At 35.0% G+C, this 72,089-nt stretch overlaps 2 protein-coding genes across 2 annotated transcripts; both read left to right on the top strand.

Annotated features, from left to right (window-relative positions):
• Positions 1-30,134: 30,134 nt before the first annotated feature.
• On the top strand, positions 30,135-42,158 carry LOC150104271 (delta(9)-fatty-acid desaturase fat-6-like). Its single transcript, XM_090396449.1, has 4 exons — positions 30,135-30,315; positions 36,462-36,592; positions 37,152-37,357; positions 41,704-42,158. The coding sequence occupies exons 1-4, from the start codon at positions 30,135-30,137 to the stop codon at positions 42,131-42,133; spliced, it is 948 nt and encodes a 315-aa protein (XP_090252575.1). The 3' UTR covers positions 42,134-42,158.
• Positions 42,159-51,021: 8,863 nt separating this feature from the next.
• LOC150104270 (stearoyl-CoA desaturase-like) lies at positions 51,022-71,705 on the top strand. The gene is made up of 4 exons (XM_090396447.1): positions 51,022-51,061; positions 53,912-54,042; positions 58,281-58,486; positions 71,279-71,705. The coding sequence occupies exons 2-4, from the start codon at positions 53,914-53,916 to the stop codon at positions 71,703-71,705; spliced, it is 762 nt and encodes a 253-aa protein (XP_090252573.1). The 5' UTR covers positions 51,022-51,061; positions 53,912-53,913.
• Positions 71,706-72,089: the final 384 nt, after the last annotated feature.

Here is a 72,089-nt window from a genome sequence, read left to right as displayed (position 1 = left end):
GAATATATGTAGCAACTTGATTAGATTGAAAATGGAAGACCTAAAAGTGACCGAATGGATGTCGAAGGTATGCAGAAACTTGACTAGATTGAAAACGGAAGACCTAGAAATTACTCATGACAAAATATCCCGTATTTGTCAAAACATACAGGAAACGACTATATTATTTACAGACTCTTTATGGAGAAAGATAAAGAAAAGAGGTGAAATACCCGAGGTGTTCCAAAAAATAATATTGAGCTGTATAGGGATTTCCAACCACCGTCACGTTGACTTAAACAATTCAAGCATGTCAGTATCGGACAGGTTCATCCAATATTCGTTTAGACAGATAACTTCTTTCTATCGATGGATTACAGGAAACCGCAAGAAAATAATAATAACCGAAGACGTTAGTTTGGGGGAATATTTCGGATACGCTAACAAAAATGAATGTGTTTTCACCAAATATTTGAAGATTCTGGGAATAATTAAGGAAAAACAAGATTTGCGGAGATCTTTTAAGGAATGGATGCTTCAGTATTTGGAAACGTGGAAAGGTCTGAGCAAACTCAAGCTAGCCTTACTGAGCTCTATTAGACAGATAACTTCTTTCTGTCGATGGATTGCAGGAAACTGTAAGAAGAGAATAATAATAATAATGACAGAATCCATTAGCTGGTTGAAAGTGAAATATTTCAAATTCGTTGCTGATGACAAAAATGAAGATGTTATCACCAAATATTTGAAGATTCTTGGATGCACTGAGGAAAAACAAGATTTCCTGACATCTTTTATGGATTCGTTCCTTCAGTATTTGGAAATGTGGAATGATATGAACCAGCTCAAGCTGGCCATCAAGAAACACATTTTGGGGAAAAAAATATCTAAGAGCTATTAAATGTAATCAAATAAAAATGCTCTTTGCAGAAGCAAATATGTTCACCCTTGCGATAAGCATTACAGGCATCTGTCTTGTGGCGAAGTGGATATTGGAGCTTTGCAAAGATCGTTATTTTGGATACGCTAATATCTGAAATAACGATTAATTTCTTAAATTCCTTTGTTTAAACTACTGTTTGCAATTTTATTTGCAAATTTATTTAACAGGTCAAACATCAGTTGGATGTTTGAACAGATTACTGATTTATTGACTGAGATGTTATCTTATATGCTGTTTGAAGGAAAGACTGATAGTTTAAATTCCAATAAGAGATACAGACGTCTGTGAATGTTATTTATGTGGGATATGAATACTTTTCTTCCAGTGGAAACCACCATTTTGATCCAAGGTGTTCTGCGTCACAACACGCAAACAACAGGGCATCTGTCTTATGGCGAAGTGGATATTGGAGCTTTGCAAAGATCGTTATTTAAATAAAATTTCTTCCTTTGTTTAAACTACTGTTTGCAATTACTTTTTTATTTTAAAATTTATTTAACAGGTCAAACATCAGTTGGATGTTTGAACAGATTACTGATTTATTGACTGAGATGATATCTTATATGCTGTTTGAAGGAAAGACTGATAGTTTAAATTCCAATAGGAGATACAGACGTCTGTGAATGTTATTTAGGTGGGATATGAATACTTTTCTTCCAATGGAAACCACCATTTTGATCCAAGGTATTCTGCGTCACAACACGCAGACAACAGGTATGATTTAATATCTTTTTGCGCTTTCCTGCTTCAAGTATATCGAACCAACATCGTGTTCTGCTGTTTTCTTTTATCTTTCTCTGAGCCTGTGGATCCATCTACCTCGTGATTGTTTCTCCGACACCAACCTCTGGTTGCTTATGAAACTTATAAAGGAAGTCCTTCATTACCAGTGGTCTACAACGCCGTATTCTCATTTCTGCAACCGCCCAGAAATGTGGTTGTTATTAAAATTTCTTCTTCTCACCCATCAGAAAAATAGTTTAACTGGAAAGATTCCAAAATGTTTCGTAAATTATAATAAATTACTTGAGAACCATAACATTGGTTATTTTTGGCTGTTGACTTCATCGTAGATAGCAGAATTTTCATATATATATATATATATATATATATATATATATATACGGGATATCCCATAAGTTCCTAGGTATTTCAATAATCCATAAAAATTAGAAAAATTTGTATATTAGAGAGCGGTTTGCACGAAAGTGAATCACAAGGAGGGAGATTTTTTTTTTTTTTTTTGCGGAGAAAAAATTTACTTCAAATGTTCACCGATTGTAGCACATGCATCATTTACAAATACGTGCAAATGAGAGTTCTATAAAACGCAGGATGTACCGCTGACATCTCGAAATGAATGCTTGTTAATTCCCAGTCATTGGAGGGGAACAGAATTTTTTTTTGTGTGAAAAGAAATAATTGTTGCTGCGATGCTTGCTTTGTTGGATGATATTGTTAGTGAAGTTGTCCTACGTAAATGGGGAATCGGTAGCGGAAATTTTACGAAAGTTTCAAACGCAGAGAATGAAGAAAGGTCGAGGTCCTATCACTCCTGCCAGAATACAGTCTCTAATAAGACGTTTCGAGAAAACTGGAAATTTGTCAGATCGCAAGCGAATATGCAGACCAGTGTTATCTAAAAAGAATACCAGCATTGTGGTATCGCAAAGGAATGAATGCCCTAGTGGCACAATCAACACGCAATGTAAGCATTGCACGTGAAGCAGCAAGAAAGAATCACAGGCATAGCGAAAATGTCACTGTTCCTCATCCTTCATGGTGCCTAATCATCACATCACCAAAGTAAGCATCATAGGAACAATCTTTTGTTTTTCACAAAACATTATTCTGTTCGCCCCAATAACTAGGAATTTGCACGCATTCATTACGAGCTGTCAGTGGTACACCTTGCGTTTTATAGAGCTCTCATTTACACGTATTTGCAAATGATGCATGTGGTGCAGCGCCCTCTATCTGTGAAAATTTGAAATAACTTTTTTCTTCCGGCAAAAAAAAAACCCTCCTTGGGATTCACTTTCGTGCAAATCACTCTAATATAACAATATTTCTAGTTTTTATGAATTACTGTAATATCTAGGCACTTATGTGGGACACCTTGTATATAGTGGTATATATTGTATACTGCTGTACAGAACTGCTGCAGTTCACTATTATATTGATTTATGAAGCAGTGATAATGTGCCAAATTTGCGATTTAATTACTTTTGTGATTTATCCCCACCAGTTTAGATATTCTTGCGTATTTAGAAGGTCAGTATTTGGAACACATTATGCATGTCTTGCGGACGCCGTTTAAAAACTGTGCCAAGTAGGCAAAAACTGCATATTTCTGGAAGTTGTTTTCTTCACATTGTTTAACTCTTGTTTCAAAGTGAAGTTGACCAATGAAAACCCAGAATAGTTACAGGAAATCTGATAACGGTGTTGTTCAAGTGAGAGAGAAAGCAAATTTTGTAAATAATGATGTTGAAACTGAGCTCTCGTAAAAGCGAGATAAGATTTCGAAACTCATATGACCTATTAAATAAATAAACCACTCTCCTAGCAGAAAAAGTGATAATAAGTGCTGCCATGACATTCGCAGGTAGGTCCCATGGTTCTACCTAAATTTATAGTTCAGTATTCGGAACATGTTATGCATGTCTCGGTAGTTTCTTAAAGTTGGGTGAGAGGAAGGTAGAAAACAGAAGAAACAAAAAACGTTTTCAGAAATAAATAATTAAAAAAGTTAATTCAAAACAACATGAAATAAGATTGCAGCGGGCTGAACAAGAGAAATCATGCAAGGGCGAATTATCGCTCTTTGATATACAATTATCAAGTATTGGAAATTCAAAGTAAAAAAGAAAATTGACGCATCCAACAATATTCTATTCAAATTCATATTTAAAAGACCAAAGTAGCTATTAAACAGCCTAAAGAGGCTCCGTAGCTCAGTCGGTATAGACGAGCCCTTTGGTCCGAAAGGTCTGGGTTCGATTCCCGTCAGCGACGGGAATCGAACCCAGACTCATACTGTAGAGCTTTATTTCACCCCTAAACTCCAGTTTTTCGTTCCCTATAACAGACAAACCTGCCACCCGTGAACACATATGAATTACAGTCTTGAATACGTACCAGCCATGCTCCGGTCCCAATCCCCAATAAAATTGGAATTGGGGAAAAACAATGGTGAAATACTGTAAAAATCTCACCAAGAACACTTAGTGGAAGACTGCCTGTCTTTGGCACTTTGTTCATACGTTGTACTTAAAAGATTGAAAATTAATGTTTCTTGCAGTTGTCCTGGCAACATGACTCTAAACTGGTTTCCACAAAATTGGGGATTTTTTTACAAGAATACATAATTTCATAGAATTTTGCATTATTTAAAAAGTCCAGTTTAACATAAATTGACATGGCGAAACAAATCAGAGTAACGATCTCAAATCAAAATTTCATCGATATGTGTTTAACAGATAGATATTACTATATGCAATGGCAAAGTGCCTCTGTATAAATGCATACGGCTTATTGGAAAGCACTTCACATGGTATCAATTGGTGGTTGTTATTTTCATATGCACAAATATTTTACTGGAAAATGAGGTTTGTAAAATAATTTGTTTGATAGGCGATTTTTTCGCCTAACTGGATTTGTTGCACCAATGCGAGTACATCATTTGAACCCCCCCCCAGTATCATAGATTATTAAAAAGAATAAAGGAAATTAATAAGCAGGAAACAAGCAGTAAAATTAAATAGCGAACAGTTACCTTATATGAAGACTTAATCAACTTATTTATTACTTAAGTTAAGTGAATTCTAATAAAAATACTAAAAATATGCCCTATTTTTTTTTTCCATGTAGAAATTAAATATTGTCCCACATTGTTACATAACACAATGTGTTGTGTAGCAAGAAAGCATTCCAATAAATGCTTTCTTGCGCCAACAAGAAGTTGGCGCAAGAAAGCATTTATTGGAATGCTTTCTTGCGCCATCTATTAATCATTATAAGAACTAAATTTCGTTCTGTAAACTTCAGTATTACCAAAAATGGAAAATGATTTACTTTGATATCCACACATTACGTCTAGATAAAGCTTTAACATTTAAACGAAAACAACTATTTAGCAACTAAAAAGAATGCTATAAAGATGAGTCTAACGACTCCGTAGAGTAGCCCATAATAATAAGATCTCTCTCTCTCTCTCTCTCTCTCTCTCTCTCTCTCTATATATATATATATATATATATATATATATATAGAGAGAGAGAGAGAGAGAGAGAGAGATAACAAACTTCCTGGTTTACCTTTTCGGAAACTAGGGCTTCTCATCCCGCAACACAAACCATGCTACGAATTCACCCAGAAGAAAATATGCGATTAACAGACACAATACATTGACTTCGGCAACCAAATAACAGGAAAAATTTCCTGGACATTTATACAGATTTTTTTCTCAACAAATACCGTCTTCGAACATGCATTGTATTACAATGAAAAAAATAGGAATAGTCTGTTAAAATAATATTAGGTATTACTAGGTCTATTAGGTCTGCAAATAATATTAAGCATTACAAATACAGAACTGATGCAGTAATTCTGCAGTATATCCTGCGGAGCCAGGAATAAATCTATCTTGTCCTTTTTCGCACCTTCGAACGGAAAATGGTTAGCTGGGTTTAGCTCGGATTCATCGTTTCAGAACGTTCTAGATGTGTTTAAAATGTGATCATTTCATGACCCGGATTAAGCAAGGTAGGTTTATCCATTGGCGTCAATCAGCTCGGATAGCGACAATGTAGGATAGGACAATGGTAATTTCACTGACAGAGGCCTACTGCTAAGAATTCAAACAGTGAATAAAACAAATGTGAGAGACATGAGTGGTGCACTCTGGAGGATATCACAATATTGTTCTCTGGCTGGAGAGGTCCTTAGTTAATTTCATCCTAAATCCAACGAGCCAAGTTAAAAGCCATATGAAATAGCCAACATCATAGGAGAAATCTAACGAACTTTACTCGATATAAAGACTTCTTGTATGTGAACAGACTACTAAGAAGTATTCTGTTCGCATAGACCATGCCTATATTCTTTTGTCAGATGCATACTACCTAGTGGGCTCATCGTTCTACGCTTTATTTCGATAATGTGGCAAAGTTAATGGTTTTCACCATTTGGAACACAACAATAGACTGATGCAGACCGCTTCCTATCTTTGCAACAATTATATACGAATGATATTATATCTTATGCAGCTTCATTATAGTGATTAGCAATCTCAAGCAACTGCACTTAAAGATTTACCTTGACTATGACGTTTCTAAATTCCACTATTGTATAATGTTTGTATCTATTAATTTTTTTAATGTTGAACCCATATATGAGAGGTTGGTTAATCAACCCCTAATACGTTAGTATTATGTGTAGCGGGCTGGGAAAGAAGAAACTTGTTTATATTTGATTTAAAAGCCTGCATATTCTATTCTTTGGGAAACACATCCAGAGGGGAGACTGTTCCACAAAACAGTAGTAGCAGGAATGAAGTTTCTAAATTCCACTATTCTACAATGTCTGCATCTATTATATATATAAATATATATTTTTGTTTTTATGTTGAGCACACATACGAGAGGTAGATTAATCAACCTATAGTATGTTAGTATCATGATTGGGTAGCGGGTTCGAAAAGGAGAGACTTATTTACATTTGATCTAAAAGCCTGTATATTCTATTCCTTGGGAAACACATCAGGGGAAAACTGTTCCACAATACAGCGGTAGCAGGGATAAAGAAGAAGGAAAAGAAAATTGTTCTGTGAATTTCAAGGTGTACTGTGAAGAAATGTTATGTGGCAGCTACAAGCGGACAGTACTGAATGGGGAGGGGGGATTATTGATGCTATTTCAAATGAACATTTTCCATGGAAATATTTATAGAATACACACAATGCAGAAACCGAATGACTGTGGAAGGAATGAGTTAGCATGATATAGGTCATTAATCAGTCTAATTACTCTCCTCTGTGTTGAATCAAGCACTTTGTGGAAGCTCTTAGGGGTTCCATTCCAAATGTAAGAGCAGTATTTAACTTAACAGCTGGGCTGATGTGCTATTTGCATAAGGTTAGCAGCTATTCAAAGGTGAAGTAATGTCTTGAGCGAAAGAGAAATCCTAGCATTTCAGAATCTGAGGATGCAATGATTACGATGTGTTTGTCTGTAAAGGATTGATGTCAGGGTGATTTCAAGATGAGAAATCGCATCTTGGCTGAACATTTGAGTGTTGTCAAAAATAATACTGGGAGAAAATGGTTATTTCTTGTGAGAAATAAGATAAAACTGGGTTTTATTAACATTGAAATTGACGAGGTTATCTGAACCGCATTGGAGCATGACTTGGAAATCGAAATTGAGGACAGTGGTTGAGATGAGTTTTGTATAGTAAGGTTTATGAAATGAAAGCAAGGAATGTAATGTGCTCTCATCTGCACAACTGTGTATTGTGTTGGAGGTGAACTGAAGTAGGTCATTATATATAGACGGAAGAAGGTTGGTGAGAGAACAGAACCTTATGGAAGCTCGGCATTAGTTGAATGGTAAGAGGATAAGAATTCATCCCACCATACACAGTGTATGTGTGTGTGTCCAAACAGAAAGCTGGCAATACAACTGAAGACGTCCTGAGAGGGATCAAATAATAGAAGGTGGCTTAGTAAGCCTTTGTGCCATGTGATCAAAAGCTTTGGAGATATCAAGTGCAACCACTTGAGATTTACCAATCTTGTCTGGATTTGTGATATATGGCATTTGTCCGGAGATTAGTGATATATGTGAGTAGAGCTTGCTGATCGGCAGTGATGGAATTCATACTGGTGGTCGTTTATATTCTGGGTGCCTTCGAGATAGTGTAGAAGGTAACAATTGATGGTACTCTCCACTACTTTAGATAGGACTGAGGTGAGTGAAATAGGGCGGTAGTTTGACGAGAGTGACTGGTCGCTCTTCTTGGTAATGGGTTGAGTATAGGCTAGTTTCCAGAAGTAGACGACATAGGATAAGAGTCAGTTCTGGTGCAAAAACTTTCAGGACAATTGGAAGAATGCCACCGGTAGACTTTTTGTGTCTAATTTGGACAAGATTTTTATGATCTCTTTCTGGTAAAAGAATCTAGGGGGCTTTGTGTATTGGACATCTGTGTGTCCGGAAAATTCATCGCTAGGACAATTCATTGCGGGAACAATTCATGACTGGAAAAAATCATCGCGTGGAAAATTCATTGTGGTGAAAATTCATTGTGTGGAAAAATCATCGTGTTGGAATTTCATCGCGTGGAAAATTAACTGTGAGAAAATTCTTCCCAAGGAAATTTGAAATCATGTTTCATGTCATTTCCATATATGAAATAAAAGAAATATTTTATGGATGATTTATTATTTCGATTATATTTAGCGTTGTGAAATGTTTTATTCTATATAAAGTTATTAATATTCTTTCTTACTACAGGCTGGATAGATGGAATATTAATTGTTACAAAACTGGGATAGCATGATTAGGGAGAAAGAGCATCATATTTAAGAATATTTAGGGATAATAGTTATATCCAATTAGTATTTATAGTTAACTATTTGTACATTCCTATTAACTATTCTATTAATAGTTAGAATAGTTATTAGAGAGAACAAAATATTTCAGAATAGTTAGGGAGAAAGGGCAACATATTTAAGAATACTGATTCTTGTAACATTTCTCTGTTCTGCTATTTAGACACCTATCCAGGTGTGATATATTTTTTATATGAACTAATTCTGAAGGTGATGTGTTTCAGTTATTGAATACACGTGCATTTTGAAAATCACTGCACTTTCCTTGCATAGTAAAGACATCTTCAAGCTGCTTGATAAATGCATATAAATGTAAGTTATGTGGGCACTGGAGGCAAAATGTGAAGCCAGAAGACTGACCATTTTCTTTGGGTGATGACGCAATCGAGCCATCTGGGTGTGATAAGGGTAGGAAAAAGTTACTACCGATTGTTTTGGTATGACACTAAAAGGCTTGGTTGCTGTTTGGATAGCCTGCAAATTTCCTGCTTTTTGCTCTTTCAAACCCTGCTTTGGAAGCATTGATAGTTTTCTTGCAGCTATTTCGAGGTTGAGTGTAAGCACTAAATGAGGATAGAGTTCTTAAGGTGAGCCATTTGTGGTATGCTTGAATTTTTATTTTTACAGCCTTGGTGAATCTTTTGGAGAACCGGATTTAGTTAGGGGATTGCAGTTCAGAGTAGTGTGGGGAATGTGTGTTTCCATCCCAATAAGGATTACTTCAGTGATACGATTGGTGCATATGTTTGTGTTGGAAGGTCGGAAACAATAGCCAAATCATGGGAATCAGGCACAGAACTCACAAAGGCTGTCCCACTTAGCACAATTATAATGCCAAACTACTCTTCTATGGTAGTGGTTATGTAAGCGTTCCTGCATGGGGTAGGAGATGAGCACTAGATTGTGGTCAGAATTTACCTAGGGGGCCCACTACATTCACTGTGAATTTGGAAGTATCATTGGTGAGAAAGAGGTCATAAAAATATTGTCCAAATTAGACACAAAAAGTCTGCTGGTGGCATTCTTCCAATTGTCCTGAAAGTTTTTGCACCAGAACTGACTCTTATCCTATGTCGTCTACGTTTAGAAACTAGCCTATACTCAACCCATTACCAAGAAGAGCGACCAGTCACTCTCGTCAAACTACCGCCCTATTTCACTCACCTCAGTCCTATCTAAAGTAGTGGAGAGTACCATCAATTGTTACCTCCTACACTATCTAGGCTGTTTGGTGAGTTGTTAGGATTATCTGGTATTTTGGTTGGCATCTGAACAATTTGTGTAAGGTCATTGGTGATGGCAAATGTTTCAGAATCTCTGCATGCTAGATCTGTACAACTGTAGGAGCAAAGCCAGTTGGTGTTGTGTACATTAAAATCTCCTAGGAGGATGATTTCAGTGTTAGGGAATTGGGGCTGGAAGAAATCAGTTTTTAAGGAGAGGAAATTAAAGAGCTCAGAGAGGTTAGTGGCATTAGGAGAGCTATAGAAACAGCAAATGAATCTCTGACTGAATGGGGAATGGAAATTTTTAATCAGAGAGCATCAAAGTTGGGCGATTCTAGGTTGGGTGCTCTCTGTCAAGGTATATCAGAACAGATATATGTGTCACCCTTAAGCTAAAAGGAGTTAAAGAACATGTAGTTCAGAAAATTGAAATGAATAGTGCTAGGGGAGGTGAAATTTGAATTTGAGTTTCTGACAAAAAGGTAGGTAGGGTTTAATAGACTACAGATGATAGTGGACACTATTAAGGGCGAAACTGACGCCACGTATGTTAGCGAAGTGGATATAGAAGGCTCTGTGGGACATATATTTGATTGCAAGGGTCTTTCATGTTTTTTATACAGTGCCTGCATATTGGTCATTAGCACATTGGCCACCATGGTATCAACCAGTGATGTCACTTGATTTTTGCACGTGGTCGATAATCCAAATATGGTCTCCATTTTGGCGTTTTTCTTCAAGTTGCTTCGAAGTAGACTTCCTTGTTCTCCGTGGGCAAAAGTTAGGTAGAGCACAAGTTTAAGGCATGCGAGAATAGGAGTAAGTGTCCTTGAACTTGCTATTAATCACTGTTATTAGTAAAATTGTGCTTGTCGGTGTGTCACAAATTACTTTCACGAGGTGTGGAAAGTTCGTTATGTTGTATCTTTTATTTATGGGTGCGAAATGATGGCATCTGACAATGTTTCTAAAATCAAAGTTACATTATCATGCTAATTTCCATATGTAATCTTTTAGAACTTTTCCAGTTTCCGTCAGAAAGTACAAAATAACAGCGTTGAATTTCTTGTTTTCGGCCTCGATCGTGTCGTGTATCGTTGACGCGATTGAGTCGTGGAATTCATCGGCGAGCAAGAGTGCACTTGAACTGCTGCCCTGATCGTCAAGTAGTTACGCTTAGCTTCTAGTGTTTCGATTTTGAAATAGAAGGTTTCGCTCATAATATTAAGTTGCTCTCCGAGGTTTTCGACTCGTTTACCTAAGTTCAGAAGCTGTTTTACAGAAGGAAGGCAAAGAGAAGAGAACAGAAGAAGGGCTGGTTGAAGTCAATAAATAGCTAGTGGACCGATTCGTCTATGTTTGCACAGGAAAAAACATATAGAGAGTGGCAACACAATTCGCAAAAGAATACCCTTTTTATCGGTAACATCAATTTTGCAGCTGCAGTATTTTAAATTATCATAGGACTTGTCAGTGATTGACAACGGTGCGCTCGCGAGACAATAGGTGCTCGTTATTGGCCCCGTTGTCGGCCTTTGTTGTCGCCATTTTTGCTTCGCACTGTCGGCATAGTTGGCCCTTAGACGTGGCTTATTTTTGAAAAGATAGCTGACCTGATTATTCAATATAAAGTACATATAGATTGTGCAGAACCGATTGGCTTCTTAGTACCCTCTGTTATGATTTCCATTTATTGATTATTTTGGTTATTATTGATTATGGGAAAACAACACATAATAACGATAAAATATTGGAGCACAACATTTTAGAATAGCTTATTCACAACTTAATTATTATTAAATGATTCTTTTTTATATTGCCTTGCAATGTAACAGATCAGATACACAATTATAGTCATTGAAAGAATCCACGATTTCCCCAAAATCACGTTGCTTTTAATGATCAGATCACTTTATACACTTACCATTTGCCGACGTTTCCTTTCTTTTAATGATGTTTTAAAGGTAGATTATTAGTCTATTTTTGATGTCCGCTAAATTTGAATAGTTCACTGAGATTTGAAACTGTCCTGTGATTTTCTGAAGATAGCATGCATAGCATCATTATGTACAAGCATGAAAAATATATATACAGTGGAACAAAGATGGAGAAAAGCAAAGCATGGATCCTCCTTTTATTTTTCATTCTACGTATAACACTTTTATTCGACTAAAGGTAGGAGTTATACGTAGAACTCTAAATGTTTTACTTGCATATTCACTAATAATTTAAACCTATTTGTTTTAAAGAAAATTGTGAAACAGCATAATCCGTTATTAGTGAAAATACACTTTAATATGTCATATTTGTTGGAATACACAAAATTATAACTTTTAGGATATATAGAAATTACTGTTAAAACTAGCCATGCAAAACATTTATGGAAAAATGAAGAGAGTTTCTATTGAGATACATTTATAATTCAAGAATTTGAAGCATTCTTTACAGAGTTTCTTGCGAAAACCCCCTCACTGCATCATGCATAAGCAGACTCTTCTATCCCTTAAAACATCTATCTATCTATCTATATGATACACCTCATTAATGATACTTCACACTGCCGGTCTTGTTGCCCACGTCCAGCACCTCAGCTTTCTACTCCGCAAAGACTTGAGAGCGGAAATTTCATATACTATTTTCATATGAAACAGCATAATGGATTATGCTGCTTCACAATTTTCTTTAAAACAAATAGGTCAAAATTATCTTAAAAACATCTTGAATGAAAATTTCCTTCAAAGAGTCGTTGTCATGAATTCCAGTTATTTTAGTTACTCGGCAATCCTACGGTTTCTGTCAAAGCTTTATTATTGCTGAATAACTTAATGAATTTCTAGTGCTAAAAAGTAGGTTCATTTTCATAGTTAGTTAAAACAGTTAACAATTTTTTAATTTTTTTTAAAGAAATAGAAAACACAGCAACCACTGTAATTCAAGTTTTCTTTTATTATAATGCTGTTCATTATTTCTTCTGTGTATATTTCTGTTTGTGCTAATTCCTTTGCTTTACGTGCATAACCACACGATTTTGTCAGGCACACAAAATATTTTAGTCTGTTCATAATGTACTTGCACATGACGTCAGCATGTGATTTGAAGGAAACACACACATGATCAATAATTAGTGGAGAGTTGATTTATCCACTCCCTCATCCCGGGCGCGGGCGCGCATGCACGCACACACATACACACCCACAAAGCGAAGAATAATTAATTGATTATTCATGTGTTGTTGGAAAGGAGAAGCTCATAATGTCCACCTGATACTTTATGACATCATATCATGAACAATGTGTGGATAATGTTCTTAGTTACCATTAAGATAATGCAATATAGCATACATGATGTTGGTCTATTATTTTTTTAATCAAAAAATTAGATAAGAATTTCATATATGCTGGTATATGTGAACATCATTATATGAATAAGCTCAATCTCAAAACAGTCCTTAATGTATTGTTTAATTTTAGGATTGTTTGTTTGTTTACAAGTGTCCTGTCATCTTTTACTAATAGGAATTTCCAACACATGATCACACAAAACCCGTGTGTTATTTGGAGTGATTTCCCTTATGAATATTCACTACGATGAAACAAGAAAACGGAAAAGTCAAGGACATGGAAGTTGTTGATCTTTCTAGTTTCTTTTAATATATGAACTCTGTTAATGAAACGGTGATTAATGTATATGAAAACAAACAGGAAAGAAATAATGGGAAATGGGATTTTTCAGCAAAAACCATTTCTTACGATTTCAAAAGCACGCTGATAGCCATCTCATATAGTCTCGAAAATAAACAAGTTACGGGATTTTCTTTCTATTGTTTCAGTCGAATTTATCAAAAAGTGTTTATATATAGCGAGACATTTTTCAAGCCACTGAAATTTTTAAAGAAAACGTCTAAATTTTTACTTATTTTTTATGCTACTCTCATCTATTAAACTATTGTAAACGTGTTGTTTCTTAGTACTGTTCATGGTCTAAGTTACACACACACACACACACACACACACACACACACACATTCATGTGGAATAAAATTTTCAGCGGTTTTATTAACAAACTCTGAAATACAATAGTTGAAACGAATATCTAAGCTTCAAGGAAGAATGCCTAATCGCAGCCTATTTGTTAAAAAGCGTGTACGCTGTCCAGTTAGAAAGAAAGAGAAAAAGACTACAATTTTCTGGTTTAACATTATTTATTCTGTTGAGCAAGCCATACTATCCACAAATTTTGCGTACGTAATATAAGGTGCATGTTGAATATTATAAGAACGCGCGTGCGTGCGACAAATTTTTAACGAGTGTCCCCATCCTCAACGGCAGGTTTTGTACGATACTGTTACATAAGGTTTACGTAGTGGTACTCTTCCCTGCATATGAATAAATACCTACATAGTAGGGTGTATTTTTCTTATTTTGTTTTCCGTTATTTTTTTCATTCCTTTTTTTTTTTTTTTTTAGATTTTTCTATCCAGAATGGAATTCATTAGGGTGAAAACAGTGCAAAGAAAATTGTTTCAGAAGGAAGAGATAGATAGAATGAAGAATGAAAAAAAAAGTGGATAAAGGTTGGTTGGGTAGTTTTGATGCTTGTTTGTTAATGGATACTGACAGCAATTTGATTTTGTATGCTCAGTAGAAAGAAAAAGAATGGTGAAAGCTAATGCGAACGAACAGCGCCTGTGAAAATAGTTATAGAAAAAGGCTTACGGAAGAATCAAAATCAAAATGCATATGAGAAACTGAGTGGAGGGGGGGTCTGAGGAAGCAGAGTTATCTATTAACCGAATTGCCTTTTTTGAACATCATTTTCCGGACTGGGTGGCCCAGTGGTTAGCGTATCAGCTCTCCAACACCACCAAGCTGCGGTTCGAATTTTGCAGTGGGAATGAATGTTTGTGATTGTCATTAGGAGATAGATAAATATCTTCGCATTGTAGGAGACCGCAGCCCAGCATAGTTTTCATCTCTCGAAACTCAATTTTTGATACTCTGCAAAGCAGGCAAACTGGGAATATCATAGATAATATACGGACATAAGGAGACCCTGGAATAAGGATTAACCATCCTATTGCTTCCTCAGGTACCTTCGAATGAGTAACAGAGCCGTTAGCATGAAAGAGAAGTTGCACCTAATGGCTTAAGCGATAGATCAGAAATGGGACTGCCGTTTTTTAGTTCGATGCTAATTTTCTACCTTCGGTCTTTGTAGAGTTGTGTAAATATGATTAATTTTGTTACAGTGAGCCGAAGGTTAGTGACATTTTTGGCTCTAGTTTTTTATTTTTATTTTTATTTATTTATTATTTTACTTGAATTGTCTTGGCACAATTGTTGCAAAATCAAGGCTTGGACAGTAGTATTATGAGCGGCTTCATGGATGAATTATTTGAGCTTTTCAAATGCTTTACTGAAATCTGGAGATTGGAAGCGAATAAACAGGCCAGGAGAAGAAAGAGATCAAGAGATCACTCTTCAGAAATCATCCTCTTCGGCACCGCTGAAGTAATAAAGGAAATGAGATGAGATTGCGAGGCTAATTTTCTATAGAAAAAGAAAATTAAGCGTTTTTTACTAAAAGCGGGTTGACAGAAAGAACGGATTCCTCACTGTAGAAACACTTTCTTTGATTAATTAGAAACAATCACATTTTCAATATTAATTATAATATATTTTTTATAATTAATAATATTAATATTTAATTATAATATTTTTCCCTTACTGCCAATTAATGTAAACGTAATTGCTACAAAATATCATCACCAAAACATCTGTGCTTTAGTAATCTTCGTATTTAAGCTTCATTATAAAACGATTTTCTGTATCATAACTTGATTTTCAATTTATTTACGAGGGGTCTAGAAAGCTTTGATAATCCACAGAAAAAAGGACATTAAAACAACTGATGTAACCACAAGAAAGAACATATCTTAAAATCCCTTGCCCCCATGTTTCATCAAATTATAATTATTTTTTTCTTTTTCTTCCTTGTGGTTATTTCAATTGGTTTAATATATTTCGTTCTAAGTGTTTTTCAGAATTTTCCTGACACACACTCCTTGTATTTCCTTGGAATGACCTTGGCATTATCATTATTTTAAAACAATGTGAAGTGAAACAATGTCTATTAACAAGTGAATTGCTCTAGGTTGCATAACTTGAATTTCCCATCGGTTGGTAATACAAAATCATGATCTGACATGTGGATAGCGTCTCTATTCTGCCACGTGTAGAATTTCATTGCGTTATGCACATTTCTAAATGTCTTTCTGATTACAGATAATTTTTGTTTACCAGTGCGAAGTCACTGCTTTGTTTGTTGGAAGTCTGGAGAGGGAAATACCTTATTATCTTGTTTTATCAATATGTATTTCTTAATATGCACTTTCTTCTGGAAGAAACGTGTGTTAATTTGGAAAAAAATTAAAAAAGATTTAGAAGTACATATTAAATTTCGTCGTCGTCCGGTAGCATCCTCTAGCAAGAGGGTTGCAGCAGATGAGCAACTCTTCTCCATTTCTCTCTCTCTCTGTCGCCTCCGTCATTCTTAAACTAGTCCATTCCACGATATCATTGAACTACTCTCTAGTTGATCTTCCACATCTTCTCTTACCCTCAACTTTCCCTTGTAATATTGTTCTTATCAGGTGTCCCGAAGAACCTCTCAGAAGATGTCCTGAAAATCTGGTCTTTCTTTGCATAATATTCTTTAGCAGTGTTCTTTCCACCCCAACTCGTCTTAAAACTTCTTGATTTGACATTCTTTCTGTATAGCTAATCTTTTCCATCTTTCTATAACACCACATTTCCAATGCATTAATTCTTTCCATATCTCTCTTTCTGAGTGTCCATGACTCACTTCCATAACTTGCAATACTCCAAACTGTTGCTTTAACTATTCCAATTCTAACACCTATTTTAGTGTTCTTGTTTATTAAAATTCTCTTCATTTCCATAAATGCCGATTTAGCTTTGCCTATTCTATTTCTAACGTCCAACTCTGAAGTACCTTTCTCTGAGATCCAGCTACCTAAATATTGAAATATTTCCACTTCTAAAATCTTTCCTCCACATCTCCTATTTTTCTACCCATTATCATTATCTTGGTCTTTTTTGTGTTAATTCTTAGCCCGCACTCTTTACAAGAGTTTTTAATTCTTTGAAGAATTTGTTGTAACCCATTTTCACTTTCTGCCATCACCACTACATCATCTGCATATCTTAAGTTATTAATGATTCTTCCGTTTATTTTTATTCCTTTTTCTACATCCTCAAGTGCCTCTCTAAGCATTTGTTCACTATAAAGGACAATAATGGTGATAACTTGCATCCTTGTCTAACTCCTCTCTCCGCCGGGAATTCTCCTGTTTCCTCTCCATTTACATATACTGACGCTATTTGCGACCAATATAATCTCTTTAAATTTAAATTTTAAATTTAACTTAGATAATCTTGTGGAAAATGCAATATAAAATTTTACTCATTCAACCATATATTCTGTTACATTTAAAATGGAACTCTTGACTGTACTTTATTTAATATTCTAAACTGTCGTTATATTTTGAGAATATCTTTCATGTACAATGCAAGAAAACGTGTGCATATCTGTACATTTAAATAACATCGTGTATTAGTGTTGTCTTTTCACTGTTGTCTCCACTTACATTATTTTATTCTCTCTTCAAAGACTATAAATATTTCGTTGGTAGATGAATCCAGTGTGGGGCTATTGTCAAGCTTGGTTGGAAGCATCAAATATACGAAATATTTCATTTTAACTAACTTTGCAAATCTATGATATTTAATATGTCGTGGGAACCCTGGATACGTATAGAGTTCCAATAACCTCTAAGGATACGTACTAAAATATATAGAGATTTAGTAAATCCAATATATTATTGAAACTCTTAAGGATAATTGTAGACACTGGACCGGGAAAAAAGAATAAAGGATATTTAATATTACATGAGGAATAATTCTGAAGAATTATGGCATTATATCTAAGGTCAAAAAATGAGCAATTTCAATTGTCATTTTTCTTGAGAGTTTGCATTACCACAATCTTCATATAGATCAGTTGGTTACCTTATTGTTTATCTTGATTACCTTGATAGACCTGTGTTTCACTCACGATTTCTCCATAAGTGGAGAAATTTCTCCAGGTCACAAAGATGCCTCCAACGATCTCGATATTGAGCTTCTCTCTTCCATGTTATACCCATAGATTTCACTAGTGGATCTTACCATCATGTAGGTGGTCTTCCTGCTTTTCTCTTTATTCTTGGTTGCCAGTTGAGTATTCTATATGTCCTTCTGTTATCCCCGCGTCTGGCTATGTGACCTGCCCATCTCATCTTGCTTTCATATACTGCAGTTACCAGATCTTTTATGCCTGATCTCTTTCTTAGTTCCTTGTTTCTAACATGTTCCATTTTGCTGATGTTACAAAACCTGCGTTCTATTGCACGCTGAGTTATTCTGAGAGTTTCTTCTTCTTCTTTTCTTGTCGTGTTCCATGTTTTATGCAAGTTAAAGTGAATCCCAAACAATTCTTTCGATATGCTACAAGTAAAAGAAAAAATGTATACGGCAAAACGATTTTAAGGAATGCCGATGGCAGGGAAGTAACTGAACCAGCTGAAATAGTAGAATTACTAAGCGAACACTTTGCAAGAGTATATCATCCAGGCTGTGATATTGCAGGAATGAAAGAACGAATGGCTGATACAGGAATTGAGGTGAATGAAATGGAGGTGAATAGTATATTACAGAACCTTAATGTAAATACATCTGTGGGATTGGATGGTATACCAGCTCGAGTCTTACGTGAAGCGGCAAAGAAATTGTCAGTTCCCTTGACCATACTGTTTAATTTACACATGGTCTAAGTCTCAGCTCTGGGTTAATCCCGACGGGGTGGAAAGAGGGTATGATAGTTCCGTTGTATAAAAGAAGTTCCAAGACTGCTGTTGCAAATTAACGACCGATCAGTATAGTAGGAATCGTTGTCAACGTTTTGGAGATATTAATCAAGAGCAAAATACAGGAATGTATAGATGAAAATGGGATACTGTATGGAAGACAGTATGGTTTTGTTTAAGTAGGTCATGCCTCAGTAACTTGCTCATGTTTTATAATTCAGTGATGGTTGAACTGGATAAGGGTAATGGGTTTACAGGGTTGGTAAGATGGATCAGGAGGGTGGTTGATGGAGAAATATCAGAGAGTAGTTTATTCAGGAGTGGAGTCCAAAAGAAGACCTGTTATTAGTGATGTGCGGCAGGATTCTGTTCTTGGATCACTGCTATTTAATTTGTTCATTAATAATATAGGAAAGGATCTGAGAGGAAACAAATAAACTGTTAATTTATTTGCTGATGATGCAAAGTTGGGTAGAGCAATAGTGAATGAACATGATATCAAAATTTTGCCGGATGATTTGAATAGATTGACAGCCTGGGCTAATGAGAATGGATATTAGTTTAATGTGGCAAAGTGCAAGGTTATGCATTTTGGAGGCAAAATTTAGTAGCAAGGTTGACGAAGCCAGAGATTTGGGTCTGTTGGTTGATAGGGAGTTGAAGTTTAGGGAGTACATAGCAAAAGTGGCTAAATCAGCTCATCAGATCCCATGGTTACTGAAGAATACTTCGACGAGCAGAGATAAGCAAGTTATTGTTCCTCTTTATCGAACCTTGATAAGACTCCATTCTTGACTACTTTACCCAGATATTGGCCCCTGGGTTTCTACTTGATGGGGAGGAGGTAGAGAGGGTCCAGAGTAGAATAGCTGGTCTATGGAATGAACCTTACGAGAACAGGTTGAAGATCTGTGGGTTACAGAAATTGGTTGGTAGGCAGAAAAGGGGTGATATGATTGAGACATTAAATTTATTGCAGGGTTTTTACAAGATTAATTCAGAGGAAATTTTTCAGAACAGGTCTGGTGATAGGAGAACTAGGGAGAACCATGGAAACTGAGCAAGAGTGTAGTTACAAAGGTGTTAGAACTAGACTTTGTACCTGGACATTTGTAAATGAGTGGAATAAGCTGCCAGAGTTTGTTGTGGGTGCCATGACTGTAAATGAATTCAAAGCAAATTATGATAGATACTGTGCGAATGCCGAATACTTGTTCTTGTTATGATGTTTTTAGGGCCTCCCTCGATCAATCTAAGGACTCCTTGGAGTTGCCCATAATAATAATAATAATAATAATAATAATAATAATAATAATAATAATAAAAGTCAAAGCGAAGAATTCTGAAATCCAGGAGAATGAAATCAACAAGCAAGTGACACATAGTTTTTACCCTCATGTACCACCCGAAGTTATCATTGTATTTCTTCCATCTATGGGAGGATATGCATTATGACCGCAATGCTGAAAGAATCCCGCTTCTTGCAGCTTATTAGTGTTCAAAAACAATAATGCAAGTGCACTGGAGCACTAATTTATTGCTGAAAATGGAGTCATGTTTAGGTAAATAATGCACCACTAGTTTCGATATGACCTGCACAAAGTCTCCATCTCAAAGAGAACATCTCTGTGACAGATATAACGTTCGGTATGAACCAGACTTGTGAATTTAAGACTTCTATCTGCAGTGTCCGTCAAGTTTACAGAGGGACAGCTCAATATACATAGTACAATTATAATGATATGGCACTGGATGTTGAAATTCTTGCGTGAACAGAGGAAAATATTCATATGGACTTTTTTTAATTAAATAGGAAATACTTTTATTAGCTACTTTTTTTTTGTCAAGTGAAACAAAGCATTCGTGAAATCACCTATTTCCTTCGACCTTGAATATTTTCCAGGCGCCAAGTTACTGACGTACTGACTTCACATGTGCTGCAAAGTCTTAAGAAGAAATTATAGTATAAAAGAGTTGCGAAGGATAAACTCATATTTTTAATATATGACTTTCATAGAGGCTTCTAAAGTTGGAATATATAACGGTAAGTTTTAAGAGTAATACATTAAACTATTTTCATTGAGTATTGTATGTATGTATATATATATATATATATATATATATATATATATATATATATATATATATATATATATATATATATATATATATATATATATATATATATATAGCTGCTTCATTGTTTCTTCATACTCAAAAATTTTTAAATATTATTATTTAAGTTAAGCAGCGATTTTTATTTGAACGCTTTTATTTTACAGAGGCTAAATTTCACTTATTGAAGCCTTCACGTATTAATCACTATTAAATATATAATTACCATTTTTATCATAAATAACACATATATATATATATATATATATATAGTTTACTCTTTACCTTCGAAACTATCCTAACCAAAGAGTAAAACAATGGCCAGCTTCAGTAATAAGTGCATTTTAAAGATATGTTAGTATGAGACTACTTACCTTTTTCATTAACTCGTTTTCTTCTCTTAGTATAGTTTTCAGCTCAGTATTGTATTTCGAGATTTTCATCAAATGTTGTGTCTAATGAGAGATGTTCCTTTAATAAATAAAACAGAATTTGTGGTAAATTAAAAAAATACACTTTTCGCATTTCATTTTTCATATATAGATAATCGAATTTTATCCAGAAGAATGATTTGATACATTCACACACGCGCGCATAGGATAGAAGAAGCATTACTTTGTAATTTATGCATTTTCTTTTGTACTTTAAAAGAGATAAGACCTTTTCTCTCATGCCGTTCACCCGATCTTTCCTTGGTTGAGATATAAACTGGTTCGCTGGTGAGAATACTCAGCCCTTAGTAATTTTTGTTTTATTTAAAACAGTCGTTCTGAGGAAACCGATTTGTAATCTCTGTGTAAACATTATTAATTACCAAGGAAGCAATTGAAAAATTTACTAATTTTCTCTATTATGGAGTGAACATGAAACACGAGACAATGTTCTGCCGTATATTTAATGTTCTTTAATGCTTAAACTTATACAATAAAGAATGCACTTTATATATTTATACTAATGAATAAACCTTATAAAGTTTTATGAAGTACATTAATTAGAAAATGAAAAATGCAGTATACAGTAAAAATGAGCTCATAATGTTTAAATAAATATATATTAAATTAAGTGCTTCTTCAAGAATGGAAGAAGCACTTAAAACCTCCTCAATCTTAGTACCTTAACCAATGAATATTATTATTGCTGTTCAGCACTTCAGTAATGCATTCGGAATTGCAATATTATATGTTCTATTTGGATAGTTAAGTCGTCTGCTCTCGCTGCGGGCTAAGAATGTTTGTATTAGATAAACAACGGAAAGTGATTTAGTTGATCTTTAATGGTTTGGTCAACACAGCAGATTAAGCAGAGAGAATAATTTATACCTGCCATACCTTTATGGTGTGTGCAATGTGAAGATTAGATAATTATTATTTTTTAAAGTGATTTTTGAAAATATGCCATTAAAATAATAAACTCCTTGCTCGTGAAGATTGTTCGCTTGTATATGCAGTTCAGTTCTTTAAGGAACGCGTTCTCAGTTCGAATTTCACAATATAATGAAAGCTCGCGTTTAGATACCACATACGTTTGGTCAACGCGTTATCATTCTGCTTCGTGAAGTGATATGAAGAACATGCAAAGTTTCGTCTACACTAGTGATTTCGTGTTATCTAACTCTTAGCTCATCCACGACACTGAAATACACATTAGAGTTACAGACTCTTGCGACTTGGAATCACATAAAAACAGAAAAAACACATACAGATACACCTCATCTTCAAAGCAAACGTGAAAAAAAAATACAAGATAAGACTAGTTCAAACTATAAACCAACAAAGTTCAGCAGTTCTCTAATCCCATATCTTCAACGAGGAAGAACTCGGTTTTTTGAAATATGAAACATTACATTTTCATATTCTTGAAAGAGATATTGCAAGAGATATGCTGTACGATAGCCTTATGCAGATATGCGAAGTCCAGGATAGCGGATTCCAACGTCTGCTCTCTCGATACACGAAATCAAAGTTATGTTCAAATTCTGCGAATTCACTGGAAGTGGTAGTCGCTATCGTTTTCGGCGAATTACTCTCGAACGCTAACGGGAAAATGATACGAGCATTATCCAACTGGAAAGCACACTCGCGCGCGAACATTTGTGCGTGTGTTCACATGTACTGGAAACATGTTTCAGGTACATGTGTATTCATTAGCTAATTAGATACACAAACTTTCATGGCGAGCGGATTTCCAATACACGTGTATTGGAAAGACAGCCTGATCAGCCATAACAAACAGTTACTCGGTAGCATTCATCGATGTTTCTGTGGGCATTAAGGATTAAAAAATTTCGAAGGAAATTATATCATAAATAAAGCTCTCACCTTATCCTGTTTATGCAGAACTACGACATTAGGATGATTCTTCTTCTTCTTCGTCTCGCCAGATTTTATGGTTATCCTCCACCTATACTCCATATAACTGGAACGAGACTCAGAGGATCTGCAGAAGGCGAGACAACCTTTGTTCTCCACAAGCATCGATGAGGAGTTAGAAGATCTCCATGATGACCAAAGTTCTTCTGTCCAGTATTCTTCCAGTTTTACAGCACTTTCAATGCAGCATTTATCAAGCAGTCTTCAACATTGACATTTTCCTGGATACTTCCACCCTTCAACTGGCATTTACTAATGCATTTTTCCAAGTTCGTCAGATCTCTTTCCTTCATCAATCAGAAACTTCGAATGAACAATACATTATGCCGTCCAGTATTTTGAAGCATTATTTATATAGGATTTATATAGGAAACAATGGAATAGTAATCACATTTTTACTGGACTATATATCACCATAGATTGAACTTCAACAGTTCAGAACACGTCTGTATATACGTTCTATTTATTGTTATTTGCTACATATACTTACACTATCCGATTGAGAATATCCTGACATCTATTTGTTTTAACGCTCACTCCCATATCAAAGGTATTAATAATGAGTCGATTACCCTTTGCTGCTATGACAACCTCCAGTGTTCTAGGAAGGCTTTCAACTGGATTTTAATACCTTGTTTCATTAACACCCTTCTATTCTTCCAGAAGAGCAGCATTAGTGAGGCTAGTCACTGATGGACAATTCGCCATGGCTCGCAATCGCCACCCAATTCATCCCTCAGCTGTTCGATAGGATTGAAATCAAAGCCACCTACAGGCCAGTCAAGTTCTTTAGCATCTATTTCATCAAAACATTCACTCGGTTTGTTGATGTCGTCAATGTCGTATTGATACAGGAAATATCCTTCAACGAACTTTTTTCCATAAATTTGAGACACATTATAGTCTATAATGCCATTGTAATCCTAGATGTTAAGATTCCCGATCACTGAAAGTTGGATATCCAGCAGAAAACATGATAAACAGCCCAGACCAGGTTGCCTCATTCACTGGGTCACAGTTCACAGAACCTATTTGGGCAGATACCGTTCTCCTGGCATCCGCGAAACCTGGACTCCTCCGTTGTACCACCAGATGATGAAGCGTGATTTGTCACTCCAGCAAACTCCTTTATCTGCTCCAGAGTTCAATGCCAACCAGCGTTACACCACTCGAACCAAAGTTTGAAGGTGTCTTTTGCTGATTGTTGTGTGCCGCTGTGCGGCCATCTAAACTTCTGTTTGCTGCTATCGATGAACAGTTGTAGTGCTGATTTTCCTTGCATAGGTATTTCGGAACTTGGTAGCAAGTGCTTCAACCGAGGACAGGCGAATATTTCGCTTCACGTTTAAGCACTCGGCAATCCCACAATAGGTTTTTATTTGGCCTACTAGGTTGCAATTGTGCTTTTACTTCTAGGCATTTCCATTATACAATAACATCACTTACAGTTGCTTGAGAAAGCTGTAGTAGGGCAGAATTTTCCCGAATTCAGTTTATTGCGAAGGTTGCATCCAATGACAGTGCTACGTCAAAAGTCAGTGAGTGACTTTCTATATTCAAATACCAAGTTTTATTAAATTCAGTTGAACAAGAGCTGAACATACGTATGTAAATGTTTAGTTAGTTTGTGAAACAACTAATCAAAAATTCTACTAAAATCATTCGTTATCCCTACAGTACCTTTTTTTCATAAAAAATCCCGGATTAGAAATACCTACATTATGCATTTATGTTTCTTATATTTCAGTTTTATAGGACACTAATGTAGCAGAGTAAAACAATCAGTACACGAGAGGAAACGAAAAGTTGCACATTTTCGTTTACACTTCCAATTTCGTTTTAAAATTTGCACTCAGAGATTTTATTATGTCTCTTTGTACATCCTCTTACCATAATTTGATATTCAAGTAATTGCGGAAAACGTTATGTTCATATGAAGTGAGATAGTAGAAAGCGAACAGTGAGATAGTAGAAGGCAAACAGTGAGATAGTAGAAGGCGAACAGGTAAATGAAAAATTTAATTTACCCTAAACTTCAAAAAACTCTTTATCTGACAAGCGTCAAACGAGAACAAATAGTTTAGCTTTCCGTTTATATAGGATTCTGAGGTGATAAGAGTGCCGCCTGATGTGGTGGAATTTTATTGTGAAACCAATGGAGTAGTAATCATATTTTTACTGGACTATATATCACCATTGATTGAACTTCAGCAGTTCAGAACACGTCTGTATATACGTTGTATTTATTGTTATTTGCAACATATACTTATACTATCCGATTGAGAATATCCTGACATCTATTTGTTTTAACGCTCACTCCCATATGAAAGGTATTAAAAAGTCGATTACCCTTTGCTGCTATGACAACCTCCAGTGTTCTAGGAAGGCTTTCAACTGGATTTTAATACCTTGTTTCATTAACACCCTTCTATTCTTCCAGAAGAGCATTAGTGAGGTTAGTCACTGATGAACGATTCGCCATGGTTTGCAATCGACACCCAATTCATCCCACAGCTGTGTTTGAAAATCAGATATTAATTTGAAGACACATGCAAATTAGAACGCATAATACATGAGCTCCATAGAACTAGTTGCTCATGTATTATGTGTCCTAATTTGCATGTATCTTCTAGCTGGAATGTTTGTTGTTAGGGAGTGAAAAAACTTGACTTTTCGGATAAAAGTGTTGAACGTGTTATGAGACCGGGTTACTCACCTTCGTTTGAAAAAAGCCTTTATTAAGATTTCTCACTTCGCAGAGAGGATTCAAAGCCAGACTTTTTAAACAGAAGGATCGCGCTCTTTTCGCAAGACGCAAGATAACGTACCATTATAAAGGGGAAGACATCTACTACACGCGCTTGCGAACACACGCTGAAATATATTAGATAATAAAGCAACACTGTGTTTGAAAATTAATATCTGATTAATATCATGAAATATCATGAAAAGTAATATCTGCTAAATCCATAGGCGCGCTTGCGATTTGTGAATGTTACTATGAACACATTCCATACGTATAATATTAGCATATATTACTTTACATTCGCTTATAATACTATACTACAATACGCCTAACATCCAGACTTCCATCAGCTTTATATTATTACTAAGGGGCTCCCCCCCTAGCGCCAACCCCCCCCCCCTAGTTCCGGGATGGTAAGCCGGTAAGACAAAAAACGTGACATAAAAACGTTTCAAATTTCGGCTTATCTTTTTATATATAGAGAGTAGATTAGGTGTCAAAATTTAATACTCGGCACTGATAAATCTACCGCTGTTATCTATTGATATCATTGATATTGATATCTATATTATCAATTTACCATTTTATAGAAAGTCCTTGAAAACTATTATTGTTGATAATGGTGCATATTAATGTATAGCATTTTTCCTACTGCTTTATTTTTGTCACTTACCTTAATATCTAAATCAAACGACTATAAAAATTGTTGTTAGCACACCCTTCGGGGTTTTAGCTGCAATTTTAGTTGTTAATTCGTTCAAAAATTATACTTTCTGAAGTTATTTCTAACATTCAGAATTTTTTCTCACAGAAGCATTCTGTTGGTATTATGTTTATTTTCTTATTATTTTTTATTATTGGTAAGTTATCTTAAATCGACCATTTTGGGAGATTTAAGAAAAGTCACCAATATTGACATTTTTAATAGTCCCAATCTTTAAATGAAATTTACTTCAAAGTAGTTTTATTTTATTTTAGCCTTTTTTGCACTCGACACGCGAGTCTTCACTAGACTTCTTATAATAATCACTTTTCTCTCTTTCGCCATGTTGGTTATTCCTTTATTGTTAGTTTTTTTACATGTGTTTTCTAGTATAGAATTCGTTTAAAACCATCGCTTTGCAGGTGACATTTATCAATGATTTTGCTCTCCTCCCTCATAGTGTGCAACAGAGTAGATAACCATACATCTAGAATTGATCATTTCTATTTAACTCGTTGAGCTGATATAACTTCCTTTCTGTTCAATAAGGAGGTGGCTTTCTATACTATAAAATACAGCTGAGTGGCTCCAAATACGTTTTAATAGTAAGAGTGGTGGAGCGTTTGGCATTTTGTAGAGCGAATGCTTCCACTCCCTTCGATAGAAATCAATATTCATTAAATGATTGTTTTATAGTAAAGATAAATATTGCTTAATTACCGGCTTGGTTGGCCGAGTGGATAGCGTATCCGCTCTCCAGCCAAAAGGTTGCGGGTTCGAATCTCGCCGTGGGTGAAGGTATTTGTCTGTGAAAATACTAGTGGTGGTGATCGGCGGTAGATAGCGCTGGTGTAGATGATGAAAGTAGTTGCGGCTTGTGGAGAAGGAGAATTGTAGATTAGGTACCCTCCCTCGATCAGTCTTTGGACTCCCTGGAAGTGTTATATAATAATAATAATTAATTCCAGTCTTATGAATAGTATTTCATTCATTTTCAAATGAACAACTACGATTCCTTAACGAAACATTCAGATATCATATACCAGTTCCTTCGATCACAACTCACAAACTTTTATGAATTACAATAATTATGATATGGCAAATAAATTATGAAATAACTGCTTTAAAATTATCTGCTTTACTTTTGGTTTAAGTTTCATGTACAACAAAACATCTCCATTACGAAACCCTTTTACAATTATATTCGCTAATAAAGTCTGGATCATGTGGATTTCAACAATATATTTGACTAGCTTCTAAATGGCATGACTTACAACGTACGAGTATATGATGAGGTAAAGGTGTTACCAGCTTTAATTTCCTCTTCTGGGAACGAAGATTATATTATTCGATCTTATTATTAGAAGTTTACTTGAAAGAAACCGCAAGCACAGGTATCTGCAAGCAGACAGGCTCGTTCCATCATCCTCAACAAAAACTACATATTATCAAAACCTTAAAATTTACAGTTTTGAATATTCTCAAAAAATAATGAAATTAAAAGATAACTTCTAATCCTATTTAATGAGTTCCTCCAAAATAGCTACTTAAAAAAAGATACTAAAGGAACTTTTATTTTCTGCTGAGCTAGCCCGTGATAACTCAGAAATTAATTACAAAAGCACGATATATTTACGATACATTGGCAATGCTTCAAGAAAAATAGCCCATATATTAAAATTAGTCAACACCAGAACAGCCATCACATCATTTAACAGTTATTACAAGGTTTCCAGCATTCCCCTAAAGAAGAGTTTCCTTTTATAAGCATCCTTAAGTGTACAAGTTTCCATGTTCATGTAGAAAGGTGTACGTAGGTCAATGTGGGAGAGTTTCAAAATCCCTAAATAAAGAACATGAGAGCGATGTTAGAAACAAAAGGGAAGAAAAATGGACTTGTAGGGCACTTCTTTAAAGAATGTCATGTTTAATTGACAAGCATCCTCCATGGCTTACTTAGAAGAGAATTGCTTGGATAGATTGTTCAAGGAGTCTTCTGAGATGATTCACTCAAAAGGCACACTAAATGGAAGTCAAAGCCTGATCCTTCACGACATTTGGAAATCATTAATTCATCTCATCTCATCTTCCTATTGCTCTCTTTTACTTTACGGTGTCGGAGGTTTATTAATCATCGGACCTCAAACTGTTCACAGGATAAGGTGATCAGCCCTACCGCCCCGGTGTATCCCTGTAGTATTGAGTTCTCAAGGCCGGTTTGCCTGCATTGCGGGATGAAAAACCCCAGAATAAACAGGGGAAAAAACATACTGTCTACACCCAAGACCAGCTAAATTGGTTATGGCTGAGGAAGATCCTTCAGCTCCTCACGTCAGTGACGGGATTCGAACCTTCGAACCTAGGACACTCCTTCCCAAGGCATATGATTGCTAAGCGCACAGCCACTAGGCCAACTGCAAGGACCGGAAATCATTAATTACTTTTAATATTGAATACCTCCTATGCCAGCAATCACATACAGAGCCTACAAAAATGTAGATACTGCACATAATGTGCCTAATGATACACGCGATTAAACAAACACTCCAGTCTTTTTCAATTTATAAAAACAATGACTATTAGGAAACATTTAGTTTTTTTTTTTACTTATGTTAAACAACTTCCTGAAGATGCTATCAGCATGTAGAAAGCGAAAGATTTCGAAGAACTATATTTAGTGTTAATAACAAATGCGTCTATGACTACCTTCTTCATTATTAATTTAACATAAATCTAAAATGAGAGCCTGTGTAGCTCAGCGGATGTGGCGTTTGCACACCGCCGCGCTTGGCCGCACGAAGGAAGACTTGGTTTCGAGTCTAGTCGGCGACTAGAGGAAATTTTTCTAAGCCTTTTTTCGACCGGTTCCCGAGTTAGTCGATCTCTGGCACGGGCAAGCAGGTTTTTCCTCCCGGAAACTCGGGTTTTTCGTCCTGTAAACTCAAGAAAATCGACCGTAGAACCCACATTATTTCAGACATTAAATATATTGTATTAGGGTTAGGGACCACGAGATGGCGGCACATTTGAGCCGTCTCTCTTCACTGCGTACCGCTTAATTAGTGATAGCCTTGGGCCATCTGTCTCTGATTGGGTACCAGTGGAGATTGAACTGCCCACTCAGTCTCCAAAAGTTAGATAGGGCTAAATGGCCTCGCCTACTCCCGTATATACGGGAATAAAAAGGCGTTAGTTCATTCATTAGTTCATTCATCTAAAATGTACTTTTATGAAATTAGAATGGTATTATTCGGTTCGTTCGTTTGATGTTATATTGTAACAGAATTTTATGCTTATTTTCTTATTCGCCAGTTGAACTAAAGTCATTTGTCTTTTATTGCAGTGACGCAAATGTTTGGCTTTCATATTTCAATGTTGTTTTATATAATAAAACAGATTAATTTTATTGTTAACTGAAAATTACCGTGTTTCACTTATTTTCACTACTAAGTTAAATATTCGTTTTACTCATCTTTGTCTATTTTCATTCTTTTCAGTAAATGCAATACATAATGCCTCTTCGTAAGTCATTCATTGAGCAAGAAAGGAAAACTGAGTCTAAGATTAAAGACACTCCTCAGAAGATTCTCTGGATTCATGTCGCAAAGTTTTTAGTACTCCATCTTGTGTTACTTTATACTGTTTATGGGGTTTTATTCTATAATTTTTCCATGTGGAAGACATTAATATTCAGTAAATATCCTTTGTTTTGTCTTCTAAAGAAATGAACTTTAGTATTGTTTATATTGCTTATGAATAATATAAAAATGATGTAATTGTTTGATATTATTCTTATATATTGTTTCTATCATTTGTATCGTAATCATGATATTCCTGCTAATAAGAAGTTTGACCGCTTCAAATAAGGGGGAAAATAGTACTAAGCGATCGCAGAGAGCAAGAGATTGTATTGTAAGCATTTTGGTTCTTGTAAGTATTTTTTGGCTAGCAAGTTAGTAATTCTAAAAATTTAAATGAATATACTTTATATGTATATGTAAGAGGTTGTTCCTTTCGTTTAATTCATTTTTTAATAAAAGTGCTAGTGACAAAATAATAACTTTTGAATGGTAACAATCTTCTGGTTGTCACTTGTAGAGTGTACGATATTCAGCAACGGCACTTGCACTTTTTTTCTCAGCTGAGGAGTGTACCATATGAGGGCTGATTAACAATCGATGGCTTATCAGGCTTGGTTCTTCTAAATCACACTACACTAAAAGGTGTAGGTGTGATAATTTTTTTTCCAGGCTACCCTTCTCATAATAAACTTTAACCACTCCAATGTCCAGACTCTGTGTGATTAAAAGCTATCATTTTCGTTTTGTAACTTTTCATTTTTCATTCAGACCACCACTTAGAAACTTCCATGAACAAACTTGATGCAGTAAAATGCTGTCCTGCAACCTTGATTATAGCACTGTAATACTAAACTTTCCACTCAGCTTCCATCCATGCTCAATGGAATTCAGGTAAATTTTATGACAGCAAAACTTTATTTCCTAAAACCATCTTGCTACAGCCTTTCCAGTATGATATCGTGCGTTATCTCGATATTAAAGGGGTTTGCTTTCCCAAAGTTTATTTGACACACAATTGCTCAGAATGTCGTAAAAGTGTCCAATTTACCGGAAATTTCAAAAGAAAGTCCTACTCCGATAATATTTCCTAAAATCTTAGGAAACGGATGATGGGTTATGAGGAATAATATTTCCTCGCAATACTTCTATGTGATTTTGAAAACCATGTACTATGATTCATTTTGCAGTATGAGATTTACAATTATCTGAAGTCAAATTATTTGTGCACAGCATAAATTTCATCTACAATAAGGCTACAAGTCCAGAATGTTCCGGAGAAAACCTGTGCACATATGGAAGCATCTCTACACACCGTGCTACGAGTACCGCTGCACAACTGGAAGTATTCACTCTCGTCTTCATACCTTTCCTTTCCTTTTTGTTGGTTTATTTGGTCTGCTCGACTGATTGATTCTTGGACTTCCTTTCGTTATCTCATTTCTATACTTTTCATGCCTTTAACCACAGTTGATTTCCAAGAGGATTAAGTGCGTGTCGTGAACAATTTCTGTTATTTGCATACCGCAGCAATTTAATGCTAGTTCCTTTGTATTTGTACTATACGGTTCCACTATACGGTTCCACTCGGCTTTTGAAGCTGAGTGGTTTTAATACTGGCATGAATAGACAGGCTAATATCATTGTTACTGCTATTATTATTATTATTGTTGTTATTATTATTATTATTATTATTATTATTATTATTATTATTATTATTATTATTATTATTATTATTATTATTATTATTATTATATCCTAAGTTTAGAGTGTTCGATTTGCACATCTCTGTATAATGCAATGCAATCAAGAAAATATATTTTCTTTCATCAATTCGTAGTGGATAGTATAAAGAAGCAGTCCGTTGTTCAGAGTTTCGAATGTTGTTCAGAGATTACAGTTCAGTCATTAAACAAGATTTCGTTACAAACAATATAACAACTGGGATTGTTCATTTGATCCGAAAGCAAAGCTGAGCAGTTGCCTATAATTGCTGGCTGTTTGCGAATTTGAAATATAGTTTTATGCTATCAACTCATTGGAATCAATATTTCGACTACGAATCTTAAGTTTAATACATTAAGAAAAACAAAACCAATTTAAACAGAACCAGTGCACTAGCTTACAACATGAATAGGGATACAGTATAAGATTGCTTACACTGAAAGCAAGTGTAACCAATAGTATTAGTAAAAGGAATGACCAGTGGTTAGGTATTCCGAAAACTCTACTTTAAGATACCAAAGACTGAACATTTTCAAGTCTCTTTAGTCCACTAATCTACTACCGAAAGACATTTGCAATCAAACATGTCCAAGAACAGAAGGAACTGTTTATATAAAACTATAATTTTGGATCATATCGAAAAATCGAAAATAAACCTAAATGAGGAACGTATGGGCTTATCAAGCATTCCTGTATTGGGCAACAGACTTTTTTTTATTATGGAGAGCCCATCCACAAAAGTTTGGTCAACCTATAGATGGGCGATAAGGAACTTATTCACATTTGATTTGAAATGTGTGTTGTATTACTTGAGAAACTTGGGTTGTACTACTTGTGGAACAGACTTCCACCACATATGGTGGAAGTCTGTTCCACAGCTAAGCAATAGAAGGGATAAATGAAAAAGAGGAAAAATTTGATCCGTGGGTGTTTGGATTTTAACTGTGTATGGGGTGGTTAATTGCTCCACGCTTTTGGACAGATTTGCCAGACAGTGGGGGAATTATTGATGCCAACTTCTTACTAATACTTTACTCAATTTCACTGAAGGCGTTCAGTCTCCGCAACCAACATCTTCTATAAAATAGTTCTATGTATGATAACAGACATACAGGACGGTAATTCTTGATGTCATCTGTGTTGCTTTTTTTTTTTTTTTTGAAGAGAAGAATTGTTTCTGATGCCTTCAATTTTGATGGTATTTTTTCTTCTTTTAGGTATTAAGTAAATCTTTCGGCCAGAGCTTTACAAAATTGTTGTCATCCTTGTTGAATATCTTTAATTTTCAGCTTATCGATGCAGGGAGCTGTATTTGGTTTCATGTTTTTCAATGCTTATTCTATTTTGTCTGGGAGTACTTCTGGTCCATCGTATATATTATCAATTTTGGTAATAATTTGTTAATTCAGATAAGCGGTATTTTGATGCAAAAATGTCATTGTAGAAGTCTCGTACTATTTTTTTTCCATTTTTGTTCATGTTTGTGTGTCTTCTTCCATCTTGATCTAGTAGTGCTGTTGGGATTGGCCTTTTCATAGTTAATTCTCTTTCAACTCTTTTTATACTCTCGTTTTAGATTCGGCGGCATTTCTTAGTCGTTTTCCCCTGTAGGTTTGATAGTCCTCTGTGATCTTTCTTAATACTTTGCAAATAATTTTATAATCAAGTTGTGAGTTTGGTTTATCTTTCAGTTCCGTTCTCTTTTTTAGTGAATTCAAGATTTGTATGCAATGTCTTTATTTTATTTTTATTTTTATTTTTATTTTTGTGGGGGGGGGGTTCTTGATTGACTTTAGAATTTTCCATGCACTTGTATAGATTTTCAGGAAGCAGTAATAATCCTTGTCAATGTCATATTTCGTAATTTTATTTGATCAAAAGATTACTTAAACAAATCAGGAGCTAAATATGTGGGTCGTTTAAATGGTTTAAGATTGCTCGTATGTTTTCTTCCTTTTTGTGTCCATTTGTAGGATTGCTGGTAGTGGTCAGTTGTCCGAATGGATGCCACATCACTTTCTACCATTTGTTCCTCCATCTTAAACTGTTCTTTTGCAGTCTGCTAGAATGTAATGTATTTAATTTCTTATATCGTCATTTAGGGATTTCCAAGTCTACCTTTTCCTGCTCTTTTTTGGAAGAAAGCATATATGATGATAAGTGTGCATGGGTTTTTGCTGCAGCGGCTCCTGAAGATTCTTTTAGAATTAATGTATCTCGTTATCACTTGAGGCCGATGTAGGAGCATAACGTGATAATTTCAAGGGTAACTTTTCTTCCAACAGACTTACCACCTGAATGCCAATTTCGGAGAGAATGTTACACGAAATTTTTTTCTTTTAGTCATTTCCTTAAAATGAAACCGACTCCACCTTGAACTGCATTGTTGGTTGCTGGGCCAATGAAATTTAGTGAGCCGTCATTCCATCATGCTGTCAGTTCTTTTGTTCTTTTCGATTCGTTTATGGACAGAATGTCCACATTTGTGTTGCCTAATTCTTCAGTAGGAAATCAGTTTGAGATTCCTTTGCCGGAGTGCGGGTTAGCACCCTTCACTCTTCCTTATTCTTTTCTGCAATCGTAGAAAGGTAGGTGAGAGTCACTCAGAACTCGGGGCCTATTGTTCTGTTTCACTGTCATTTGCCATCTTATTGCTGTTGACTTTTGCTTTAGTCTTTTTTTGCACTTCTCCGACCAAGGTTCTGAAGCAAATAACTTTCCTCGTTCTCATTCTAAGAGGATGACGTTCGCTTTCCTCGTTTACCTACAGAGAGGATGACGGAGAACATCACGTGAAGGTGAGGATAAGTGGAATTCGACTCGACTGCACCGTCTAGACTTGACTGAAATTCCCATGAACACAGGTGAATATCAGCGTCATCAGCGTTTTTTTATGGCATGCGCCAATAAAGTCAAGTGAGTCTCTTTCTCCCATTGAAATTGATAATGTTATCCAAACCCGATTGATGAATGGTTTGAAGATCGGAATTTAAGGTAGAGGCTAGACTTTTGGAGGCTGTGGTGATTTGTGCTTTGCAGGGTTTCTCAAACGATTAGCAGGAGTGTAATGGACTGACATCAGCAAAACTGTCTGCTCAATTCGAAGTCAACTGGGGTATACTAATTTATGTATAAAAGCAAGGGATTGGGAGAGAGAGAAAACAGAGCTTTGTGGGAGCCAAGAATTAGTTGTATAGATAGGAGATAAAGCCATCCAACATTACTCGAAGTGAGCGTACGGCCAGGTGGCTGGATATCCAATTGCAGAAGTCAGGAGAAGACCTAATGATGGAATTTTTCTTAATAGACCTTTGTGCCAAACTCGGTGAAATATTGGAGATATCAAGAGCAACCACTTGAGTTTCGCAATAACTTTCCAAAGTGCATGTCCAGAAATGGCTGACATGAGTTAGTATATCCCCTGTTGATCGACAGTGAGAATCCATACTGTAAGTCATTGATTAGATGAGAGTCTTCAATGTAGTGCAGGAGTTGGACATTGATGATTCTTTCCATTACTTTAGAAAAATTGAGGAGGGAGAGAGAAATTGGACCGTGGTTTGAAGGTCAGGATTTGTCACACTTCTTAGGAAGAGGTTGTGTATGGGACAGTTGCCAGACTGCATGATAGATACCAAAGGAATGACAATGTGCATATAGGCAGCATAATGTAGGTGGGGAGCTCTGGGAAACAGAGCTTTATAACAACTGGAGAGATGCCATCAGAGCGAGGATAATTTTTGGTATCTAATTTGAGCAAAATTTTTCTGATCTCTTTCTAACCAAAGATCAAATTTGGAATTGAGTTTTGGGTGTTCGGAATGGTTGAGGGACATTTACCATGAGCAGCTGTGCAAGCGCTGGAGAAGTAAGAAGCCGGGAAATTGGTTCTTTCTATGAGTAATGATATAATAGTATAAACAGGGTGAATAGTTGTGGGAGTAGTGTTGGGCAGACGTTACGGCCAAAAGCTTTACCTAGAGACCAGACGGCATGGTTGCCATTTGGTCATCATGCAAGTTCCATGCTTTTAGCTCCATAAAAATCAGTATTTGATGTATTCCGGGCTTTGGTGTAGTCTGTATAGGCAAGAAGACGGGGTTTTGGATGGAAGCCAGTTGTGGTATCTGATTTCTTTTGTACAGTCTTGGCATATCTGTGGGAGGATCAGGCTTTAGATAGAGAACGAAAATGTAGGGTAGAGAGGGAAATAAATGTTTCCATGCCGATGAGTATTATTTCTGTGATCCTTTCTTCACGTAGATTTGGCTGAATGGCTTGAATAAGGACATGACTTGAATCCTCTTACCCTCAAATATTCACCTAGCCAGTAAATAGATTTTTCTTATCTTTTTAAATTCCTAGTTTTCATGGTTAGAATGAAATTGTGTTTTAAAAGCAAGGTGACTTAATAATCGAGTCATCTGGTAAGCTCCTGCTATTAATAAAAGACATCCATGCCGATCAAATAGATTCTCATGAAGATTTAAATAAGACCAATAGAAGAACAATATCCTTAATTTATATTTCTTTTAGATTCAATCTATGGTATGTATACGGGCTTGTCAGTAACGGGTGGAAGTCATCGACTGTGGAGCCACCGGTCCTACAAAGCAAGATGGCCACTTCGTCTATTCTTCGTATGCATGCAAAGTGGAGCATTGCAAGTAAGATCCAGCTGCCCTTATAATAGAAATTTAAACCGTTTTCTGTATGATTTTTTTTTATCAATTATGAAAAAATTTTTTCCAAAGTGGATTATTAAATTATTCATTATTCTGAATATCTGAATAATTGATTATTAAATGAATTACTCATATATTTAATATATCTGAATAATTAATAACTTTTAATGTTCCTGCTACAGAGACAATTGATTTATTAATTTATTATTTATCAGTTCCATTACATAAATAACCAAAGTTAATGTCAGGCAATCGATTTTACTATTGATAAATTTATTTCGGCGAAACGTTTGATATAATGTTTTCTGAATTTTTTTCCAGAGAAGGCTTTTCTCTTTCTGTTTTTTATTTTTTTATTTTATAACTTAGATCTTTTTACTCTGCTAACTGAAATACGAAAAATTTTGTATTTCAGTTAGCAGAGTAAAAAATATTTTTTACTCTGCTTATTAGAGAAAGAAATATTTCACGTACTGTTCATATGTGAAACATGAACAGTACGTGAAATATTTCTTTATTTGTAAATATTTCTGATTTGTAGAGAGATATTTATGACTGGTGCAGAGATCATCGTGTTCATCATAAATACACTGAGACAGATGCTGATCCACACAACATTAACCGTGGATTCTTTTATGCTCACATTGGCTGGCTAATGATGAATAAACATCCGGAGGTGAAAAGCAAAGGCCAGAAGATTGATCTGAATGATCTTCTAAATGATCCACTTATAAGATTTCAAAGAAGGTGAGTAAATAGGACCATAACATTATTGTTTTATTATTATTTTTATTTTTATAAATTTAATTGAAAATTGTAACGTTTTAAAGTTTACTTTATGTTTTTGACTTTAAGTTAACATTTGTAGTTATTATCGTCATATGTATGTCATCGGTGCCACTTGATATTTATAATATCAAATTTAATGTCCAACTGTTATAACGCGTTACTCAAAATTTATAGTTAATAAACTGTAGGACAAGTGTTGGATTTTTAAAACATTAAAGTTTGAGAGATAAATAAATTACCTTAAATCTAAAAATTGTTCTATGGTAAATTGTATTAACGAAATGCCATAACGTCATTTATCTCTCGCTTTATCGTATCAGATTAAGGAGAATTCAAAGATTTGCATGAATCTTGTTGTATAAATTGTCACTTATTTGTATTATTTCTTTATTCAGAAACTAGACCATTAAGAGAGGAATGGATATTTTGAGTATGTCTTGCCTTGTCTTATGCTTTTCAAGATTGATCTGATTGATCCACAGCATGTAATGCTGTGGACTTCGCAACCGCGACTGTCTCGAGGACAATGTGGTTGGCCTATGCCTCCCGGTATGTCCTACGTCTGTAGATGCTGTGTTCATGGGACCAGTTTGCCTGTTCTGGGGAACGAAAAACCCGAGTTTCCGGGTGAAAAGTCGAAGTCGAAAGAGACCAGATAAAGGTTCCTCACGTTATGGATGGGAATCGAACACGAGTTTCTCCGACAAAAGGGCTTCGTCTATACCAACTGAGCTGCGGAGACTGTTTGAGGGGAGGGAAAATAGAAAGTTCTACAACAAGACCAAGTAGATTGCATATCTAATTATAGGAATAGGCTAGGTGGTGATTTGGTATATTTATACATAAATGCCAGGAGCGTTAGAAGCAAATGGGTAGAGTTTATCGCTTTATTGAATTCGTTGTGGCCTAAGACTGTAGGCATTAATGAAACATGGCTATCAGAATCAGATATGGTAACTGGTATCGAGCCTAATGCGTATACTATTTTTAGGAAATAATTAAGACAAAAGAGAGAGGATAGGGAGGGTGTACTAGTATGATATCAGAAGACTTAAGTCCAGTTAAGGAAGAAACACTAGAAAACAATGTCGCATAACTGTAGTTTGAGACTATCTGATGTGAAGTGGAAGCTAACAGAATGAAATATATGGTGTTTATGCAGATCTGGCGGCTAGGTTGTAGGGAAGGAAGAAAGGCATCGCCAATGTAGCTTTATGGATACTTAACGAGGGATCATTATGAGTAATTTTAATTATCCAGACATTGATTGCATAGAAGAGAAATCTCATGATAATAATGAAAAGTAAATTATTGAATTGTTGCGATACGACTTTGTTAAGCGGCATGTGAAAGAAGGAACTCGAAGTCAAAGAGTACTAAATTTCTTCATAGTGTCAGAAGGGAGGAGTCTCTGTTAAGAACATGAGTATTTTACCACCAGTTGGTGACAGTGATCATGCTGTAAGATCTTAGGAAGCACTTAATTACATTGATGTTGCCATTAGAACACATTACATGCTGAACTACAAAGCCGGAAAGTACGATCAACTTAGGAGATTACTATCTTTGGTCCAATGATTTCAGATACTGAGTGGGAAAATTTTCAGCAATGCCTGGATATCTTTAAAAGATGCTTAAATGAGGGCATGGAATATAACCCTAATGTTTGACGAATAGATAGGTTAGGGTGGAATGGATGTTGTATCATCATTGTACATTGTTGAAAAAGCTCAGTAATGGATGGATGAAAAAGTGCTGTAAAAGGAATTAGAGATGATAAAAGTGACATGAAAACTGGAGAAAAAGATATCCTTGATGTATGGAGTAATTACTTCGAAAAATTGCTAAATGAAACAATCAATAACAGCACAGAGATAAAAAAAAACCTCTAAAGGCTGCACTCCATAGTTCTGCCTAGACAGAGGGACGAATTCCAGATGATTGGAGTAGAGCTCAAAGTACTCATATATAAAAAGGGAAATAAGACAATGTCAGAATTACAGAGGTGTTTCCCTACTCAGTGTTCCTGGTAAGATTTATGCAAGTATACTTGAGAAACGGTTAAGAAGGATTGTGGAAGGGAAACTTAGTGAAGAACAAACTGGATTCACGCCAAATAGAGGCTACCAGGGTCAGCAGTTAGAATTGAAGGAAGTACAGGAAGATGATTTAATGTTAAATGTGATGTCAGACATGGATGTAAATGAGATGTTAATCTCAGCTCTTTACTTTATGCGGATGAGGTTATAATTCTAAATAAAACCAGTACAAGTCTGTAGATTCCCTGAATAAATTCAATAATTTGTTGTAATATATGTGGCATGAAGGTCAGCAATAACAAGACAAAGAAACTGAAAATAGGCAGAAGCATTGGAAATATAAACTGCATTGTGAATGGAAAACCTACAGAACAAGTAAAACATTTCAGCTACTTAGGGACGATGTTTAGTGAAGATGGTAAACTAAATATGGAAATAGACAACAGAATTAACAAAGCTGGTATGGTAAGATGTCAACTGAATAAATTCATATGGAATAAGAGAGAAAGTAGTTGTAACACTAAATTAGCGTATCCAAGACAGTCTCAAGACAATTTTAACTTATGAATCTGAGAGCTGGGTTAGAAATAAAACATTTGGCCAAAGACTAGAGACCTCAGATATGAGAGTCATGAGAACGGTAAGGGGCGTGATCAGATGGCATCAATGGCAATATCATGTTAAAAACGAGGATATTAGGAAAGAACTTGACATGGTTTGCATCCAATATGTTAGTAGAGCTAATCTCAGGTGGCATGGTCACTTAAACCGAATGGGACAGGTTAGCAAAACAAGTGTTCTTTGTCAGATTGGCAGGAAAAAGATCCAGAAGAAGACCGAGATATAGGTGGATCGATACAGTAAAAAGCCTTAGAAGACAGAAATATAAGATCTGATAATATTAGAGCCTGAGCAGGTAACAGATTGATTTGGACGAAAATTGTAGATAGGAAGTTAGTGGTGATGTAAGTTTTTCATGTAGTGCTATCGTATTCCTTACACCTCTTGAGAGTACAAGTCAGGAATTTGATGATAATGATGATGAAGGTTACATAGTAAAATTGCAAATACTACTCAGAGGATTATTGCGATGTTGAAGCGAACATTGACATCTGAGGATAAGGAATTTACACTATCTACCAATAATATTCCGGGCACTTTAGCAATTTATAATTGATACCAGGAGAAGAACCCTAATATCAAGTACCGTATTTACTCCAATATAACTCGCATTTTTTTCCACAAAATTAAAGTTAAAAAATCGGGGTGCGAGATATATGCGGGGATTTTCGAAACTAACGTTTCTCAGGATAAAAGTTTCGAGAGAGGCAGAAGAAACGCCAACTGCTCAAACGAACTAAGAAAATCTGCGGAGTAAGAGTAACAAAAACAGTAATAGTCATTTATCACAAATAAACGTTCTCAGTATTTTCTTTGTTGAACGTAAAGGTAATATATGAAACGAGACATGCGTGTGTGTGTGTGTGTGTGTGTGATTTTATTCTTATTATTATATCGTTATTATATTATTATTAGACGGCTTATTTTATTAATATTTTAATATTTACTCCCCAACTCATTTACGTTAATATATTATTTCGGTTCCTTTACATTATTCTATACATAAGTCTGTCCCTCCCTCCCTCCCTCCCTCCCTCCCTCTCTCTCTCTCTCTCTCTCTCTCTCTCTCTCTCTCTCTCTCTCTCTCTCTCTTTCAAAAATAAGTAAACATTTAAGTAATGTAATTAGTCTTTTATAAACCGTATCTTAAATGAACAAACATGAAGTATTAATTGCATCAAACGTAATTAAATTAATATTAAAATTAAAATTACTGAATGTGATGTAACAGTGTTATTATGCAATATATGAATCTTGCTATGTACGAGTTTAGTGTAATAATATGATAATATTACCAGGTTCTTTATCAATATATAATGTATTATTATTACTATGTACAATGTAATATGTAATAATATTATTATGTAATTAATAGCTTTAATGGAACATGTGCACTAGACTTGTTTTAATATGTCTAGTGCACATGTTAACAAAAATTGTTTTGAATTCTATATAATTTTTGCTACATATGTAAGACGTAATAGTTATTTTAATATTATTATGTAATATATATGAATAATAATATTACATAATAATATAATAATAATATTATTATGTAATACATGAAAATGTAATGTGATAAGAAAACATTATTATTATTAAAAATATTATTATTGCAAATTATAGATATTATTTTCATTGCAGGTATTATATTCCTTTGGCATTGCTATTCGGTATAATCGTGCCGGTTTTTATTCCTTATTGGTTCTGGGAAGAAAATATTGTGCACGCTTTTCTAATGAATGTGGGAAGAGTGGCAGCTATTTTGCATATGACCTGGCTTGTAAACAGTGCTGCTCATATGTTTGGATGGCAACCTTACGACAACAGTAACAACACCAAAGATGGAGCCATAGTAGCTTTTTGTTCCATTGGTGAAGGATTTCACAACTACCACCATACGTTTCCTTACGACTACGCTACCAGCGAATATGGCATGAAAATTAACTTGACAACAGCATTCATCAATCTCATGGCTCTTATAGGACTTGCGTATGACAGGAAGACAGCCTCTTCAGAAACAGTGGAAAGTGCGAAATGCAAAATGAAAAAAATAAATGGAGTACATAAGTAAAACTTCTTGTAATGCTTTCAATGAAATTCAGATTTAATACGACTACGCTACCAGTGAATATGTCGTGAAAATTAACTTGACAACGGCATTCACCAATATCATGTTTCTTTTAGGACTTGCGTATGACAGGAAGACAGCCTCTTCATAAACGGTGGAAAGTGAAAAAAGTAAAATGAAAAAATGAATGGAATGCAAAATTCAAACTTCTTGTAATGCTTGACAATGAAATTCAGATTTAATAAATAAATATGTTATTGTTACAGATTTGGTTGCAATTAAATTATGAATCTAATAATAATCTATCCTTTTGAATCACGCTCGTTATCATCTAGTTAGTGACCAATGTACACAGACATATACATCATGTATACAAAATGAAAGCAAGCCGATTTCAGTCGAAAAATGCTTAAAAGATAAACGAGAAATATGCTTTTAAGCTATTTACCTTGATGTGCTCTCAAGTAATGCATGTACTCTAAACAGCTTACTCTGTCCTAACTAAGTAGTTATTGTGTGGCAACCTCTACGGATTCTTCTCCTTCTTCTTCTTCTCTAAAAGGTTAACAACAATCTTGTCAGTATGTACCACTAATATACACATGGCATGGAAAAATCTGTGCTGTGGCTCTTTTATCTGTTGCATTTGATTGAATCTGTTTTGAAGATTTCGTTTCCTTAACAAACTGCCATCTTTTTGTCTACGTCGATTTCTGTAATTAGAAGTAGATAGCCAGTTATTAAATTACACAGAGTGGACGCAGGACTACTTCATTAATGATGCACGAGTACTGCAGGGCACTGTATACCTTCTTCCATCCTTTTCCTATACCTGAATGTCTAATAATGCTGACCATGGTTATGATTAAGTTACTGTACTACACTAACTCTCCTACTCATTTGAGAAATCTTACAATGCCAATCATTCCACTGTTGAAGATCTTCTACGACAACTGTGCAAAAGACAGACCTTTATGCTATTCTCCGATGGTGATGAGAATACTCTGTGCACCTTTAATGCTTGCAAAATACATTCTTGTCATCTTTCTCAAAAGCTTCTCTTTGATAACAAATAAACCGCCAGACAAGATCAATACATATTCTTGGCTTAATAATTCAGTATTATTCATTTAAATTAAGCAGAATATATAGACCATCCTTATGAACAGGAAAGAATTACTTTACGGTTATAATATGTTTCTTGGATAAATAACGAGATTAATTTTGATTTACGAGGAGTAATACAATTTTACTTTAAAGGGAAAGGTTTCTTCGTAAATCAATAGTAAGAGGTAAGAGCTTCTTTAAGTAAAAGAAGTAAGAGCTTTCAGGAAATTCTGGGCCACTACACATTTTCCTTTGATATATTACTATGTTATTTAATAACGCGATGAATTTCATGGATGAAAACTTTTTTTTTTTTCAATAACTTATAAATTAAATTTTAAATTAAGGGGATATAAATCCACATTGTTTTAAAACCGAATAAGAAACTCAAAGATTGGAATCAGAGAGTTTCATGCCGAATATAGTAAACTATAAAGTGTCGGCGATCACTAGCGTGAGCTAATGCAAGTGACCCTAGTACGTAGTAGAATACCGACAACTCGTTGCAAAGGTGGAGAAAGTTCAGATCGCTATTCTTAGGTATTTTCCATAATGTAAAAACACATATAGTTTACTATATTCGTCATGAAACTCTCTGATTCCAATCTTTGAGTTTCTTATTCGGTTTTAAAACAATGTGGATTTTATATCCCCTTAATTTAAAATATTGTTTAATCGCCGAAATGAAGCTTATTAGCTCTTTATATTTAAGTTATAAATTAAATTTTATGAAGAGGAAAATAAAGAATTTATATGTCATATTTTTGAAATACAGAAATTCAGCTGTATTTGCCTGGAATTCGATTGGTATGTACTGTTCCTTATTCGGCCAAATAAAGTAATTATTGGTGCAATGCAATACTTGCCTTTTGTTAATTGCTAGATTTTCCTCGTGTTATGATATCCTTGTCCCAAAGTCATACAGACGTCCCTGAGATCGTAGACAATTAACAGACATATTACGCTGACTTCATAGTTGGAATTGTTTCTGCTGTCAATACAAACCACCAGGCAAGCAATCGGCCAAAGTCATTATTATTTTCTCGGTCACACTGGTCAAGTTAAATTTCCCTGTATTACTTGGATTAGAATCAATGACTGATATGGGCTTCCGGTGGGCATTTGACACATTATTATTAATAGTCAGTATATAAATGCTAAAGCATTTAATATAAATATAAATGCGAATGCTAAAGCAGGAAAATAACTAATCACAACATTAAGAAAATTTTCTTCAATTTTAATTATTCATTAGCAGTTTTTTTCTGAGATTCTACTTATATTTTGATCCTGTCAGCTGAAAAGTATCGATTTGAGTACAAACTTAAAGTTTTTTTACACATCGAAAAATATTCTGTAAAGCGAAAATTTCAGACAATATGTCCTATCCTATCCTATTCTAATTTACGCTCACGCGTAAACCTACACATTTTAGGTATAGGTATACCTAAGAGGTATAGGTATTAGGAATACTAAAAAAGTCTCAGTCACATCAGTGTTATTCATTCGATTATACCCCTAATAATAAAACAACTATACTGTTCATGATAATACAGTATTATTTTTAAGTCTCTTCGATGCTTTCTCTCCTTTCTTAGCTTTCGCGATAAGTAATAAGGAGTCGTCCAGTCTCTCCAATCCTTTTTTTTTTCTATTATTAAGCCCTGGCAAATTCACCAAATTTCTGTCATACCACAATACTCTTCTGTTTTTGTTCTATTATTTCCATATTTCGTATAGCACTGCCTTCTCTCTCTGTCTCTCTCTCTTTCTCTCTCTCTCTCTCTCTCTCATTCTCATATACGCTCTTACTAACACTCACATTTCACACTTAAAATACTGAACATACTTCGTAATTCACGCTTACAAAGCAGCAAAAATTTTATACAGGAAGTATGGCATTTTAAAAAAGAAGTGTATGCTCACCAAAAGCTGTTGTTTCAAGTTTTGCTGAGGTGAATATCAGATACAGTCCATACAGTGCGCCCAGGTGAAGGATGATGTAGTATACCACGTTCACCCATACTATGTTTAATTGATATAAGTGCCTTGCCTCCTCAAATGTATTCTCTGACTTTGTTGCAGAAACAGCACTCATTTTCAGCTGAAATAAGTAATTAATCTCTATGAAAGCGAAAAGATTATTGAAGCATTGACTGTCCCAAAAGTCTGCAGTGAGAATTATTATCTATTATAGAATGTCACCGATGCACAGTAAAAACAAAATCCTTCCACGGCAGTATTAAAACAGTGCAGCCTTCAGATGACTATCTTTTAGGACACTAAACAAATCTTAAATCTTTCAATGATTTTCACTGGACGACACACTTGAATGAAAATCTTTTATATTCAACATTTTTATCCTTATTTATAACGCGATTATAAAACTTTATTTTTTGTAAACAAAAATTTCCTCAATTTGTCTTATGATGATTAATAGCTTTAAAACTGGTTATTTAATTTTCCTGTTTTCAGTTTTACTTCTTCACTCCCAACGAATGATGATAACAAGTATGAAAAGATTTTTATTACCTTATTTTCCTCATGTCAGTAGATATGTGGAACAAGGAGTACGTTTTATTACTAGCCTCATGTACTGCGATAAAACCTTTCCAACGTTCCCTCTCTCTCTCTCTCATTAAAAGTAAATAACAATGTCCATTGCCCTAATATCCTTGATCCTTTCTACCAGTTCTAATTCCAGATATACCGTAGAGGTTACTTCTCCTCTTAATAACTTAGAACACTTGCACACTTTTCTTTCCTCTCTGTGGCGACCACAATCTAGTGTCATTTGGCACTACAAAAGTTCCGAATATTTTACCTTTCCCTTTCCATGGACATGCTGCATCTACACTTCTGATCCAAACACCTGCTCTGAGCGAGTTACAAAAATTACTCTTAACGGCATGGAGGTCTTCATTCTCCATTCCAGACAAAATTTTGCTCAATTTTCAAGTCAAAGTTTAGCAAATGGTGTTCAAAGAAAGCGGAGAAAAATACTCAACATAGTGCAAGTCGCTTACATTGCCTGACCTCAGGCTTCATACTCATCCTAAGCAAGAGAACGCAGTAAATGAAAGCGACGATCAGCAATTCCACTCAGGACAATATTGTACTAGAGGCTTAAACTTTTCTTGAGTGGCAATTGCATACAAAAAGATAGCTCTAAATTCGAAATTTTTTCTTTTTAATTTAACCTGGACGAAATTTTTCTTGAATGCACTTGAGAGTTATATCACCGATTCGCTCACCTTTGTTTGTAATATGGTCGATTCCAACAAGATTTGTTGCTTCTATTATAGTTAAAAATCATGAGGTCTAATTTTCATATGGCCTGAATGAGGTTCACACTTTGCGAATTTCAGATCAATTTCATTAATACATTTCATTAATTTCAGATTAATTTTTACTACGAAAGTTTTTAATGTGACACCTTTGCGTTATACTTCGAACACACATACAAAATAAGAAGAAAAGCATCCGCAGTTAAAAAATCTGACATTTTTAAGAATCGTTTGAATATATCGTTTCGTTATAGATAACAATTATTCCTAAATTCAATGAATTTAGGAATAATTTTTACTTACTCTTACTTCTTACTTAATAATTCTTACTCTTTGATCTCTAGTACTGTGGCATTCTGAGGTAAGCATTGTTTCTTTTTTATATCCTTATTACCTTTAATGAAAATCCATCGGCAATGAGAAATGAAATCTTTTTCAAAAGGAAATCCTTATATCCTAGATCAGCGCTTCCCAAACTGTGGGCCGCGTCCCCCTTGGGGGCCGTAGGTTTTGTTGAGGGGGGCCGTGAAATAATGAAAACAAATTTAAAATGTTAAGACTAAGTAGATTTTTTTTATTTTAAAAGAAACGTATTTAACTTTTATTATTTCTTTTTTGTTATTTTTTATATTTTAATGGAAAAATTCGCACATTGGTGTTGGTTCACAAACTTTGCTTCCTGCGTATTTCAGCGCTTAATGAATATTAGTAAATATTGTTTATTCATATGTTTAATTTCAAAGCAGTGGTTAATTGTATTTACTTCGAATGCTCTCCAGGGAAGCTTCAAATCTCCCTGTCCCTTTCATCACGCGTTCGTAATCAGGGATATTGACTTTATATACATATCAAAACTCGTTTTGTATTATCACTGTCATCCGAGTTAGTTTTCTGTTACAAATAAACGTTTCGCATATACTTCACACTTCACACATGAAAAAAAGCTTAAACAAGTTCAATTTAAACGAATATATATATATATAATATATATATATATATATATATATATATATATATATATATATATATATATATATATATATATATATATATATATATATATATATATATATATATATATATATATATATATATATATATATATATATATATATTCGTTTAAATTCGGAATTCGGTTGAAGAGAGTTAGCATTTCAACTCAATTGTCAGCTATGCTTTTATCTTTCGGTTGCGCGATCTTTTGTTAATACCGCACCAATCATATGCACGTTTTAATAACCTGCCTTTGCTGCCGTTTCGCGTTTGGCTTAATTACCGTAAAGGGAGAAAAGTCACAAAAGAGAAAAATGTTCATGGTCCGGGAATTCCCTTATTCAGGTAATATTCACTAATTTCCTGTTATCAGTCTGTGGTGTGCCAGTATTGGTAAGTGGTGATATTATTTGACCTATTCTACGTTAAAAAAATTAACCCTGAGATGGAGAAGTGGCTGATAAAAAATAAAAAAAATTCCCGCGAACAATCAGAAGAAGCAGAAATAGACTCAAAAAAAAAAAAGGACAGTATTTCATATATTACCAGAACAGCCCACATCGTCTTCAGAACTAAACGGCAAGAGGCAAAAAATAATACATGCATTTGATTTTTACAATATTCGCTGTGTATGTTTTGTATTGAATATAAATACAATAAATATTATAATAATATATCTCTCTATTACGATTTTTTTTTCGAGGGGGGCCGTGAAATATATTAATTTTTGTAAAGGGGGATATTTTGTAAATAGAATTATATATATATATAATTATATATATATATATATATATATATATATATATATATATATATATATATATATATATATATATATATATATATATATATATAATTACTTAGTTTTAACACTTTTACGAATTTTAACACGTTCGGTTGAATTTTATTGTTGCCTTGGGAAATCGAACTCACACACATCTAATTAATAACAATAGTTTTTAGTTAGATACTGTGTTTGCCCATGCAACATATGGTTTTGTTTCAGTCTATACAGCATAGTTTCTGTATGAGGGGAAATGTGATTCATTAATTAGTGTGTTTTTATCCCAGTTGTCTGTAATTACACTATTTGTTGAGAAATACATTACACAGACTCCTCATACCTTATTCACTGGCATAATAAAAGTACTTGTTTTTATTGCCTCTGCAGTATAATGGTTGTTAGGGAGGGGTATTGTTTACCACTGGAAGCGAGTTACTGTCTCCCCACATGAACTTGTTTAAGCTTTTTTTCATGTGTGAAGTATATGCGAAACTTTTATTGGTAACAGAAAACTAACTCGGATGACAGTGATAATATAAAACGAGTTTTGATATGTATATAAAGTCAATATCCCTGATTACGAACGCGTGATGAAAGGGACAGGGAGATTTGAAGCTTCCCTGGAGAGCATTCGAAGTAAATACAATTAACCACTGCTTTGAAATTAAACATATGAATAAACAATATTTACTAATATTCATTAAGCGCTGAAATACGCAGGAAGCAAAGTTTGTGAACCAACACCAATGTGCGAATTTTTCCATTAAAATATAAAAAATAACAAAAAAGAAATAATAAAAGTTAAATACGTTTCTTTTAAAATAAAAAAAATCTACTTAGTCTTAACATTTTAAATTTGTTTTCATTATTTCACGGCCCCCCTCAACAAAACCTACGGCCCCCAAGGGGGCCGCGGCCCACAGTTTGGGAAGCGCTGATCTAGGATATAAGGATTTCCTTTTGAAAAAGATTTCATTTCTCATTGCCGATGGATTTTCATTAAAGGTAATAAGGATATAAAAAAGAAACAATGCTTACCTCAGAATACCACAGTACTAGAGATCAAAGAGTAAGAATTATTAAGTAAGAAGTAAGAGTAAGTAAAAATTATTCCTAAATTCAATGAATTTAGGAATAATTGTTATCTAGAACGAAACGATATATTCAAACGATTCTTAAAAATGTCAGATTTTTTAACTGCGGATGCTTTTCTTCTTATTTTGTATGTGTGTTCGAAGTATAACGCAAAGGTGTCACATTAAAAACTTTCGTAGTAAAAATTAATCTGAAATTAATGAAATGTATTAATGAAATTGATCTGAAATTCGCAAAGTGTGAACCTCATTCAGGCCATATGAAAATTAGACCTCATGATTTTTAACTATAATAGAAGCAACAAATCTTGTTGGAATCGACCATATTACAAACAAAGGTGAGCGAATCGGTGATATAACTCTCAAGTGCATTCAAGAAAAATTTCGTCCAGGTTAAATTAAAAAGAAAAAATTTCGAATTTAGAGCTATCTTTTTGTATGCAATTGCCACTCAAGAAAAGTTTAAGCCTCTAGTACAATATTGTCCTGAGTGGAATTGCTGATCGTCGCTTTCATTTACTGCGTTCTCTTGCTTAGGATGAGTATGAAGCTTGAGGTCAGGCAATGTAAGCGACTTGCACTATGTTGAGTATGTTTCTCCGCTTTCTTTGAACACCATTTGCTAAACTTTGACTTGAAAATTGAGCAAAATTTTGTCTGGAATGGAGAATGAAGACCTCCATGCCGTTAAGAGTAATTTTTGTAACTCGCTCAGAGCAGGTGTTTGGATCAGAAGTGTAGATGCAGCATGTCCATGGAAAGGGAAAGGTAAAATATTCGGAACTTTTGTAGTGCCAAATGACACTAGATTGGGGTCGCCACAGAGAGGAAAGAAAAGTGTGCAAGTGTTCTGAGTTATTAAGAGGAGAAGTAACCTCTACGGTATATCTGGAATTAGAACTGGTAGAAAGGATCAAGGATAGTGGGGCAATGGATATTGTTATTTACTTTTAATGAGAGAGAGAGAGAGGGAACGTTGGAAAGGTTTTATCGCAGTACATGAGGCTAGTAATAAAACTTACTCCTTGTTCCACATATCTACTGTCATGAGGAAAATAAGATAATAAAAATCTTTTCATACTTGTTATCATCATTCATTGAGAGTGAAGAAGTAAACCTGAAAACAGGAAGAATAAATAACCAGTTTTAAATCTATTAATCATCATAAGACCAATTGAGGAAATTTTTGTATACAAAAAATAAAGTTTTATAATCGCGTTATAAATAAGGATAAAAATGTTGAATATAAAAGATTTTCATTCAAGTGTGTCGTCCAATGAAAATCATTGAAAGATTTAAGAGTAGTTTAGTGTCGTAAAAGATAGTCATCTGAAGGCTGCACTGTTTTAATACTGCCGTGGAAGGATTTTGTTTTTACTGTGCATCGGTGACATTCTATAATAGATAATAATTCTCACTGCAGACTTTTGGGACAGTCAATGCTTCAATAATCTTTTCGCTTTCATAGAGATTAATTACTTATTTCAGCTGAAAATGAGTGCTGTTTCTGCAACAAAGTCAGGGAATACATTTGAGGAGGCAAGGCACTTATATCAATTAAACATAGTATGGGTGAACGTGGTATACTACATCATCCTTCACCTGGGCGCACTGTATGGACTGTATCTGATATTCACCTCTGCAAAACTTGAAACAACAGCTTTTGGTGAGCATACACTTCTTTTTTAAAATGCCATACTTCCTGTATAAAATATTTGCTGCTTTGTAAACATGAATTAAAAAGTATGTTCAGTATTTTAAGTGTGAAATGTGAGTGTTAGTAAGAGCGTATATGAGAATGAGAGAGAGAGAGAGAGAGAGACAGAGAGAGAAGGCAGTGCTATACGAAATATGGAAATAATAGAACAAAAACAGAAGAGTATTGTGGTATGACAGAAATTTGATGAATTTGCCAGGGCTTAATAATAGAAAAAAAAAGGATTGGAGAGACTGGACGACTCCTTATTACTTATCGCGAAAGCTAAGAAAGGAGAGAAAGAATCGAAAAGACTTAAAAATAATACTGTATTATCATGAACAGTATAGTTGTTTTATTATTAGGGTATAATCGAATGAATAACACTGATGTGACTGAGACTTTTTTGCAAGACAGTGCAAGAGTCGAAACAAATTATTACTTAAAAAGAAGTAAATACGGTATGAGGGAAGATATGGAAGATTAGCCGAATGAGGAGAAAAAAAAAAGAAGACCAAAAGAATGAAGGAAGGACTGTTGCTAAGGTATGACACGAGTCAGTTAAGAGGAGAGATGGCGGAAATGATTGAAGAGTAATAGAATGAAAGTCTCTTAGTACTATGGAATTATTTCATATTTAGAAGTTTATAAGGGAACTGGTGGTGTGTCTGCATAAATCATTATTAAGAAGGAAAACGCCTAAAAACTTCGTTTGGTATCGAAAGTCATAGGGTAATAAATATTCATTAGTGTTTTACACCATATGGCCAAACAAAGTTTGCCTTTAAAACTTTATGGTATGTTTATCTCTCTTATAGATGCCTACAGTTGGAAACATCCGTCATGGAAGTGAAAGTATTAATAAAAAAAAACAAGTAATTCATCGTTCGAGAAAATTAACGGACGAAACAAAAACAAATGTTTTCATGAATATTGTTAACAGTCTCCAAAAGCAAATATTTGATATTATAGACATTCTTTCATTCCAATTCCAGTTATATAATAGGAAGTGATCAACAACTCGGCAGGTCTACCACACTGCAAATTATTCATGTCCATAAAATATTGTTACGACAACATATATCTTAACTGCTGCCTTGCGGCTTGCTTAGTGAGTTAAATACACTTTCAGTACCTTCAAAATAACAAGTCACCATAGTTAAGATGATTCTTTGAAATAGTCGGCAGTTGGAGGGCTTGAAGTCGCAGCGAAAGTGGTTTGCTTAATGCGTCACGAAAATGTGGTCACGAAAAGGTTAAGGGATACATCAACCAGAGCAGATTGCTATCTGGTTCTAAGAGTAAGACATTCATTCGGTGTCTTTTACAGCTGTCTCATAAGATTGCTGTGGACAAGCGAAAACATATTTAACCCGAATGTGTTAAGAGGATTCAATTTATGTGGCCAGTAGTCCCATTACCCGAAGACCACAACAGTGCTCGTCGAAACTGGTACCATGAACATATATATGACTTGGAGTCCTGATGACTTTGGCACAGTTCTGTTCTCTGATTAGTCCTGTTTTAGCTACGAACGGATTATAGATGTGGATTGATGTGGAGATAAAGAGCAGTGAGGTAGAATCCCCCTAATCAGAGAAAGGGGCAGTCGGTGCAGGCAGTTTTCGTGTGGGGCAGAATAATGATCAGCGACTGCACCTCTCTTGATGATTTTGATAGAAAGACTGTTCATCGAAGTCTATGTGCGATACTGTAGGGGGTGCGATTGGCCGAAAGTTTGTTTTCATGTATGACAATGCAATTACCCATAGAGCTCAAGTCGTGGAGTATCTTGAAAATGATGATGCCTGCATTTTCCGTGGCTAGCGCGATTATCAGATTTAAATCTGGTCAGAGAATGTGACATCCTCTGACCCCATTAGGCATTACATTGTACGCCACTGCTTCGTCACTTGGTGAGCTAAAGTGCTCTGGTAGAAGAATAGGATTTGTTGCCGCACAATCATATAGACACCATTATATCGAACATAGTCCAGAGCTGTCAGACCCGTTCAACCTGTTTAGTACTGGTGATAATATGCCATACTGATATTATATGACCATACCTTTGATCATATGGCAATATTGGATCCACATCTATACTCTCAGCCTTTTAGTGATTCTTATACACGTATGTTATGCCTAATACGTTAGCTCTCCGACGTTTCTCGCTTCCCTGTTTCGTTGTTATTATTTTGTACTATCATATCAATTTTGCCCTGTTTCGTCGCTAACTGCAATTATACGACATTTTCCAAGTCTTTTGTTAATTTTGTCAAGCAGTGAAAAACGCAACAAGGGCAGAGTTATTTCTTTAATTAGTGCCATACTAATTAACTGTAATGCGCTTGTATTTTCAGAAATGTTTGTGGGTTGGGAAAAAAAAAGAAAAGAAAAGAAAAAAGCACATGATATTCAGATCAGCAAACAAATTGTTAATATTTCATTTTTTTATTATTTAATACATCCGCCTTTAAACTGCAAGCAATCACTCAATAAACAAACGTAAAATATTTATAATGTTGCAGATAATGATAATATGTGTGGAAATGTAATTTATTTGCTAATCATTTCTCATTTCAGACTTGGTGATACAAATTTTTAAAGATAACTAGAATAAATATACTATTGGTGTACATTTACAATGATTGATATAATGGTTAATTGATGATTGATTGAATGTACAATGATAGGTAATTAATGAATGTATTAATTCCATCAAACACATAAATGGATTACTTTGTGAAGAAGTGTGATGTGGTACTTAATACGTGCTGCTGCTATTATTGATCTTCCTATTGACATATGTTTTCATTTCAGCTATGTTACTGCACAATTTGAGCATGCTAGGAGTTACGGCTGGTGCACACAGACTATGGTCACATCGTTGTTATAAAGCAAGATTGCCTTTACGTATCTTGCTAGCATTTTTTAACACAATTGCATTCCAGGTGAGTAAAAGAATAAATATGCTCTTTTCATTACTATTCGTAACTTATTCATTAAATGTCGTTCCTCCCTTGTTATTCACTATGAGGCAAAAAATTAAACCGAGACATTATTGCTGCAAGAAACAAAATTAGTTTTTCACATAAATACATTCGCGCCCATTGAGGTATTACATGCATGTGAACTAATGAAACAATTGAGCTATTCAATTAGGCAAGCAGTATTCGAAGTTACCCCTTCCCTATTCAGAATGTCTCAGTTCAGTATTTTTATAGTAATGTTTTGCAAGAGAGTTTGTTCAAACTGTTCAAAGTACTATAAATGACCGTATATGTCGGCGTATAGGACGACCGGCTTATAAGACGAGGCCTAAATTTTAGGCTGATTTTAGGTTTTAAGCTTATGTCGGTTGAATAAGAGGACTCCCCCTCCCAATTTCTTCTTTCTTGTATTAATGCAACGTTAGGTAGTTAGGTATTGTTGTTATATCCGTTAGTTTTATATCTATGCATATCCGTTATAAGAGGACTCCCCCCCCCCCCAATTTCTTCTTTCTTGTATTAATGCAACGTTAGGTATTGTTGTTATATCCGTTAGTTTTATATCTATGCATATCCGTTATTTTTTTTAATAGCATAGATTTTGTATTTACGCGAACTACCCTAATTAAGAGTGATTAGCCTCAATTTTAATATTTAATTTAATTTTTTAAAATTTTAGGATTATTAAAATTGTTATCATTTAAAATCATGGAACCAGTAACAAAACGAAGAAAGTATGAAGCTCGATTTAAAATAAGGGTAATTGAAATGGCAAATCAAACTAATAACTGTGCTGCTGCAAGAAAGCTTGACATAACAGAGAAGATGGTAAAAGAATGGAGGAAGAAAGAAGATATTTTAAAAAAATTGCCAAAGAAAAAATGTGCGATGGGAACGGGGATCACCCGATGGCCGTAACTGTAAAATCACGTAGTGGAATGGGTATCTTGTTACAAGAAATATGATTACAGCATATGCACTAAACTGATCAAGTTGAATCCGGATGAAAGTATAGAATTTCAAGCTACTTCAGGATGGTGTAATCGTTTTATGAACAGGCAAAATCTAGTAATACGACAAAAAAAAACGAATATTGCTCAAAGACTACCAGCAGATCTTGACCACAAACTAACCAGTTTCCATAAATTTATTATTCAGTTGAGACAAGAACATAAATTTATATTGTCAAATATTGGAAATATGGATGAAACTCCTATGAGCTTTGATACGATAAGCAATAAAAGAGTGGAGTCTAAAGGTAGCAAGTGTGCTAGTTCGAAGTACAGGTCATGAAAAAAGAAGGTTTACTATTGTGTTGTCATGTTTGATGACCCATGATTTCAAGGGGTTTTCTGTAGTATTTGAGAATCGTCTTATACTCCGACATATACGGTAACTATAATAGTTTAGTACAGTGGATAACGAAAAAGTCTACTAGAAAGAAGAAACTTTATAATATTCGATTTGAACACCTGTAGATTATACACTAGGTATATGGAGAAGAAAGACTGTTCCAAAAGCTAATAGTAAAAAAATTGTGAAGAGAAAAAAGGACAGAAATTGACAGTGCTAATTCTGATTAACAACAAAATAGAAATATTTTCACAAAATGAAAGAAATTTGAATGCCTGTGAAACATAGAGAATAAAACTGGTGAAAATGATCATTAATAAACACAATTTATGTTCAGTATTCAGTCAAGGCAATCGTTGGCACTATTTGGAGGTATATGGGGACTTTCCCAATTTCAGAACGGTAATGAATGGTTAAAAAGATTTGTGATTTGCGTACAATTGACAATTGCTCAGAGAAAAGAAATACCTTGCATAAAAAAGAAAAAATAATTTTTTGCATGATGAGGAGGGGATATTTGTAATATGTTTATGCTAAGTAAGATAAGATTTGGCGTTATTCCCAAACGCATAATCTCATAGAGAGGTTTGGATGTTGTGAAAAGTAAATCTAGAGGCAACGTTTTTTTTCTTTCTTTTTTGCAAGAAGTAAGGTAAAAGTTTTCTCAAAATCGCAAATATTGTACTATTCAAATCATCTCAACTAGAAGTTACATAATTATATTCGATAATTATATCAGTTATTTAATAAAACATCAGTAGTGTAGTCTGTAGACAATTTACCATAGGCGGGATCCCTTCCACAAACCAATAAGAGTTTATAAGTGTTTGTTAACTGAAGGCCATTAAGCAGATTTTGTAATGAATTAGCGCTTCTCTTCTCCAGAATCTTCATCTTTTTCATCCTGCTAACCAAACAAACCAACGAAGAATGCAGTTTGAGAGACACTAAACCGCAGGTAAGTTGGTAATGAAGATACCCGATGGTTTGAAAGAAGGTTCGAATGCTGTTTAGGATGCGAACAACTTTTATAAACGGTTTTTCAACTAAAGATAACGTAGGTAGCTTCACATTAAGGTGGCAGGTTTTTCCTAGGAGAAATCCAATTTTTCGTTCTGAAAAAAAAAGGCAAATAAGTAACAGAGATTATTATAATTTTCCAGGTTTATTGCATTGATTATTGACCTTCTGTAATAAAAACATTACTTTTACGATTTTAAAAGTTTAATTTAATTCTTTCTTTTAAGCTTACACGGTGATCCGAATGCATTTTTGAAAATTATGGAGACAACTACGGTGTTTGAATAAAAACTTATATAAAAGTTTAATATAACTAAAATCTACATTCGACCTTTATGCCAAGGTCATCTTCTGGAGCATAAAACTATACACAGGAAACAAGCTACACTACAATCAAACTGGTTTGTTAAAGATACTGACCAACCACTACAACAATTGTTGGCCTGACCTCTGGTTAAAAAAAACAAATTCTACATCAACGCTAGAGTCCTGAAGGAAGACGTGTGACTAGTGTGTCTAGAAACGGGAGCGAATTTTGATTTTCTATTTCGATGGTAAATTGTATTTTATATACAATACAATTCTACCGAAAACCGACACACACTGGCCAATACATACATGCTAATTCATACCACCACCCATTACAAAAATATGGAGTCATTAACACCCTTAAAAACAGAGCTACAACAATCTGCTCTAACCAGCAAGCCCTGAAACAAGAACTAAAAATCATCAGCGACACATTCATAAATAATGGCATAACAAAAATACTATTAATAAAATACTCCATAAAACAACAACAAAAACGAATCTAGATTACAGTAAAACCATAGCCATCCCATACATTAAAGGGTTATCAGAAAAAATCAACAGAATCCTACGACATTATAACCTCAATGCCACCTTTAAACCACCCACTAAACTTAAAACCATATTCAACTCCTCTAAGGATCCTCTCCTCCCATTAGCACATCCTGGAGTCTATTGCATCCACTGCACCTGTAACTTACCGTACATTGGTGAAACAGGACGGACAATTCTGTACGCAAGAAAGAACACATTAGACACATTAAATATAACCATTATAGTGAAGCAGGCCTCTCAGACCATGCGCTCAACACCTTACACCAAATCAACTGGAAAAGCACCCGCTCTTTACACCACACAAAATCCTGGTATGAAAGGAAATTTAAGAAAGCCTGTGAAATCCTGATAAACCCCCCAAATATCAACAACAAAGATGGCAAGAAAATTCCAAGAATCTGGATGGCACACATTCAGCCTACCTAATATATGTCAGGATTCTAGCCAATCTTCAGCTAGTATTAGAAACCATTCCATACCAACTGGCTGGAATGTACTAGTATAATCATGATGTTAATATATGTATATAGATAGATACTTGGTGTTGCTCCCAATATTTCTACAACCAACAAATAACACTAATAATAGGACTCTAGCGTTGATGTAGAATTTTTTTTTTCACCAGAGGTCAGGCCAACAATTGTTGTAGTGATTGGTCAGTATCTTTAACAAACCAGTTTAATTGTAGTGTAGCTTGTTTCCTGTGTATAGTTTTATGCTCCAGAAGATGACCTTGACATAAATGTCGAAATGTCGAATGTAGATTTTAGTTATATTAAACTACAGGTTTTATTCAAACACGGTAGTTGTCTCCATAATTTTCAAAAATGCATTTAATTTAATTCAGTAAATATGTTTGATTTTTCTTATTTTACTAATTATAAATTGCATTTTTTATTTATGAATGTGAAATTGTGAAATGCTTAAAGCAACTTAATTACGATAGACTTTTTTATATGCAGAATCATATCTTCGAATGGGTAAGAGACCACAGAATGCATCACAAATTTTCTGAAACCAATGCCGATCCACACAACTCCAAAAGGGGATTCTTTTTCTCGCATATTGGATGGCTACTCGTCCGGAAACATCCAGATATTAAAGAAAAAGGGAAAACCCTCGATCTTTCAGATTTAAAAGCTGATCCCGTAATAAAATTTCAAATGCGGTAAGGAAGTTCAACATTTTTAAACTTTCAAGAATTGCCAATGCAGTCTTCTCTACATTTAAATGTTTTAATATATTTAAATTATTGTTTAATTTAAACGAATTAAACAATACTTAATTGTTATTAAGTATTGTTTAATAGAACAGGAAAAATGTTAAACTAAAGAAAATAAAATAAGCTATGTAAAAAGGAAAAAAATGGAATTTAGAGAAATTAAAAAATACCAAGGTATTTGGAAATAGATTGGAGAAAAAATTAGAGGAAACAAATTTTGTCAAAACTGAAGATCCAGAAAAGAAATAGGAATAAGTTAAAGAGAAAATAAAGAAGATTGCAGAAGAAGAAATTGGATATGTAAGAGCTAAAAGAATAAAAAACCTTGGATAACTAATGAGATGATTTCTCTAAAAGGAAAGAAGAAAATGAAAAAATAAAGACACCCCAGAAGGGAAAATACGATATAGAACCCCGAATGACAAATTGAGAAAGGAAGCAGAAAAAAGTAGAGAAGATTGTCTTAAAAATAATGTGAAGAAATGGAAAATTATGAGAGAGTTGGAAGGTATGATCATTTGCAAGAAGAAAAACAGGAAGCATGAATCACAAGAGAAATGGAATTCGAGCTAGAAGCATAGAAAATAAGAATGGAGAAATCATAACTGAAGAAGAAAAATACCAATGAGATGGAAGGAATACATTGAAGATCTATATGCAAAGAAAATAGACCAAATGGGTTGCCATTAGAAGATATAAAGAAGAAAAATGAAGATGATCTAGTCCCAGAGATTTTGAAGACAGAAGTAGAAATGGCCATTAAAGAACTAAAATGTGGAAAGGCAAGAAGGTATAGATGAAATACCTGAAAAATTCCTGAAACAACTTCAGAAGAAAGGAACTGAAGAAATAACCAAAATAATAAATTTAATTAATAACAAAGGAGAATTACAAAAAGATTTTATGACCTTAATATTTATACCTATACCAAAGAAAAGTAATGCAGTGAACCGCAAGGATTTTAGAACAATAAGCCTCATTTCCCATTCATCAAAAATATTTATGAGAATCTTAACAAGAATAGTTGCATCTACGCTGGAAGAATGTATTGGAGAATATTAGTTTGATTTCAGGAAGGATACGGGAACAAGAGGTGTGATTGGACTGTTAAGAATAATAAGTGAAAGAAGTCTGGAAGTAAATAAAGAGGTTAATATCTGTTACATAGATTTTGAAAAAGCTTTAGACTTTGTAAAATGGGATAAGATGGTGGAAGTAATGGAAAAGATTGGTATAGATTGGAAAGGCAGAAGGCTAATTATTTCACTACACATGGGACAAACTGCCATGGTGAGAGACATATATGGTACAACAGAGCCAGGTATCATTGGACAATGAGTAAGACAAGGCTGTTGTCTCTCACCAATTTTGTTTAAGATGTATTTCGAAGCAATGTTAAAAGAAGCACTGGGGAATTTAGAAGAAGAAATAAAGATTGGAGGTAGACAGATATTTGCAATAAGATACGCAGATGACAAGCCATTATTATCAAATTCTGAAACAGGGCTACAACATCTGTTTAATAGATTACTGGAAGATTGTATCAATTATGGAATGAAAATTAATAGAAAAACAAAGAAAAACAAAGTTAATGAAAACAGCAAGGAAAGAGGCAAATATGGATATCAGAATAAATGAGGAAAATTTGAATCAAGTAAAGACATTTAAATAGACATTTAAATTTAAGTGAAGTGTTATTAACAGTAATGGAAGTTGTAAAAGGGACATAAAAGCAAGAATAACGATGGGAAGAGATGCCTTTAATAGAAATTGGGATTTATTCAGAAGTAAAATTAATAGAAACCTAAAGGAAATGCTAATAAAATGTTATGTGTGTAGTGTTGCCCTCTATGCAGCTGAAACTTTGCATGAAGAAAGAAGAAATTAAGATTTTGGAACGCTTTGAGGTGTGGATTTGGAGAAGGATTTAAAAAGCAAACGGACAGATAAAATAACTAATGAGGAGGTCATAAAAAGAGTAGAAGAAGAAAGAAGTCTGTTAAGGAGTATAAAAAGAAGAAAGGGAAACTGGATCGGACATATTCTGAGAGTGGAATCAGAGATGCCATCGAAGGAAAAATAGACGGGAAAAGTCCCAGAGGAAGAGCAAGGAAAAGAATGCTAGATGACATGCTGAATGGAAATAGGTACATAACCTTGAAAGTGAAGGCTGAGAATAGAAGAGAGTGGAAGAAAAGTTTTTGCTACTAAGAGAAGAACCTGCTCAATTGAAGAATACTCAAGAAGAATAAAATTGTTATTAATTAACAATAAAATTGTAAGAAACTGCATACATTCCAGGTAGTAAAATGAGTGATAATCTTTTTCCGATCGGTACCTTTAGCCAGTGTTAGGATTAATTTCACCGTGCCACCACGAGGCAACTAGGCTTGCCTTTCAGGAAGTAGTGGAAAATATAGTTTGAGAGGAAAGAGTCAACCCCTCGCCCTCGAATTGTTCTAATAGCACTGTGTGTGTGTGGGGGGGGGGGAATGGAGTAAGAAGTAACAGTGAGTAGAGGAAAGAAGAGTAGAAGACCAGTGTACGGTTATAATATACTAAGTGCATATTATAGGAAGTAAGATCAGGTCTCTTTCGTGTATTTCGGGTTTTTCATGCCCATACTCACTCTGTCCGGACAATTCATCGCCAGAAAATTCATCTTGTAGAAAATGAATCACATGAAAATTAATCGCGGGAAAATTCTTCGCAAGAAATTTTGAAATCCCATTGTCATATTTTTTCATATATGGGGAAGATATGACAATAGGATTTCAAAATATTTTGTGTATTAATTATTATTTCGATTATATTTAGTTCTTAAAATTTTTATCCCGTATAAAGTTATTAATATTCTTTCTTACTACAGGCTCTGTAGATGGAATATTAATTTTTACAAAACTGGGATAGGGTGGTTAGGGAGAAAGAGCACCAAAGTTAAGAATATTTAGGAATAATAGTTATTTCCAACTTACATTTATAGTTAACTAATAACATATTCCTATTCTAACTATAAATAACTGTAATTATTTATAGTTAAAATAGTTATTAGGGAGAATAAAATATTTAAGAATAGTTAAGGAGAAAGCGTACAATATTTAAAAATATTGATTCTTCTAACCGTTCACTATTTTTCTGTTCTACGCATTTAGACATCCATCCAGGTGTGATATTTTTTTTGTCTGAACTAATTCAGAATGTGAGGTGTTTCATTTAAGGAATACACGTGTATTTTGAAAATCACTGCACTTTTCCTGCATAGTATAGACATATTGTACGCTACTATCGTTTGCAGAGTTAGATTAAAATTATAGGTGCACTTTTGAGTAATTATATTACAGGAAACGATAATAAAATTACATAAATCCTATCATCATGTAAATCAGCGTAAGCTAAATTGCCATCTGCAACTGCATTCCTTGTCTTTATCTTTTCCTCTAATACTAATATTTTATGAAACTAAGAAATTTTATATTTTATATTTAGCCTTCTTTACTGAAAAAGAAATACATGTATATATTAAAAATTTAATAAATAAAATAATTCACACACACATATATGTGTGTGTGTGTGTGTGTGTAGATAGATAGACAGATTTTTTTTTATTTAACTTGTTAAAATATACATTACACGGTAGGTAACAAGGACTATTTACATATTATAAGTATATAAGTATATATATTACAGAGAAAGAAATATTTTCCTTTCGGGTATACAATAGAGAATGCAATACATGAATTAAAAATTTACAGTTCAATTTCAGTCTGAGTTATCTTTTAGATGAAGCACTTTGTCGTCGTCAATCCAGAAGAGGGTACGTTGGATTCCACTCCTCTATGCATTTCGCGAAAGCTCTTGTTTCTTTGAAGTACTCAAGTTCCAATAAAAGCCTGCTTTTTAGTTTTCAACGGAGGATGTACATGAGGGTTTGTGCAGTTTCAGTGCTGGATGGGTGCTGGTTATTTCTTGTCTGTTTTAGGTACAAGCTGTAGATGATGGCCTTTGCGCAGATGAAGAGGAAATTGCATGTTCTGTGTCTGTTTTCTTCTGTGTGGACTAAATTCATGTAGTCTTCTTGTCTGTGTGCATAGTTACAGGTGCTGGAGGGAGTATTCAGGGCATAGGCGATTATCATTTTGTTTGCGGGACAGATCAGATGTATGTGTTCCAAGGTACCTGAAACGTCACAGAATAGACACAGATCCGTTTCTCTTAGCTGAAATTTGTAGAGTTTTGAAGGAGTTGGCAAGATGTTATGCCATAGTCTCCACTGTATGTCGGAATCTGGTTTGGCACCCTTCGATTTATATGGCAGATTCCACTGAAAACTGAGTGGCATATGCAGCCTTGTAGATGAGAGGGTTGAGGATGAATATAAGAAGGGCGAGGTTGGAGACACGGACATGAGGAAGTGGTATATTTTCTTGTAGTTGGAGGGAAGAATTGGAAGTGAGGCTTCAGATTGTACAAGACGAAATGTCGGCCCCGAGAAGTTTCTAGAAGGAATACGGATTTCTTGAGGTGTAGCGATATCTGGATAGGCTTTTATGATGGAGGCTTGCAGCTGTTGATATTGCTTTTAAGTTTTGGGGTTCTTCATTGGTAGGCTTGTGAATGCTTTCCGCTTTAGGGTATGGGTTAGGAGGTCCCCTATGACTCTTATTCCTGCCCAGTTCCATGTAGGGAAAAGAAAAGGCTGGCCAGTTGTGGGACTTGTTATGTTTCTGTTCGAAAATAGTGGTTCTGTAAGTACAGCTGACTCTGTTGATCCTGTAAGTGTGTGAAGAAGTCCTGTGTTTTTCCACCGCTGTAGAACATCTTTTTAAAAATGAGGTAATTTAGGAAGAGATGGTGCAGGACTGGCCATTCGGAGGATTGTGGAAAGTGTAAGTCCTCTGCTGGATGATTTGTGATGTAATCGAAGGTGGTTACATAAGTGTGATTACATTGAAGTGTCTTTAGGAGGAGGATTATCCTGACGGATCTAATCTTGTTTTCAAGGGAAATCAATTCTTGTCCTCCTTTGCTGAGTGGCTTGCAGAGATGAGGGTATGTTGTCCAGTGAGTTTTGTTCCAGAGGAAAAGTTTGATCTCCTTTTGAATGTCAGAGAAATTCTTCAGGAGGTGTGAGTACTTTGAGGATATGCCATAAGACACTCGCAGCCATCTGGTTAACTATTAGTACTCTTCCTCTAAGTGAAGACATGGAACGTACGCTGTTGCATTTACCTATCACCTGTTTAAAACGGTTGTGCAGCTGTGTCCAGGTCAGTGTGTTATATATTTTGGTGTTGCCAAGGTGCACACCTAAGTATCTTTGTCCTTCGCTTGACGAGGTACATTGGATCGGAGAATCATTTCTAGACTTCCATCTGCTTGACCACAAGCCCATGGTTTTTGCAGAATTTAATTTGGCCCCTGAGGCTTGTGCATACAGTCTATGTGCTTCTTCGGTTACTGTCATTTCTTCTTCATTTCGGACTATTACAGTGACGTCATCGGCATATGCTAATAGGGTAATTTTTTGATGCGGCTCTATTATGCTGGTTCGTTTGGAGATGATGGTGTCGTGTACTCTTTTTAAGAAGGGTTCTATTGCCAGTGTGTATAGTTGACCAGAGGGGGGACATCTTTGCTTGATCCCTAGAGAGTATGACAAAGTGCGAGTGAGCCTGTTGTTGATTTTTAAACTGAAGTGTGCATCTCTGTAAAGCAATTGCCCTGTTTCAATGATGAGAGGACCATAGCCAAATGCCTTTAGAACTTCATAAAGGTACTCTATACATAAAAGCCATCTCCTGATCAAGGCTGACGAGTGCTAGGTCTTCATGTTGGCTGTTTGCGATGTGGATGAGATCTCTTATTAAATGGAGGTTATCATGTATTGATCTCCCTGGGACAGAGTACGTTTGATGATGGCCAATAACTTCAGGCAGTGTTGGCTTTATTCGGTTTGCTATAACTTTGGAAATGATTTTGCAATCGGTATTAATTAGGGAGATTGGACGGCAGTTTCGGATATCGGTGTGATCTCCCTTCTTTGGTGTCAATCGTGCTACTAAGGTCGTGACGGATTGTGGCAGGCCATTGATGTAGGCTTCTTGCAGTGTTTTGAGGAGAAGTGGTCCGAGTTGATTCCAGAAGACTTGGAAAAACTCTGATGTGAGACCATCAAGGCCAGGAGATTTGTTCTTTGGCAAAGATATGCATGAGGTTTTCAGTTCATCTAGCGTGATTTTGTTTTCTCAGTGGTCCCGATATGTTGCAGAGATTTTTTTGTTTCTTTCAGTATTTTGTGACTGGCATGATGGGATGTTCCAGGCAGTAAAATCCATCTCTGCTATCAGACTTCAAGATGACAGCATCACAGGAGATCCAAGCAAAATCACCTCTGAAATCCTACAGTACTGCAAGAATGGAATTTACTGCCTGGCATTTTTTTTCTAAAGAGAAAAAATATTTTGAGGGGGCGTCTGAAAGATTTATTTGTGTATGCCGCGATCTAAATAGGGCGCCTTTTGCCGATAATTTTGCCTGTCTTTGCATGGCTTGGAAGGCAGAATGATGTTCAGGGATTTCTTCTGGGAGATACTTGAGCTGTTCTTCAAGTTGTCGGATTCTAATGTTTCTCTGTTAATTTTTCTGGTGACTGTAGATCTGCGTGAAGGATTTCATTCGTGATTTTAAGTGGGGCCATCATGTTTTCATTGGTTCTGTATCCACTTTCGGGTGAGTGAGGTTGGTTATTAAAGCCTGAGTGTGTATTATATAAGCTGGATCTTTCAGGAGAGTATTGGTGAAGATCCAATAGGCGCTTCCTGATTTGGATGCTTCCAAAGATAATGAAAGTTGCAGCTTGACGAAGCAATGATCTGAAATGTAGGAAGGGATGTGTGAGATGTTTCTAACTAGAGGCAAGGTGTGTTTGGAAATGTAGTATCTGTCGAGTCGTCTTGGTAGAGTTGCCTATTTGTCGCTGTGATTGCTGACCTCCATGTGTAGGATTTCTTATCAGGATGTTGATGCGAAAGACGTCGATGAGTTCGTTATCGTTTACCAGTGTTTGAAGTTTGTTTATTAATTGGCTACGATGTTTAAGCACGCTGAAGTCTGTCTTTTTCTTGGTCAAGAGTGCAATTAAAGTCTCCAGCTATTATTATATGTTCTTGGTCTATACTAGAAAGATGGTTTTGAACGAAATCCAGGATTTGTGATACCAGAGCATCCTGCTGTGGTATTTAGATGTTGAACACATGCAGGGTATTATGGTTGGGTGCTATTATGTGAGCATACAAGGCATATCCTGGTATATCAGCAATCACGTTTAGTTTGTAGGGAGATCTATGATGTACACCTAAGCTAACTCCTGCTCCATGATGTTGTTGGGTTGCAGAGTGCTGTAAGTCATAAGGCCACTCTGTCCATCTTCTGGATAAATTGGATGAGTAGTTGATGTTTGTTTCTTGCAGAAGTATTAGGTCTATATGATATTTTTATACCTGGTCAAGGACTATTCTGTTGCGTAGAGCAGAGGCACATCCTCTTGTATTGAGAGAGACAAAGCTTATGGACATTTTGATTTATGAAAGTTTGATTGTAAGTTTAATCTAATATTGGTACTGGTACTGTGTTTGAAGCCAATTAATTAGGTAGTAGATTCGCTTACTCCTGTTAACCTCTGCTCTGCTCTTTTTACATTTCAGTTTCGAGTGTAGTTCCTGAAGTTGAGATATTAGTTCTGGATTCTTCTGGTGTATTTAAGGGCTATAGTTAGTACGAACTTTCCCACACTGAGGGTCCCCTAACCATGAAGCAGCTGCTTCATGGTTAGGGGACCCTCATTGTGGGAAAGTTCCCCCTCAGCTTCTTCTTCTTCTAGGTTGTCATGTGGAAATACAGTTTCGTCATTGTCTGGGAACTCTGTTTCTCCTTGGCTGGCTGCAGGTGATAAAAGGCCATTTTGAGTAGTTTCTTCTATAAGGTGATGTTTTGAATTTATGGGAGGCTGGGTAGGTGATTCTGGTTGCTGGGTCTGGGGATTGCTTTTAATTAGTTCGTCCTTGTCATTTCTATTGGGAGGATCCGTGTTTTCGTGTTGTGAGACTTCGTTATCAGAGACTTGGATCTCATTACTTGGCAGGCGTTCAAGAGCGACATGAGCGCTGTCTTTTCCAGTTCGGGATTTTCTTTCCTCTGAAGTTTGTGATGAGGAGAGAATTTTTGGTTTACTTTTTCCTATGCTTTGATTTTCTTCATGTACGATGTTATTCTGTTCAACTGGGTTGCTATTCTGGGCTGGAAAGTTTGTTGATGAACTGTTGGTAATATAGGGACATTGTTTCCTAATGTGACCATCTTCATGACAGAAGAAACACTGTGATGAGGAAGATAAGTAGAAAGTGTAGGTTATTCCATTTATGTCCGTGTTGATTAATTTTGGAAGGTCGTGTAGTGCGTCGTTGTTTGGAAAGTGCAATAATGCCTGTCTTCGAAAGCTTTTGACATGGGCAAATTCGGGCTTCTTCGTGACTGCTGACAATGTGCGTATTTTTCCTGTGACAGAACTGTATCTTGATAACATGGATCTGACGAGTTGATGAGGAATTTCAGGGGGGACATTGATACTGTTACTTTTGTCGGGGCTAGTGCTATTGGGACTACTCCGAAGTGATAATCGCCGATATCGACGCCTTTTTGCAGTACCGTTTGTGACCATGAGGTATAGCTAAAATATACCTGCACAGTTCCAGCTACACGGGAAGCGTCAGTAATATTTTTTGCGGGTACAATTTTGGCGATCGCCGTCAGATAATCTTCTAATGGAATGTTTTCTTTAGTGGCGAAAATAACTATTCCATTTTCTCGAAAAATGACGTTCGTAACAGTGGTAGTTATTTTTTGCGTTAATCGGTTTACTGGTAGCTGATGGGGCATTCGTGTGTGAGATCAGTGTTTTGGGAGACGATAGGATATTTCCATTAGATACAACATTAGCGTAAGATTTTGAATTGACTGACCTGTTTTCCATGTACATAGCTTCGGTGAACTTTGCTCTTCCTTCCTGGTCCGAAGTCGTAGGAGGGTCTTTCAATTGCTAAATCCTTGGTAGTACATGAATGTGCAGTTGCCATGGCGGGTAATCCTTCGCCGGCTATAACCTCAGGTGAGGGGTGCTGGTGTCGGGGAAGGAATTATGGCGTCGAAATTGAAGATATACAGGAACTCGTACTCCAGGAGAAGTACAATATCATAAATCACTTATTACTACACTTACACGTACATGACTAGTATGAGTAGATAGCTCTCAGCTTGGTGAATATACCTATATAAAAAATTAAGTCCTTCCTTGCGGATAAACCTATAAAAGGTGAGGGAAGGCGGGAGCGGTATGAACGCACGTGCAACACCTAAGCCACCTAGCGATATATATATATATATATATATATATATATACATATATTTTTTTTATTATTATTATTTTTTATTTAACTTGTTAAAATATACATTAGACGATAGGTAACAAGGACTATTTACATATTATAAATATATATATATTACAGAGAAAGAAACATTTTCCTTTCGGGTATACAACAGAGAATGCAATAAATGAAAATAGCGATAGATAGATATAGATACAGATAGATGCATGCTCCCAAAGTGAAATACGTAATTACTTCTATTGTTAAAAGTAAATAAAATAATGCTAAAAAAACATTCCCTGGCCAGCCCATTGTTATACAGCTATAGTATTGATGTGCTTTAACTGTACAACAACTATAGTACATGTTGGTAGTACCCATAAAAAATACGACTCCCCCAAAAAACAAAATAGTGGAATTACCATGCAACATAGCTGTGCTTTGTTTTTCCTTCCCAAAGTTGATTCATCACATTAAAGGTTCAACGCAACCGCTTCAGATAATTTATGTTTCGATAATAAGAAAAGTGATTGTTATGAATCAGAATTTTGTGAGATTTGGAATAATCAGGCAGAAGTAATTTTCAAAATTACTGCATCCACCTATAAAAGAAATATCAGCATTTTTGTTTAGAATTATTTAAAAAAAAATGGAACTGGAAACTTAAACTAGTTATTACTTGCAGCTCTTTATTGTGACTTCTGAGAATTGTATCATCTGAAAGACCACAATCATGAATAATCTCACGTAAGGCCTGGTAATTGTTAGGATTATCTTTAGTATATCTAAGGATTCCTGTCTGGAAACCAAAAAGGATTATTATATATTTATTAAATATTTCAAATTTCAGAAATGGCAACAATCAGCAATTTCTAATAATCGAGACTTATTTTTAGTAGGTAAAAAATACCGTAAGCGATATTATATATGAAAAATAACATGAATCTATTTTTATTTACTTTTCGTTGTAATTTTTATTCATTTTAACCTGGTTAGGAAAATCTGCTGAAATTCCATGACCAAACATGCAAACCACTTAAGCCACTTCAGGACTCCATTAAGCATTGCTGTGATCTCACGTCAGACGGCGAAATTCATCTCTCACCTAAAAAGAATTACAAACATCCATGCACATTGCGAGTTTCGAATCCACAGCTCATTGGTGGGAGAGGGTACTGTATCTAGTCGGTTGTTAACAACATGTAATTTCTGATCACAGTTTATTTTTGAACGGTTCACAAGAGAAGAAATTCATTACGTATTTCACTTTAGGAGCATGCCTCTATATAAATATATCTTTCACTTGAAATTTATCTTACAGCATTTACTTTTCATATATCGATATCAATGCAATATCATTTCAATTTTCTAGCGAATAACATTTTCAGTGAATTTTTTTTCGCGATGAATAGTTCGCGCGATAAATTTTTTTCCCGATGAAAATTTTTCGCGATGATTTTTTCTCGCGATGAATTGTCCGTGAAACCATACTCAGTAATGTGAGCCCTGAGATTATGTCGTTTAAGTTTAAAAATTAAGCAGTATAACGGTTAAACTTTTTTGTTGCCAACAGCGGACAAATTAAGTGAAATCTAGTTTGACTCTGTTAGTGCAGGTTCATTTGAGGTAGTGCACCTTTACATGAGCTATCGAAAGTGTTAAATCCAAAACAGAGCGTTCCTTTACTTTATTTACACTCCAACAGCGATCGAAAATTTGCAGCTATAAGTGTGGAATTTAAGTTTTATCAAAAGTGGTGCCTGAATACCTGCGATCCCGCTCTATTTAAGAAAACTACTAACATTATTTTCTGTACATTGTGAAGCTTAGAAATTATTCTGAAACTTTGAGAAAACCTCAAATCCCCATGAACTGAAAACGGTTCTTTGGCTCTGTTACTCTAAGAAAATAATAAATTGAACTCATAACATCATTCTTAACTTTCTTCAGCCTAGATATATTAGCAAATAAGTTTAATGAAAGTTTATTGATAGTTGCTGGAATATTGTATCAAATTTTAATTTTTTGTAAAAGAGGTTTTTGAGTCTAATGAAAGCTGCAAATCAGTAGTATTTTGTTATTAAAATGTATATTTACTGCACGTACCATACCATCACACCCCCACCACCGAATTTCATAGTTGGGGTACGCACTCTGGTAAGAGACGTTCACTTGGCATCGCATCCGCCACACTCATGCCTACTGGTGTTTATAGGCATAAAGGAAGGTGAAAAATGGTAGTATATAGTTTAGTTGAACAGATCTTCTAAAAGAGGCAAGATCAAAGCAGTTTACTGGAGCGTTATGATGAAAATAAAGATGTTATGATGAAAATAAACACACTTAAAATTGTTGATATAAATAAATAAATGATGTCCTTGTTGGAAGTTTATTTTCCACTTGATTAGACTATAATAAATTTAGTTTAATCCTTTATCCAAGTGTCAGCAAACAAAGTTTGCGCCTGAAGTATCTTCAGGACTGAGGCAACTCGTGGTAAAGGTGGACCAAGCTCTTATCACTTCTTGTCTCAGTATCTGCCATAATGCAAAGCACATCTCCTTGCTGACATGAATAATGCTATGCATTAAGGGAAGGACCACTAACCAGGCCGGTTTCGAACTTAATCGAGGTCTCGTCAGTGAGAGCCAGACCCAGAAGTAGTGATACTAAAGCAGAAGCAATGGAGAGGTCATATTTACTTATACGAGTTGCCAAAAGGTGTACCTACTTATTATTAAATTACTCTGGATTTAGAGGAAGATGTTGGAAGTTTATTTTTCACTTGGTTAGACTATAATAAATTTACTTTAATCCTTTATCTAAGTGTAAGCAAACAAAGTTTGCGCCTGAAGTATCTTGAGGACTGAGGCAACTCGTGGTAAAGGTGGTAAAATAAACTTCCAACATCTTTCTCTAAATCCAGAGTAATTTATTAATAAGGTGGTGCAACGTTTGGCAACTCGTATAGATAAATATGACCTCTTCATTGCTTCTGCCATAGTATCACCACTTCTGGGTCTGGCTCCCACTGACGAGACCTTAATAAAGTTCGAAACCGGTCTGGGTAGTGGCCCTTTCCTTAATGCATAGCATTATACATGTCCGCAAGGAGATGTGCTTTGCATTATGGGGGATACTGAGACAAGAAGTGATGAGTGCTTGGTTCACTTTACTCCGAGTTGCCTCAGTCCTGAAGATACTTCAGGAGCAAACTTTGTTTGCTTACACTTGGATAAAGGATTAAACTAAATTTATTAAATGACCTTATTAAATTAAATTAGTTCATTGATATGCTGGTTTCTTTTTCATTATTTAGCTATTATAAACCTCTCGTCATAGTGTGTAGCTTCCTGATGCCTACTCTGATTCCAGTATGGGGATGGAATGAGACCTACACCTCCGCGTTTGTTGTGGCTTCGCTTTTCCGTTACTCCCTCACATTAAATGTAACTTGGCTTGTAAACAGTGCAGCCCACATGTTTGGGAACCGACCTTATGATTATCGCATAGATCCCAGAGAAAATATACTTGTAGCCTTTGCAACAATTGGAGAAGGATTTCATAACTATCATCATACATATCCTTATGACTATTCTGCCAGTGAATTCGGAACGAAGATAAATTTGACAACAACTTTCATTAATTTGATGGCTTTTCTGGGTTTGGCTTATGATAGAAAAACTGTTTCCAAAGATACCATCGAAAAACGAAAGGCGAGAACAGGCGAACATCTCCGAAATTAATGAACAAACTATTTGATGCATCTATGTTATGATCAGTCTTATTAACACCATTTTAAGAATAACTATGATTTTCATAAATTGCTTAAATGTACCATAAAGGTGTTTTTAGTGATGTTTTTGCATATGTATTTGACTACAATAATCATATATGCCATAATAATATAGCCCGATTGATATATTAAACATAATTAGACTATGCTTTTAAGCACTTGAAAAAATATGACCTTTATATAAGTTCTCATTTTTGCAACATTGTTGTAAATATATATATACAGCCATTAGCAAAACCATTTTGATTATCTACATAATAGCATTTTGGGCTTCCTTTATCCTCGGTAAACGCTTCGGATTGTCCTGTCATTGACTCCACTAGAGACCACGAAG

Source organism: Typopeltis vanoorti, chromosome 8, assembly GCF_054136105.1.
Source record: "Typopeltis vanoorti isolate ZY-2024b chromosome 8, IOZ_Tvanoo_1.0, whole genome shotgun sequence".
In the NCBI taxonomy this organism is placed as follows: Eukaryota; Metazoa; Arthropoda; class Arachnida; order Uropygi; family Thelyphonidae; genus Typopeltis; species Typopeltis vanoorti.
This window is presented reverse-complemented; position numbering and strand designations above follow the sequence as displayed.

What these genes read in the sequence shown, in the direction of transcription:
- LOC150104271 (XM_090396449.1), top strand. Translation starts at nt 30,135, where the DNA reads ATGCCTCTTCGTAAGTCATTCATTGAGCAAGAAAGGAAAACTGAGTCT. An exon ending in TGCAAAGTGGAGCATTGCAA is followed by an intron (nt 36,593 to 37,151) that starts GTAAGATCCAGC and finishes TCTGATTTGTAG; the next exon opens with AGAGATATTTATGACTGGTG. An exon ending in CTTATAAGATTTCAAAGAAG is followed by an intron (nt 37,358 to 41,703) that starts GTGAGTAAATAG and finishes TTTTCATTGCAG; the next exon opens with GTATTATATTCCTTTGGCAT.
- LOC150104270 (XM_090396447.1), top strand. Translation starts at nt 53,914, where the DNA reads ATGTTACTGCACAATTTGAGCATGCTAGGAGTTACGGCTGGTGCACAC. An exon ending in TTAACACAATTGCATTCCAG is followed by an intron (nt 54,043 to 58,280) that starts GTGAGTAAAAGA and finishes TTTTATATGCAG; the next exon opens with AATCATATCTTCGAATGGGT. An exon ending in GTAATAAAATTTCAAATGCG is followed by an intron (nt 58,487 to 71,278) that starts GTAAGGAAGTTC and finishes TTCATTATTTAG; the next exon opens with CTATTATAAACCTCTCGTCA.